Below are 71,190 nucleotides of genomic sequence, written 5' to 3'. Positions count from 1 at the left end.
CCAGAGGAAACCTCTCTGTGGCCTGTTTCTTTAGGAGTAAAATGAAAATTAGACTTTCTCGTCCAATTTCACATGGTTGTTAGAAGGGTCAACTGAGATAATCTTTAAATGGATTGGAAACTATACAACTCAACGTACCATATCTACACAGACCAGGCAATGAACGCTTTGCTCTTTTATACGTAAGGTGGCTGAGTCGGAAGTGACTCCAGGGCACCTAACAAAATACAACTCAATATATGAACGTATCACAAGAAGGTCACCACCGAGTCACTACAGGACTCTGCTACCTCCACTGGGACCAGAGTCAGGGGACCAAGACTGACGCTGCCCCACGTGTTTCTGCTCCATCCTCACTCCCATGTAACCTTTTCCCATTCCTAATCTGGCTTGAAAGGTATTACCAGTTTTTGTTTCATGTGTGCACTGATAAGGCTTAACAACAAATGTCTGGTTTGTTGGCTGTTTTCAAATTAGCACTCCTACTTAAAAGACTGTCTTAATTACCTAATGTTGCTGTAACAGCAATACCACAAGTGGGTGGCTTTAACAAACAAATTTATTTTCTCATAGCTGGGAGGCTAGGAGTCAGAATTCAGGGCGCCAGCTCTAAGGGAAGGTTTTCTCTCTCTGGGCTCCGGAGGAAGGTCCTTGTCTGTTCTGAACTTCTGCTCCTGGGTGATTTTTACATGGCTTGGCATCTCTTCCCCCATCTCTGCTTCTTTCACTTGTTTAATTTCTTATATCTCAAAGAGACTGACTTAAAACACACCCTATGCCAATCAGTCTCATTAACATAACAAAGACAACCCATTCCCACTACATGTTTCAGGGGCCTACAAGCAGACCTACAGGCTCTTCCTATCAATAGCTGGACATTCACAGCAGCTCCAGCCCTCCTACTCCTGCCCTATGGCTCCTCCCAATTTCTGCTCCCTTAATTGAGTGTTAAGTGCATGCTGCTGGTTTACAACTAAATAATAGCTTGCTAATGCGTCTTTACCTTTAGAAAAGAAGAAATTTAAATGTATTCTCCAAAATCTGTTATCAACAATACCACTCAAAGTTGCCTTTCAATGAGACCTCCACTTGGTAGCTCCCCCTCAAAAAACAGGGCAGCAATCAGAGCCAAAGTCAACTAACTGAAATTAAAGTTTCCCTATTTCCTTACCCAGACCATCTGTGTGTCTCAGAAAAGGTCCTGCAGCAAAGGCTTTTCCTCATAACTCCCCTTGTCCGTCCTTATCCCACCTACCCAGCCCACCAAAGACTTAAACAGGTGTTTAATTCAGCATGCCTACCTCAAGTACTCTGGTATCAAAATCCTCGTATGTTTCTGTAGGGCAAAAAGGAACAGACATAGAAATGAAAGTGTCTATACAATTAACTTAAGAAAGCGTTCTTCAACACAGCCATCATCAGAGCTCCTTTGGTGCCACTTCTAAAGCTGTGCCCTGGTCCCCCACCATCACCAGCCAAGTCCTCCCTGTGCCTGCTGGCCTTCTATGTTCATTTAGTTACATCTCTCGACTCACAACTATTTCAAGCCCTCCTCGTGTTCTTTTTTTTTTTTTTTTTTAACATTTTATTATAGGAAATGTCAACCATATACAAAAACAGAGAACGGCAGAATGAAAACTTACGTGTCCATTACTCAGCTTCGTCGATCATCAACTCTGGCCAACCTTATTTCCTCTAAACCCTGCCCAACTCCCACCCACTGGGAAATTCTGAAGCCAGTCTCACACACTCCACATTTTCATCAAGAAAAACTCTGGTGAGTCACAAAAAAAAAAAAAGACCAGACTTACTGGTCTGACACAGACTGGAGAAACCCCAAGAGTATAGCACCTGGACACCCTTGTAGCTCAGTACTTAAGTCACTCCTGAGGTTCACCCTTCAGCCAAAGATTAGACAGGCCCATAAAACAAAACGAGACTAAAGGGGCACACCAGGCCAGGGGCAAGGACTGGAAGGAAGGAGGGGACAGGAAAGCTGGTAATAGGGAACCCAAGGTTGAGAAGTGGAGAGTGCTGACATGTCATGGGGTTGGCAACCAATGTCACAAAACGATATTTGCATTAATTGTCTAATGAGAAATTAGTATGCTCTATAAACCTTCATCCCCCATGTGTTTGTCAGTTTGTCGTTCTGTGGGGGCTTGTGTGTTGCTGTGATGCTGGAAGCTATGCCACCGTTACTCAGATACCAGCAGGGTCTCCCATGGAGGACAGGTTTCAGCTGAGCTTCCAGACTAAGACAGACTAGGAAGAAGGACCTGGCGGTCTCCTCCTGAAAAGCACTATCCAGTGAAAACCTTATGAATAGCAGCGGAACATGGTCTGATATAGTGCTGGAAGATGAGCACCCCAGGTTGGAAGGCACTCAGAATATGACTGGGGAAGAGCTGCCTCCTCAAAGTAGAGTTGACTTAATGACGTGGATGGAGTAAAGCTTTCGGGACCTTCATATGCTGATGTGGCACGAGTGAAAATGAGAAGAAACAGCTGCAAACATCCACTAATAATCAGAACCTGGAACGTACGAAGTATGAATCTAGGAGAATTAGAAATGGTGAAAAATGAAATGGAATGCATAAACATCGATATCCTAGGCAATAGTGAGCTGAAATGGACTGGTATTGGCCATTCTGAATCGGACAATCACATAGTCTACTATGCTGGGAATGACAACTCGAAGGGGAATGGTGTTGCATTCGTTGTCGAAAAGAACATTTCAAGATCTATCCTGAAGTACAATGCTGTCAGTGATAGGATAATATCCATATGCCTACAAGGAAGACCAGTTAATATGACTATTATTCAAATTTACCTACTAACCACTAGAGCCAAAGATGAAGAAATAGAAGATTTTTATCAGCTGCTGCAGTCTGAAATTGATCGAACATGCAATCAAGATGCATTGATAATTACTGGTGATTGGAATGCGAAAAGTTGGAAACAGAAGAAGGATCAGTAGTTGGAAAATATGGCCTTGGTGACAGAAACAATGCCGGAGATCGAATGATAGAATTTTGCAAGACCAACGACTTCTTCACTGCAAATACCTTCTTTCACCAACATGAACTGCGACTAGACACATGGACCTCGCTAGATGGAGCACACAGAAATCAAATTGACTACATCTGTGGAAAGAGATGATGGAAAGACTCAATATCATCAGTCAGAACAAGGCCAGGGGCCAACTGTGGAACACACCATCAACTGCTCCTATGCAAGTTCAAGCTGAAACTGAAGAAAATCAGAGCAAGTCCACAAGAGCCAAAATATGACCTTGAGTACATCCCACCTGAATTTAGAGACCATCTGAAGGACAGATTGATGCACTGAACACGAGTGACCGAAGACCAGACGAGTTGTGGAATGACATCAAGGACATCATACATGAAGAAAGCAAGAGGTCGCTGAAAAGAAAGGAAAGAAAAGACCAAGATGGATGTCAGAGGAGACTCTGAAACTTGCTCTAGAACGTCAGGCAGCTAAAGCCAAAGGAAGAATTGATGAAGTAAAAGAATTGAACAGAAGATTTCAAAGGGCGGCTCGAGAAGACAAAGTAAAGTATTATAATGACACGTGCAAAGAGCTGGAAATGGAAAACCAAAAGGGAAGAACACGCTCGGCATTTCTCAAGCTGAAACAATTGAAGAAAAAATTCAAGCCCCGAGTTGCAATAGGGAAGGTTCCATGGGGAAAATATTAAACGACGCAGGAAGCATCAAAAGAAGATGGAAGGAATACACAGAGTCATTATACCAAAAAGAATTAGTCGATATTCAACCATTTCAAAAGGTGGCATATGATCAGGAACCGATGGTACTGAAGGAAGAAGTCCAAGCTGCTCTGAAGGCACTGGCGAAAAACCAGGCTCCAGGAATTGATGGAATATCAATTGAGATGTTTCAACAAACACATGCAGCGCTGGAGGTGCTGACTCGTCTATGCCAAGAAATATGGAAGACAGCTTCCTGGCCAACTGTCTGGAAGAGATCCATATTTATGCTTATTCCCAAGAAAGGTGATCCAACCGAATGTGGAAATTATAGAACAATGTCATTAATATTGCACGCAAGCAAAACTTTGCTGAAGATCATTCAAAAACGGCTGCAGCAGTATATTCACAGGGAACTGCCAGAAATACAGGCTGGTTTCAGAAGAGGACGTGGAAACAGGGATATCATTGCTGATGTCAGATGGATCCTGGCTGAAAGCAGAGAATACCAGAAACCTTCTGGATGTTTACCTGTGTTTTATTGACTATGCAAAGGCATTCGACTGTGTGGATCATAACAAACTATGGATAACATTGCGAAGAATGGGAATTCCAGAACACTTAATTGTGCTCATAAGGAACCTTTACATAGACCAAGAGGCAGTTGTTTGAACAGAACAAGGGGATACCGATTGGTTTAAAGTCAGGAAAGGTGTGAGTCAGGGTTGTATTCTTTCACCATACCTACTCAATCTGTATGCTGAGCAAATAATCCAAGAAGTTGGACTATATGAAGAAGAACGGGACATTCAGGGTTGGAGGAAGACTCATTAACAACCTGGGTTATGCAGATGATGACACAACCTTGACTGCTAAAAGTGAAGAGGACTTGAAGCACTTACTAATGAAGATCAAAGACCACAGCTTTCAGTATGGATTACACCTCAACATAAAGAAAACAAAAATCCTCACCACTCGACCAATGAGCAATATCATGATAAACGGAGAATAAGACTGAAGTTGTCAAGGATTTCATTTTACTTGGATCCACAATCAACAGCCATGGAAGCAGCAGTCAAGAAATCAAAAGGCGTACTGTGTTGGGTAAACCTGCTGCAAAGGACGTCTTTAAAGTGTTGAAGAGCAAAGATGTCACCTTGAAGACTAAGGTGCGCCTGACCCAAGCCATGGTATTTTCAATCACATCATATGCATGTGAAAGCTGAACAATGAATAAGTAAGACCGAAGAAGAGTTGACGCCTTTGAATTGTGGTGTTAATAAAGAATATTGAATATACCGTGGACTGCCAAAAGAACAAACAAATCTGTCTTAGAAGAAGTACAACCAGAATGCTCCTTAGAAGCAAGGACGGTGAGACCGCATCTTACATACTTTGGACATGTTGTCAGGAGAGATCAGTCCCTGGAGAAGGACATCATGCTTGGCAGAGTACAGGGTCAGCGGAAAAGAGGAAGACCCTCAACAAGGTGGACTGACACAGTGGCTGCAACAATGACCTCAAGCATAACGACGACTGTAAGGGTGGAACAGGACCAGGCAGTGTTTTGTTATGTTGTGCACAGGGTCGCTATGAGTCGGAACCGACTCGACAGCACCTAACAACCACCACAACATAAACCTTCGTCTAAAATACAATAAAAAATTTTTTTAAAAAAAGAAAATTAACTAAGTAAAAGACTCTGATGGCTGTGTTCATTAACACCCGCAGCACACCCTCTGCAGATGACCCCACCTCCTCCTGATACTAACTAAAGCTGCCAGAGAGATGCCAGCCTTTCAGTACCTGCCCGTCCCCCCACCTTCCCAACACAGGCTAGCCTGGATCTGGGCCCTGCCCTTCTGCTGTCACAAGTTCATCGACTTACTGAGACTGCATCTGGGCCCTGCCCTTCTGCTGTCACAAGTTCATAGATTTTTCAAGACTGGATCTGGGCCCTGCTCTTCTGCTGTCACAAGTTCACAGATTTTCCGAGACTGCATCTCGGCACTGCCCTTCTGCTGTCGCAAGTTCATAGATTTTCCGAGACTGGATCTGGGCCCTGTCAGGGATCTTAGCGTGTGATTTGTTCTCCCCCTCTCATACTGCCATTCTCCTAAGGGAAGCACTATGTTCAGCTCTACTAAGCACGCTCACCCGAGTCTCTCCATCACGACCGCTCCCTCCTCTGCAAGCTCGAGTCTGTTTCCTCACCTCCCACTGACAGGAATGCCTTTTTCAGATGATTTTTCTTTATATACTGGACCTGTTTTCTAATTTGGTGTGAAAAATATTTTCAATTTTTATTTAGTGTGTGCATCTATCAGGCTTAACAACAAATATCTGGTTTGTTGACTGCTGTTTTCCAATTAGTACTCCCAAGCCATGCTGCTTCATAAGCACCTACATGGTCAGCTGTGTTTGAGAAACACCACATCCTACAGGCGGCTCGCAGAGATCCATAACACACATAACCACCCTAAAGGCTACGAGAAGCCACACAACAAAGACACCAGGCACCCAATCTATATGTAGGATACTTCTTGGTTATGGGTCACTGGTGTTCCATAAAATACAGATGAATAATAACGTGATATATTATTTCAAAGATACTCCAATCCCTGTTAGGAATAAAGCAATCTAAACAGTAAGTACATAAAATCATTTCTAGCAAGTTAAAACTGCATGTACTCTCTCTCATGAAGGGAAGGAAAACCAAGATTCTGCTACCTCCATTGGGACCAGGGTCAGGAGGGCCAAGACTGACACCTCCCCACGTGTTTCCGCTCCATCCTCGCTCCTGTTTAACCTTAATTTTCTTCTTCTGTTCCTGCTCTTCTCTCCGCCGGACCATGTTGGCCTCTACCTTCTTCTGCTCTTCCTTGCTTCTTTGGGCAATGGTCTGCACAACTCCATTTCTCATAAGGGGAACGTTCAGACCAGGCCAGAGGAAACCAGAACGCCCTGAAGGGTGAAAAACATAAACGAGTATTTTAAAGCATTTATTTCTCCTTGAGAGTTACAATGTCAGGCAACCTGTGCGTGACAGCACTCTGCTGCTGGGATCATAAGCTAACATGATCACCGGGCAGGCTGCTTGGTACCATCCATTATGATTTTAAGTGTACATACCCTAAGAGCTAGTAATTTCGCTTCATGTTATTATCTAAAGAAACACATACAGGCACAAGGCACGTGAGTACCTGCACAAGGATGTCTACGGAAGCATCATCTGCAACGGCAAAAAACAGGAAGAATTTAAACGTCCAGCAACAGTGGAACGGCTAAGTGAACTATGGCATCCCAACCTGCAATACAGTCCACATTAACTAAAAAAAAAGAGACGGTTCCGTAGGCACTGACCTGGAACAAGTTCCAAGACCTACTGTATTTTTACACAGATAACGTGCAGCTTCTACACTGGTTTGCCAACCATGCACTCCCCTGCCAGGTATTTCCATAGCGCCACCATGCCAGTTGATGTAAAAAAAAAATTAGCGTATCGTGCTTACAAAAATACCTCTTGGGGAGAGGGCACGGGCGTCGGGCGTCAACAAACACAGAAGGTGCATGCTATCTGCATAAAATACAGTATTACTGAATAAAAAAAAAGTAAACTGTAAAACAGTATGCACCATATGACATAATTTAATTATTTTTAAAAAGAAAAAAGCGTATTTCTTCTAGGGTACTTACATGTATGAAAGCACTGAAAAATGTCTGAATGGAAACACACCAAAATAAAATCAGCATTTCTTCTGTGGGGGCAGCTGGGGTTGGGGGAGACAGGAACGGGCATCAAGGGGGACTTTATATTTCTCTATAATCTTAGAATTTTTTTACTGAGAAGGTACACATATAATATTCTTATAACTTTAAAAAAAATGGGTTGATTCAAGTACAGTCATGTATTGCTTTACACCCCTGATATGGTCTATGAAACAGGAGATTATGCGATCTGGACGATGCACTAACATGCTAAATCACAAGCAATAAATAGCAGTCGCAATTTTCCACCTTCACGCTAATAGCCTTCTGTCCCACTTCCAAATCTGTACGTCCCATGGCTTCCTGCTATTGCCATCACAGCCTTGGTTCTGCTGCACCTGGAGCCATGATGCACTTCAGGGTGATATTTTTGAAAGAAAACTGAACAGAGAGATAATGCTACAATACTCAAGAGACTTGTTATACATGAGATTGGATGCTGGCGCCCCTGAGTCAGAACACATGCTGTTACACGGTAAACTTATTTCTAAGTGGGGAAAGTCTGCATTAAAATAATGACAGAAAGCGTAGCACAGTACATACATGAGCCAACAACACAGGCGTTTATTATGACTATCAAGACATGTTACAGGTTACATGGGTACTGTACCAATATACGCCTGGCAGTGCGATCACTTTGTATACGAGAGATGTGAGATATGCGTGTTGTGTGCTGGAAGCCCGCTGCATTTGCTATGCCCATTACAACCCATTCTCTGATCGGGATTTCTGGACTCTATCTATAACCTTATGGGATCACAGACATATATGCGGTTTGACACTGCCTGAACAGACATTATGTGGCACATGACTATACATTATTCTATTGTTGTTCTTTAAAAAACACCAACATGAACAATCATGTGTTCTGGGGTGGGGAACTACGGCCTGCGTGCCAAATCTAGCCCACCGCTGGTTTTTGTAAGTGCAGTTTCATTCGAGCACACACATGCTCACTTGATCATGTGTTATCTATTGACCATTTTGTAGTACAACAGCAGAGTTCAGTAGTTACAAGAGACCATGTGGCTGACAAGACTGAAAATGTTTATTATCTGCCCTTTGCAGAAAAAGTTTATTGAACCCCATTTATTCCACGGTCTGTCACTGTACTCCCTGAGGGAAGGGACTCACGCAGACGGCACACCGTGGACACTAAGCGCTTGCTGAGTGAGTAACCGGATGAATTCGTCCCTTTCTAGGGGATTTTTCTCCTCCAGTATCCAGGGTGTCAAGGAAACCATCTGGTGGGACTCAGAACTGCAGATCCTGGTGCCCCTCATGAGAAATGTTTTGATATTTGTAAAATAGCTCTAAAATCGGGGGAGGGGGCTTAAAAAGCACTTTCCCTGTTTTTATAAAATGGTTTACCTTCACCAATGATCTGACCCCTGTTCAAATCCTTTCTTCTCTTTTTCTTGGTTCTTTTGCCTCTTCCCTTTTTTGCTCCAGCACCAGTCTCTGCTAAAACTCCTTTCCAGAGCTCCTCTGCTGTCACTGTAATGCAAAGGGTTTTTTTTTATACTTTTCAAACAATGATCTGTGGCTTCCTGTTAAAACAGAGAGGTCACCTTCACCCACATCACAGAGTCAATGAAGCAACATTAAATCCTTCCTTTCACATTATCACCTGGTCACCTCTGGAAAGCCCCAAAGGAGACAATTCTGTGACTTTCACAGAATATGGCCTTCCCCGACAAAAGACGGTCAACACTTAAATCTCAGTTTCTTACTTACCAGTAGGTTTGCTTTTCTGACATTTTATCATCTAAGATACTGATCTCTTCCTGGTCCTCTTGCCTCCATCATAACCACTGAAGCAGTCAACAGCTATCCCTCCTAAACAGAAGTGTCTTAGGCCAAACAAGAATCCACATTTCAGTCTGCACCCATAAATCCTAAGAATCTGGATTGTTTGTTCTATTCATCTACAGATGCCCTAATGATTATCTCTGCAGAGTCTTCAAAATGAGATGCTCAAATTTACCTTCAACTCCAGTTAAGGTCCAGCCAATACGTAGAAAAGAATAAAAATGTAAGGGTCTGACAGTTAATACTCGGAGGTGTGTGTATTTCTTTTATTATGACTGTCTTTTGCTTTATGTACACACTGATACTATTGATTTATTTCCATTTGTAAATTTCCAGAATCCCAAAATCTTTTTCTATCATGTATTGCAATCAATATTTTCCCCCCTGTACTGGTGGAATATTTAGGCCTTACTTGATCATCACTGAGTTTTATTGGTGCAGCTACATTATTTATTAAATTTAAATTCTGTCTTCCCAAAGACTTCCAGCCTTTTGCAGAGTCATCAGTCGATTTTATGACCACAGGTCATTTCATCGTCAACGTCAGTCAGTCATCACTCACGTAAATGTCACACTGGTCAAAGGCCTGAGATACATAAACAGACATGACGTGAACACTAAACACATTCTACAAGACAAATGAGTATCTTCATTCTCCTTCTCTACAAACTCCTGGGGTTTAAAAGTTCTCCCTGATTGCTTCCTGAAAGGCCTTACCTTGATTCTCTAGGTAGAGAACATGGGAAAAGAAAAATGTTTTAGGTTTACAGCACTGTATTTTAAAATGCTTTTTATCTATGTAGTATTTCATTTTTCAAAACACATACATATTATCATAGCAGATCTTCATAAGTGAAGCTCAGAAAAGTGAGGTTTCCCATCACCATGCTGCTTTGTGCATCCATGAAAGGAAGAAGGGGTTAAGCTCAAACCTGAGGCCAACATCAATTCACTTAAAAAAACCAACCACAGGTTCCAAAATAAAGTCTCCAACCTCAAACCAAACTCACTAAAGGTTTGATTTTTTTTTCCCTGTTAAAAAATGATGGTATCTATAAATCAAAAATGCAGAAGTCCACAGTGAAAGTACTTTTAATGCTGCGTACTAAAGGACCAATCAATGACAGTTTTCCTTAACTTAGAATAAGTAAATCACTCAGACCAAAATGGTACTCAGTTTTAACAGGAACTTGATATTGAGGCAAAAATGTTAAAATTAAAGTAAGAGTCTACTTCATCTTTATTAGAGGGAAATTAAGAGTTTAGCTCAGAATTGTGAGAAAATAAAATCAAATTTCTAACTACATTTGAAAAAGATAGCAAGTCATATGTCAACTTTTGATTGCCACTTTAGTATTAAAAATATTTTTAATTTTTTCAGATTATAAGTTATTTTTTTAAATCTAGAAAATACAGACAGCATGAAGAATATAAAAACAAATCATAACTCCGACACCACTGTTAGATCAGAATATACATCCTGCCTGTCTTGTTTTATTTTATTGATACATGCATACATTTATGTGTACATTTGCCTTGTTTTAAATAAAATTGAAATTATACCATATGTACAACTTTGTTTCTTGTTTTTTCATTTAATACCACACTATGAGCCTTTTCCCATATTCTTCAATATTCTTCAGGAACATGATTTTTTTTAATGGCTACAAGTTGAACAAGTTGAATTAAGTTGTTTTTACAGAGATTCTACCAATATAACATCAGCTAATGCTGGTCTTAGATTCTAATTGGCTTAAAACAATATCTAAAATAGATTTACTATTATTTCATTCTTTCTGTCATTTTCTAGAAGGTTGTAGGTAGGTTAATAAATATGTCTTTCAATTAGCATGTTGTTGTTGACTGCCATTGAGTCAATTTCGACTCACAGCAACCCCGTGTGACAAGGCAGAACTGCACTGTTGGTTTTCTCGGCTATAATCTTCACGGGAGCAGATTGCCAGGTTTCTTCCCCAAGGAGCTGCCCGGTGGGTTTGAAGCCAACCTTTTGGTGCCGCCAGGGCTCCTTTTTAATTACCACAGTTACGCAAAATGAAGTTCGTGTTATTTAGACGAGTAGAATGCACTGTAGCACCCCATCTCATAGCCTCTCAGTCGTGCTCAGTAAAGAGCACAGTGCTGAAGAGTCTTAGGACGCCTTAATGAGGTTTTGAAAAGTTATGTCTTTCTTACTATTTCTCAGAGGAGATTTACAAGTTCAAAGATTGTTTTCTACTGAAACAACAAAAACTAGCTCTGTGCTCGTTTCAACCCAGCTTACCACCTTGGATCTAATCTCAATGTGACCTGGGAACAATAAACTCCTAAGAGCACGGAGGCTGTAACTGAGGAAGGACAGAGGCTAGCAGAGGCCAGAGGCAGGCGTGGGGCAACAGGGCAGGGACGGGGTCTCACCTGTAGAAAAAGAAGAGTTAGGGGAAATGCTTTTTAGGACACAGAAAAAACTACTATATACATGTGTGCACATACACATGCACACACCCACAGAGCCCTGGTGGTGCAGTAGTTAAGGGCTTAGCTGCTAATGAAAAGGCTGGCAGTTCTAATCCACCAGCCGCTCCTCGGAAACCCTATGGGGCAGTTCTACTCTGTCCCATAGGGTCACTTTGAGTTGGAATTGACTCGATGGCAACAGGTTTTTAAGTACACACATATATACATATATATATTCCCGAGACTGCTAAATTAGATATAGCCCCTGTCATGGATTGAATTGCATCCTCCCCAAAAAACGTGTGTATCAATTTGGCTGGGCCATGATTCCCAGAAGCCTACAGTTGTCCTCCATTTTGTGACTGTAATTTTATGTTAAAGAGGATTGGGGGGGATTGTAACACCACCCTTACCCAGGTCTCATCCCTGATCCGATGTAATGGGCATTTCCCTAGAGTGTGGCCTGCACCACCTTTTATCTCTCAAGAGATAAAAAGGAAAGGGAAGCAAACAGAGAGGGTGGACCTCATAGCGCCAAAAATGAGGAGCAGGAGCGGGTCCTCTGGACCTGGGGTCCCTGCGCTGAGAAGCTCCTCGACCAGGGGAAGACTGATGACAAAGGACCTTCCTCCAGAGCTGAGAAGAGAAAGCCTTCCCCTGGAGCGGATGCCCTGAATTTGGACTTGTAGCCAACTAGACTGTGAGAAAATAAACTTCTCTTTGTTAAAGCCATCCACTTGCCGTACTTCTGTTATAGCAGCACTAGATGACTAAGACAGCCCCCCCTAAAATACAAAGTCAGGTCTTAGGAAAAATTGGGGCTGAGAGCACCATGGGAAGAGGCTAATGGCCCCAATTTTACCTCCACCTCTCTTCTCTTTGCACCTAAATATGCAGATACAACTAAACCTATGTCACCTGCAGACCCCTCCCAGCTGCTCCTAACTCTTCTCTGCATTACTACACACATGACACTTACCACAAGACTTCCAAATAAGAGTGGTTTGTACCCATAGAACAGAACAGAACACTCCACAGTCACCGCGGCACCCTGGGGAAGTCTACGTGCTGACACGGAAAGATGTACAACACACTGCTGCACAAGAGATGTCGCATACCAGGATTTTAGGGGGCTAGGGTTACAGGTGACTTTTTCCTTTTTTTATTTCTGTATTTACCAAATATTCTAAAATGAACATGAACTGCCATTATAGTCCTTTTAATCTAATACTGAGCTGTGAATTCAATCTCCATTTATAACTTGACGAACTAATTTCAGTTCAGATTGGGCTCTTTCAAATACCACCACCAACAGGAGTAGTTTTAGTAAAGCAATGTCTCCTAAAATTCTATTTTCCTGATTAGCTGTCCTATCTCCTCAACTACAGCACAAGAGCTCTGAGCGTGAGAATATTCTAGACGTGAATTTAGGCCAGCAGGGGAGCTGGCCACCATTCTCAAGTGCCTCAAAAGAGGGGATTAAAGTAAACTGTTGTTGTTGGGTGTCGCTGAGTAGATGCCAACTCACAGTGACCCCATTTGACAGAGCGGAGCTGTCACATAAGGTTTTCTAGGCTATTGTCTTTATGGGAACAGACCATCAGGCCTTTTTGCCCACAGAACAGCTGAGTGGGGACAAATATTTCAGTTAGCAGCCGAGTGCTTAACCATTGTGCTACCAGGGCTCCTTTAAAGTGCACTAGTGCTTCCCTAGTGTAGTACAACGCACTGGTAACATATGAGATGATTCTAGGAGGTACAGGAAGGAATCTTTTTATTTTAGTAGTATATACGTACATTTAATGAAGAAACTATAGGGTCTATACTGTTGGCTCATCCAGTTACTGGGAGAATAAATACAGCATTGTGTCTGCAGCACAGGGGTCAAGCTGGCGTAATGACGGTTGCCCCTGATTCCTGTCGATGACAAAGGGCCTGTAAATAAATGGAAATAAAATTTCAAGTTAGATGCTCCATGGCTATAAGGAACACTGTCGGCACAAACAATGGTTAACAATAAAAACTAGTCGTTAAACAAATATTATATGAGACCACTACTATAAGAACTCAAAAAAAGTTTAAACACAGAAGAAAATATTCTTTGATGGTTACAAGGGAGGGGAGGGAGGGAAAGGGGTATTCACTAATTAGATAGTAGACTAGAGCTATTTCAGGTGAAGGGAAAGACAACACACAATACAAGAGAGGTCAGCACAATGGACTAAGCCAGAAGCAAAGAAGTTTCCCGAACAAAACCAAACAATTTGAAGGCCAGAATAGCAAGGATAGAGGTTTGGGGACCATGGTTCCAGGGGACATCTAGGTCAACTGGCATAACAAAATGTATTAAGAAAACACTCTCCATCCCACTTTGGTGAGTGGGTCTTAAACGCTAGGAAGCAGCCATCTAAGATGCATCATTTTGTTATGCAGATCTCAAATTCTCATAATAAGACCAGACTCAACGATCTGACTGAGACTAGAGGGACCCTGGAGGTCATGGTCCCCAGACCCTTTGTTAGCCCAAGACTGGAACCATTCCCGAAGCCAACTCTTCAGACAGGGATCGGACTGGACTATAAAACAGAAAATGACACTGGTGAGGAGTGAGCTTCTTGGTGCAAGTAGACACACGAGACTATGTGGGCAGCTCCTGTCTGGAGGCGAGATGAGAAGGCAGAGGGGGACAGGAGCTGGTTGAACGGTCACGGGAAATACAGGGTGGAGAGGAGGAGTGTGCTCTCTCATTAGGGGGAGCAGCTAGGAGTACATAGCAAAGTGTATAAGTTTTTGTATGAGAAACTGACTTGAATTGTAAACTTTCACTTAAAGCACCATAAAAAAAATAAGTCACTAAAATCGAGAACACTGAAGAATCATATTGTGAGGGTCATCTTTAAAAGATAAAACTTTTGACTGAAAACAACCGCCATGCCCATCCTAGTTAGGTAAGTTACAGTTCACCCTCATAACGGACGAAGCCATCTAAGGAAAAAACAGATGGGTAGCTCCCACTACGGCAGCTGCCCTGCCCAGCATTACCCCATACGTCTGCTCTGGGTGAACGGCACCCTCTGCAGTAGGCAGCCCTGCTCAGTCACAGATTACCACCCATCAATAATCAATGATCAATTTTGATCTGATCCTTTGAATTCTTACTAATTTTAGACCATGAACAATCACATGGAGTCCTGAGTGGCCAAAAGCCCAGGAAGCCCCCGGCTGTGCACTTCCACCAAGACACACACCACACAGTCTGCCCTCAAAGGTTCCACAACCTCCCTTGGAATATCGCCTCAGTGTTTAACAACTTTCACCATGAAGAATTTCTTCCTTCTAAATTTAACCTCTTCTAGTAAATCAAGATGGGGGACTGGTGGTATGTTTGAGACATTAAAATAAAAGTATTACTATATTTCTGACCGATATGTTGCAGCATTTAAAAAATTATAGTGATATGCACTAAGAAAGCTAGTGGATGGGGGACTGGTGGCATGTTTGAGACATTAAAATAAAAGTATTACTATATTTCTGACCGATATGTTGCAGCATTTAAAAAATTATAGTGATATGCACTAAGAAAGCTAAGCAATTTTTTAAAAATAAGGCAATTACTAATTCTAAGTAAAAGAAAATGTAGAAGAAAGGAAACGTAATCTTAGACTATTACTTAAAACTCAGCTATGAACAATACGCATATAATCTTAATAATGCAAACGCTGTTCACAGATTCGATCAAAACTATGTTGAGAGGAAGCAGGGATGGTGGAAGGAGCTAAACCCTGAATTAGCACAGCAACGTTAATAGATAAAATAGCAACACATACCATATATTTAGGACTAAAACCAGAAGAAAAGAGCTGGAAGTGTCACTGGAAGAAGGGAAGGAGTAGGACAGGGAATTAACCTTAAGATAGAAACTTCTTAGGACTCTTTGGAAACACACTATTTTTAGAAAATAATACAGCAATCTTCAAAGCAGCTACTACTATCGTTTTACAGATGAGAAAGATGAGGCTCAGAGGGGTGGCATCTGCCCACGGCTGCAGAGGTCGGCAGCAGTAGAGCAGAGATTTTCCCATCATTCCAACAGCCAGTGCCCCTCGCAGCCCCAGGACCACCGCAGGGTGTCACTCCCTCGGCAAAGAGGGCTCCTCTTCGGCCTTCCTCCAGAGGAGCTCAGGTCTGGGACACTGCCGAGCTCACAGTAAAAGGGCAGGGTGAGCAGTTTACGAACGAATTCATCAGATTAAAAGTGAACAGACAAATAAAGCAAAGAGCCCAGGTCTGCAGCACTCCTTTGCTGGACCTCTGGACCAAGATGTAAAGGCATCTCAACGAGCAGGGTTAACAAGATGAAAGGAAGTAAGACTGAAAAAGGCCCAGCACTTAGGGTTCCAGAAACACAAGGACACAATGAGATTTCAATTCTGACCTAACAATAGTCCATGTTGAAAAAGCAGGATTTAACTGACCACAAACACAAGTTCAGTAAGAGCTGGCTTCCCTTCTTTCTGGGGCTGACTCAGAGGAGGTCCTGTGCTGTGTCAGTGGTGGGAACAAAGGCCTTCTACCCAGACCACCCCGGTCCCAGCCCTGCCACTGACTGGCTGTGTGATCTTCAGCAAGTCGTTCTGCCTCTCAGAGACTCAGTTCATCATCTGTAAAATGGGAATAATAACTCCCTCATAAAAACTGGGGTGAAGATTAACCAAGATAACATCACAAGCATGATACACAATCATTACTCAGTAAATGTTGTTGTTGGGCGCCGTCAAGTCAATTCTGACTCCAACTGATAGCAACCCTATGTGACAGGGTAGAACTGCCACACAGAATTTTCTTGGCTATAGTAATCTTTACAGAAGCAGATTGCCTGGGCTTTCTCCCATGGAGCTGATGGGTGGGTTCAAACTGCCAAGCTTTTGGTTAGCAGCCGAACACTTAACCGTTGCTTTACCGGGGCTCCTTATTCAATAAATGGTAGCTATTATTTTTTAAAGTCTTGAGCTAGAACAACTGCTATCAAAAATTCTTGAAAAATATTTTTCAGATCTTAGGCACTTCCATTATAAACAATACACTTCTTTTATTTACATTTTAAAACCTAAATAAACTCCAATAACATTAGATCTTAAGAGAAAAGGTAGTAAATGAATCTCACCATTGCTTAGGGCAGTCTTGAGCGCCAAAATGGAGGTTGTTGGAAAAGCATTTAGGAAAAGCTGCCTGGCCCATAAATGACCTGTAAGTTAAAAAAAAAAAAAAAAATTTGAAAAGATACATTTCTACATGAAAAGGGACATTTTACACAGGAATATCCAAAGACTACTGATGCCTAAAGAACCAAGACAAGTGAATAATTTCTGGGCTTCATGGCCAGTTGCTCAAGTAGCTGACATCGCATCTCATCTTCTCCCTTCACCCCCACATCCAACCAGTCACCAAGCCTGTCAATTCTCCTCAAAACTTAACCCACCCGTCTGCTACATCCACCACTCTCCTCTGCTCTCACTGCTTCTCCTTTGTTCAGGTCTCATTGCCACTTTGCCACATGGCAACACAGGCCTCCTCACGGGTCTCCTGCTGCCAGTCTCTCCCCCTGTATTCACCACCTGCCTTCAGGCAGACCTTTCTAAAACAACAGGTCTGGTCACCTCACGGCCCTGGTAAATCATTATTTGGCTCCCTACTGCCTGCGGAACAAAGTCACAACGCCTCAGCAGTCTACAAGGCTGCCATGTGGCCCCAACCTTCCATAGCAGCCTTATTCCCCACCACTCTCCTCCACCCTCCCTCTGCCCACCCCACTTGTAGTCGGTGCCGACCACTCTGCTCCTTCACACTTCTGTGTCTCTGGCACGTTCTCCTGGTTTGTGTGAAGCACCACGTCCTTGGTAAAGCCTCCCTGCTCCCTTCTTCCCTCTGGAGCTCCTGCAGTGCTGGGCTGTAACTACAATACAGTGCTTAAAACAGGCTCTGCCCTCCACAGGTATGGTCAATTGATTTTGGACAACGGTGCCTAGAAATTCAACGGGGAAAAAACAGTCTTTTCAACAAATGGTGCTGAGACAACGCAAAGAGCTGGACCCCTACCTCACACCACACACAAAAATTAACTCACTATGGATTAAATACGTAAATGTAAGCACTAAGACTATAAACCCTTAGGAGCCAACGTGGGGGCAAAGCTTTGTGACTTTGGATTTGGAATGAAGTACTGATACATCATGCTCCAACGTGAGCGAACCCTGAAAACATTATGCTAAATGAAAGTCGTCACAAGAGGCCACATATTACGATTCTGTTTATACGAAATGCCCACAATATGTGATCCTATAGAAAGTCGGTTACTGGTTGCCCAGGACTTGGGGGACAGTTAAATAGCATGAGGCTTCTTTTGGGGGGTGATAAAACTGCTGTAAAATAGATTGTGGCGCTGATAGTACAACTCCGTGAACGTACTAAAAACCAGTGATTGTACACTTCAAACAGGTGTATGGTACGGTATGTGAATCATACCTCGATAAAGCTGTTACCAGAACACTGTTCACAAGAAAAAAGGAATAGGCTCTGACCCTGACATCCTCCCCTTCTAACTTGGAGCAGCTTTCTCACCCTATGGAGACCCTGGTGGCGCAGTGGTTAAGTGCTATGGCTGCTAACCAAAGGGTCGGCAATTTGAATCCGCCAGGTGCTCCTTGGAAACTGTGGGGCAGTTCTACTCTGTCCTATAGGGTCGCTACAGTCGGAACTGACTGGACGGCACTGGGTTTGTTTTTTGGTTTGTTTGTTTTTTAGTGTACCTTAACTCCCTCATCCGTAAAATGGAGGGGGGTCTACCTCATAAACGTGTTGTTACGGTGAAGTGAGGAAAGCAGTTTAAAGCCCTTCAGAGAACCCCCTGCTCAGGAAGGAAAGCTGTGGAGGCTGGGCGCTAAACGGGTAAGGCCTTCAAGGAGGAGGTCACGACAGAGACGGAAGACAAGGGTGTTCACGTCAAGGGATTTCTGGTCAAATTTTGAAGAAAAATGAGTTACAAAAAAAAAAAAAAACTTTTCCGTTTCTGCAGCTTTGGATTTCGGGATTTCGAATGCCAGCTTGTGTACTAAGTGAGAGAGGAACACAGCAGGTAAAGCCGAGCGCGACGCGGTTCCCGGAGGCAAGGCCTGGGCCGCGGGGAGACCGAGCTGCCCGGCCGCGAAGGCGGGAGCGGGGGCGGGAGGGGAAGGGCGGCCACAGCGAGCAGCGACGCCGGCACCCCTGCCCTCACGGCGGCTCCTGACGGCGGCTCGCCCCCCGGACCCCCGGACCCCCCACGGCCCCACATGGCGGCGGGGGCCCGCGGGGCGCGCTGCCCGGGAAGCCGACGAGGGCCGCCCGCCCGGCCGCCCGCTCCTCCCCGGAGCACACGAGCGGCCGCGGGCGCCGTCCAGGAGGCCTCGCCTGCAGCCAGGCTTCCGCGGCCAGAGAGGGCGAGGAGGCGCGCAAGGTCACACAGCGGGCGGCGCTGCGGCTCGGGCCCGGCGTGACGGGGTCAGGGCCGCGGCGCCTGGCTTCCCTCCGCCCGCCCGTCCGCCCGCCCGCCCGCCCGCCGACGCCCAGGGGCCCGGGCTCTCACCGGCCGGCACGCCGCACAGGCCGGGGAGGCAGCCCGCGGCGCGGACCGCGGCAGCCATGGTGGAGCCGGGCAGCCTTCCGCGACGGGGCCTCGTCAGATGGCGGCCTCAGCCCGCGACCGAGTTTTCGAGGACGGACGGGCTCGCCGCAGCGGAGGCCAAGATGGGAAACGTCCGGACAGGCACAGGGGAGGACGAGGCCGGCGCAGCCGCGGACAGCCCCGCAGGGGTCCTCGCGTTAGGACCTGGGGGCGGGGCTTCGGGCTCGTGGCCGGGTGTGGGCGGGGCCTGGGCTGGGGGCCGGGATGAGGACGGGGCTTCGGGGTCGGGCGTGGGCGGGGCCTGGGCTGGGGGGCGGGTGTGGGCGGGGCCTGGGCTGGGGGCCGGGATGAGGACGGGGCTTCGGGGCTCAGGGCCGGGCGTGGGCGGGTCCTGGGCTGGGAGCCGGGCCAGGCAGGCGCTTCTCACCGAAGTGCAAGGTACAGACGAGCACGGAAGGGGACGAAGTGCAGTGAAAATCCTAGCGGTGACAAACACAGAAAGGAACATAAAGGACCCCACTGCCGTGGACTCGATTCCGACCCCTAGCGACGCTATAGGACAGAGCAGAACTGCCCCATAGGGTTTACTAGGCTGAAATCTTTATGGGAGCAGGTCACCAGATCTTTTCTCCCGCTGAGCCACTAGTCGGTTGGAACCGCCAACTTTCCGAGCGCTTTAATCACTGCGCCATCAGGGCCCCTAGAAATGAATACAGAGCTGTTGGCATCCAGCGCCAGTAAAGCTCTGAAGTTTATGATCAAGCAAGCGCTTATGTGTGCTTAGGGTCCCTGGGTGGTGCTCATGGTTTGTGCTTGGCTACTAATCAAAAGGTTGGTGGTTTGAACCCACTGAGCAGCGCTTCGTAAAGATTACAGCCGTGAAAACCCTCTGGAGCAGCTCTACGCCGTAAGACCTGGGGTGGCCCTCAACTCAGCGGGCGGGGTTGGGTTGGGTTTTGTTTGTTTTTGGTACATGTCCGTGTATTTCACATGCGTTTTTGTATTCATTCTGATGTCTGACATTTGGTCCCACGTGCTTACCCAGGTCATAAAATAAAATAAAATAATTTTTTTTTCTGTGGTTTTATACTTTCTCTGGGCTTGGCCTCATACCCACTGGGCCTGCACAGATGACGTCTGCACCGTAAGCGGAAAGACAGGGATGTCTTGGAACAGTCTAGGAACCCTGCTCAGACAGACCTCCGATTTTTAAGTTTATTATAGGAATTTTCAGGCATACAGAAAAGTAGATTAGTGGCAAGCTGGATTCAGAGATTATCAACATTGACACAGTTCCTTCACTCATTCCTTTTTATTTGCGGAGGTACCCAACCTATTTCACCCCTCCACGCTTTATGATGCATCACATTTTGAGTGGGCTTCTTATATATCAGATTGACTAAATTAAAACAAAAAGGGTTGATTACACCCAGCGCTGATAACCGGTTGCCATCAAGTTGATTCATACCTATAGCGACCCTATTAAAAAAAAAAAACAAACCAAACCCATTGCCATCCAGTCGATTCCGACCTATAGCGACCCTATAAAGGGGTGGGTAATAAGCACTCACACAGTCGTTGGCTGGGGAAGGAGAATTGCTGCCTAATTAAATAATTCATTTGCAGTAGGTTGTCTGCAAAGATGGTTCCAACAATTCTGTTCCTATATTTGCATGCTATTTTTCCCATCAAGAGGTAGAATTTATTTCCCCTCCCTTGAATCAGGGCTGGCCATGATGCTCAATAAGGTCACTATGAGCTGAAAGTCACAGGGACAGGAAGCAAAAACTTTGCTACTGGATTACTAGGGTAATAGGGAGAGGGCCCACTCCCATTTCCACCCCTTGATTCCTGTACCTGTGAATCCTGGCTGTGGGAGAAACAACACTGTATGTTGGATGCTAATTTAGAAAATTTACTGCACCCTGGAGAGCGTTGCCTCAGCCCACAAGATACCACCACCTAACTGGTACTATAACCGAGTATTCATAAAGCTATTCCAACAGCCTGACAAGCCACCTCTTTCAGGATGATGGGGAATGTGGTAAGACCAGTGAATTCCACAAGCATGAGCTCACTGCCACACTTCGTCTGCTGCAAAGTGAGTTCCGTAGTCAAGCGATGCTGCATGGAGTACCACGGTGGTGAATAAGGCATTCAGTAAGTACGTGGATAGCGGTTTTGGCAGAAGCATAATGGACAAGGAAGGCAGACTCATATCCAGAGTAAATGTCCATTCCACTAAGAACAAAGTGCTTCCCCTTCCATGATACAACTGGTCCAGTGTAATCAACCTGCAACCATATACCTGGCTGACCCCCAGGAAGTGGTGCCAAGTGGGGGGCTCAGTATTGGTCTCTAATTCTGGAAGACCAGGCACTCAGCAGTGGTGCAGCCAGATTGGCCTCGGTAAGTATAAATCCCTGTCATTGAGCTCATATGTGACCTCTACCCCTGCCACTTGGTTATTGAGTTCATTTGGCTGGGGAAGGAGGCTGACCTGCAGAATGGGTTGTTCTATCTACCTCATTAAAATCTTCAACTGAGGTGACCCTTTAGTAAGCACTAATGTTGTTGTTGTTAGGTGCCATCCAAACAGTTCCTACTCATAGCTACCCTATGTACAGCAGAACAAAACACTGCCTAGTCCTGCACCACCCTCACAATCGTTGTTATGCTTGAGCTCATTGTTGCAACCACTGTGTCAATCCATCTTGTTGAGGGTCTTCCTGTTTTTCGCTGACCCTGTACTTTACCAAGCATTATGTCTTCCTCCAGAGGCTGAGCCCTCCTGATAACATGTCCAAAGTATGTGAGATGCAATCTCACCATGGGATACATTTATCTTACATTCTGTGCCCAACCAAAAGAATCTGGACACAAGACCTCCTTGTCACCAATTTTCTAAAATCATGTTTGCTTCAAGTCACTGACCATCCAGGCAAGCCACTAGCTTAGCCCATGAAGAAGGTATAGATCTATTCTTCTGACTAGGCAAAATGAACGACATTCCACCAACTGGGAGGATTTCCCTTCACTACCATCCTTTGGAGCCCTGGTGGCGCAGTGGTTAAGAGCTCGGCTGCCAACCAAAAGGTCAGCAGCTCAAATCCACCAGCCACTCCTTGGAAACCCTATGGGGCAGTTCTTCTCTGTCCTATAGGGTTGCTTTGAGTTGGAATTGACTTGACAGGAACCGGTTTTGTTTTGTTTTACTATCCTTTAGAGCCTTTCCAGAGTGGGGCTATAGTACTGCAGCTGTCCACTTTTGGACATACCATAAAGAACCCTCTATAAGCCAAGTCCAAGGTTTTTCTTCAGGCATTTGGTGGTAGGGAACTTTCCATGATGCTGTGGGTGGAGGCTGAGAGAGAAGGTAATGTTGCAGGAGGAGGGACAATGGACAGAAGGAAATCAGGTGATTTACTTGTGCCTTCAGGACCTGCTCAAGCCCAATTCCATGTACACCACTTCCATTTGATGATGGAGTGCTGTTGTGCACACCCAACTTTATAGCTTCATGGAGCAGACCACATCTGGTTCATGGTGGGCAGCTCAACCTGCAAGATAATTTTCTGGCCCGTAGTCAAGCATTCAGATTCTACTAAAGCCCAGTAGCAACAACAACAGTAACATCACCAATATCTTAAGGTCACGTTCACATAACATCTTTGTAAACAAACTCTTCGTGATCTTCCTTGAGGATATTTTGTCTGTTTGAAGAGCCATCAGAGGAAAAATTGCTATTGGATCTCATTGGAAGGAACCTTATCAAATAGAGCTAACAACCAATTGTTGTTGTTAGGTGCTGTCCAGTCCATCCTGACTCATGGCGACCCTATATACAACAGAAAGAAACGCTGCCCAATCCTGTGCCGTCCTCACGATTGTTGCTATGTTTGAGACCGTCGTTGCAGTCACTGCATCATTCCATCTCGTTGAGAGGCTTTTTGTTTTTCCCTGACCCTCTACCAAGCATGATGTCCTTCGCCAGGTACTGGTCCCTCCTGATAACATGTCCAAAGTATGTGAGACAAAATCTCATTATCCTCGCTTCTAAAGAGCATTCTCGCTGCACTTCTTCCAAGACAGACAGGTTCGTTCTTCTGGCAGCCCATGTTGTTGTTGTTGTTAGGTGCCGTCAAGTCAGTTCTGACTCATAGCCACCCTGTGCACAACAGAACCAAACACTGCCCGGTCTTGAGCCATCCTCACAATCATTGTTATGCATGAGCTCATTGTTGCAGCCACTGTGTCAATCCACCTCGTTGAGGGTCTTCCTTTTTAACGCTGACCCTGTACTCTGCCACGCATGATGTCCTTCTCCAGGGACTGATCCCTCCTGACAACATGTCCAAAGTGTGTAAGAGGCAGTCTCGCCATCCTTGCGTCTAAGGAGCATTCTGGTGGTACTTCTAAAACAGATTTGTTCATTCTTGTGGCATTCCATGGTATATTCGATATTCTTTGCCAACACAATTCAAAGGCGTCAGTTCTTCTTCGATCTTCCTTAGTCATTGTCCAGCTTTCACATGCATATGATGTGATTGAAAATACCATGGCTTGGGTCAGGCACACCTTAGTCTTCAAGGTGACATATTTGCTCTTCAACACTTTGAAGAGGTCCTTTGCAGCAGATTTACCCAATGCAATGCATCTTTTGATTTCTTGACTGTTGTTTCCATGGCTGTTGATTGTGGATCCAAGTAAAATGAAATCCTTGACAACTTCAATATTTTCTCCATTTATCATGATGTTGCTTATTGGTCCAATTGTGAGGATATTTGTTTTATGTTGAGGTCCAATCCATACTGAAGGTTGTAGTCTTTGATCTTCATCAGTAAGTGCCTCAAGTCCTCTTCACTTTCAGCAAGCAAGGTTGTGCCATCTGCATATTGCAGGGTGTTAATGAATCTTCCTCCAGTCCTGATGCCACGTTCTTCTTCATATAGTCCAGCTTCTCAAATTATTCACTCAGCATACAGATTGAATAAGTATGGTGAGCGGATACAACCCTGACGTATATCTTTTCTGATTTTAAACTATGCGGTATGCCCTTGCACTGTTCAAACGACTGCCTCTTTGTCTATGTACTGATTCCACGTGATCACAATGAAGTGTTCTGGGATTCCCATTCTTCACAGTGTTACCCACAATTTGTTATGATCCACACAGTCAAATTCTTTGTGTAATCATTAAAACACAGGTAAACATCTTTCTGGTATTTTCTGCTTTCAGCCAGGATCCATCTGACATCAGCAATGTTATCCCTGGTTCCATGTCCTCTTCTAAATCTGGCATGAATTTCTGGCAGTTCCCCATCAATATACTGCTGCAGCCACTTTTGAATATCTTCAGCAAAATTTTACTTGCGTGTGATATTAATGATATTGTTCAATAATTTCTGCATTCTCTTGGATTACCTTTCTTTGGAGTGGGCACAAATATAGATCTCTTTTCAGTCAGTCGGCTAAGTAGCTATCCTCCAAATTTCTTGGCATAGACGAATGAGCACTTATAGCACTGCATCTGTTTGTTCAAACATCTCAATCGATATTCGGTCAATTCCTGGAGCCTTGTTTTTCGCCAGTGCCTTCAGAGCAGCTTGGACATCTTCCCTCAGTACCATCAGTTCCTGATCATATGCTCCCTCCTGAAATGGTTGAATGTCAACCAGTTCTTTTTGGTACAGTGACTCTGTGTATTCCTTCCATCTTTTTTTGATGCTTCCTGTGTCTTTCAATTTTTTGCCCATAGAATTCTTCACTATTGCAACTCGAGGCTTGAATTTTTTCTTCAGTTCTTTCAGCTTGAGAAATGTTAAGTGTGTTCTTCCCTTTTGGTTTTCTAATTCCAGGTCTCTGCACATTTCATTATAATACTTTGTCTTCTTGAGCAGCCTTTTGAAATCTGTCTACTCTTTTACTTCATCATTTCTTTCGTTCACTTTAGCTACTGTACATTCAAGAGAAAGTTTCAGAGTCTCTTCTGACATCCATTTTGGTCTTTTTTTTCTTCCCTGTCTTTTTAATGACCTTTTGCTTTCTTCATATGTGATGTCCTTGGTGTCATCCCACATCTTGTCCGGTCTTGGGTCATTAGTTTTCAGTGTGTCAAATCTACTCTTGAAATGGTCTCAATTCAGGTAGGACATACTCAAGGCCATACTTTGGCTCTTGTGGACTTGTTTTAATTTTCCTCAACTTCACCTTGAACTTGCATATGAGCAATTGATGGTAGGTTCCTCAGTCAGACCCTGGCCTTACTCTGACTGATGATGTTGAACTTTTCCATTGTCTGATTTCACAGACGTCTGTTTAATTCCTGTGTATTCCATCTTGTGAGGCCCAAATGTATAGTCATTGTTTATGCTGTTGAAAAAAAGGTATTTCTGATGAATAAGTCATTGGTCTTGCAAAATTCTATCATTCAGTCTTCGTCACTTTATGATCAGGTTGTAGTTTCCAACTACGGTTCCTTTGTCTTTGTTTCCAGCTTTCGCATTCCAATGACCAGTAATTATCAATGCATCTTGATTGCATGTTTGATCAATTTCAGACTGCAGAAGTTGGTAAATATCTTCAGTTTCTTCATCTTTGGTATTAGTGGTTGGTATGTAAATTTGAATAATATTTGTATTAACTGGTCTTCCTTGCAGGCATATTGATATCATCCTATCTCTGACAGTATTGCACTTCAGGATAGATCTTGAAATGTTTGTTTTGATCATTCATGCGACACCGTTCCTCTTCAGTTAGTCATTCCCAGCATACTAGACCATGTAATTATCCGATTCGAAATGGCAAATACCAGTCCATTTCAGGATATCGATCTTTATGCATTCCATTACATTTTTGATGACTTCCAATTTTCCTAGATGCATGCTTTGTACATTCCACGTTCCAATTACTAATGGATGTTTGCAGCTATTTCTTCACATTTTGAGTGCTGCCATATCAGCAAATGAAGGTCCTGAAAGCTTTACTCCATCCATGTCATTATGATCAACTCTACTTTGTGGAGGCAGCTCTTCCCCAGTCATATTTTGAGTGCTTTTCAACCTGAGGGGCTCATCTTCTAGCACTATATCAGACGATGTTCTACTGCTACCCTTAATGTTTTCACTGGCCAATCTTTTTTGGAAGTAGATCACCAGGTCCTTCTTCCTACTCTTTCTCAGTCTGAAAGCTCCACTATGGGTGACCCTGCTGGTATCTGAAATACCACTGGCATAGCTTCCAGTATCACAGCAACATGCAGGCCACCACAGTACGACCAACTGACAGACAATAAATACGGCAGTGAAACCCCAGGAAGTCAATCCTTTGGTTCACATTTCACAACTAAAAAAGCAATTTGGAATTTACATAGTTGGAAGGCTACTCCAATAGAGGACATCAAACTGAGGATTCTTGGAGATACTCTAGAAGCCGTTGATCTTCAGATGTGCACAGCTAACTCAAGACCTTCAGAACAAATAGATGCCTCGTATAGTGTAGAGCTTCTGCCCAAGATGTCAGAACAAGACCTCTAATTCTTGTTATGTTTTTGTCCACTTGCTTATTATCATTCTTCTTCTCATTTTCTGTAGACCACTGGTTTTCATCCACAAATAATGGCCCCTTTTTTCTTTTTTCTGTCTTCTTTATTACAATTGTTAGGGCAAAACATGCTCATTCTAATGTTCTTCTTAGATTATGCAGGCAGTAACAGCTTCCCTCAGCCTTACTGAATGCTGGATGTGCCTTCCACCACCAGAGCCCTGTGATTAAAAACCTCCAGGCAATTCCAGTCTTACCAAGTGAGACCAGCCCTGTGGCTTTTCCACTTGTACCTACATGGGTAAATGACCTTAAATAAACCAACCTTTGACTTTGCCAGTGTCTCTCTCTCCCATAGTCATGGATTGAATTGTGTCCCCCAAAAATGTGTGTCAGCTTGGCTGGCCGTGATTCCCAGTATTGTGTGGTTGTCCACCATTTTGTCATATGATGTGATTTTCCTATGCGCGGTAAATCCTTCCTCTATGATGTTAATAAGGCAGGATTAGAGCAGTCACGTTAATGAGGCAGGACTCAATCTACAAGATTAGGTTGTATCTTGAGTCAATCTCTTTTGAGATATAAAAGAGAGAAGCAAGCAGAGAGACATGGGGAATGAAGAACAAGGAGGGGAGTTTGTCCTTTGGATCCTAGGCCAGGGGAAGATTGATGACAAGGACCTTCCCCCAGAGCCAACAGAGAGAGAAAGGCTTCTCCTGTAGCTCGCATCCTGAATTCAGACTTCTAGACTCCTAAACTGTGAGAAAATATATTTCTTTTTGCTAATGCCATCTTCTTGTGGTATTTCTGTTATAGCAGCACTAGATAACTAAGACACCCAGAAGAAGAAGAAGTTATTCCAATGTATTGATCAGACACTAGGTAATACTAAATTTGAATTCGACAACATTTGTAGGGTGATGGACCAGTTACTTGCCACCTGGAAGAGATGGATAGCGATCCAGATATATAACATAGCTAGTGTAAGGGCTTGCCTCCAGTCTTGTGTCATTAACAACTTTTTCCTGCATCTCTATGTCCCTCTACTTTCTTTGTAGCCAGAACACCTTGTCTTGTTTGCCTCAGACTAAAACCTTAGGAAGTTTAAGAACAGTATCCTGAGACTTGACTATATACAGAAATCTTAACTGCAAATCACCAAAGCTCCAACTCAGATGCAAACTCCAAAATGAAGCACCTTTGATTATTCAATCTCCCTACCTTGGGGAATTGCTGGTTTAGTGTTTATTCAAACAGGGCAGCATTTCCAATTATGGGAATCATACAAATAAGCAGACTGTATGAAAATTATCACTAAATCCATCAGAAGTTACTAACAGTACCATCTCTGTCCTGTACGGAATACAGATCAGTCTCACTGGCACAAGTAGTGATGGACAATGACATTGCTGATTTCTTGTTGGCTCATCATGGTGGCATCTGTGCCATCGCTAATGTTTCTTGCTGTACTGGGATCAGTGAAACCAGCAAGGTAGGACAAACTATGCATTGCCTTAAGGAAAAAACTACTTGGTTCTCTAAGATTGATCTTCATTGCATATGGGATTTGGTCTCTTGACCTGAGTTGGGCAGTTGGAGTTCCTGGTTCCAAAGCATTTTACAAAGACTATTAATTGTTCTTGTTTTTGTCATAGTAGACATGAAGCGGGTCTGTTGCAGCATGAGTAACTTAAATCTTCCGAGCAGCTGCTCTCTCATAAGATGACTACCATGGTGATACAGCAAAAAGATTAAGATTTTGCAATACAGTTTATTATGGAGACTTAAGATCTTCCCTGTGTGGCAAAGATCTGCATCTCCAGCTTTGCCTGAATTGGTCAGCCTCTCACAAGCAAGGGAGTAACCTAAAGGGGAGACTGGGAGACTGAATGTATCAGTGGACAACGGCTACGCTATATATGACCATGGAAATTTGACCCACAACATTTGCAGCAACCTGTCTAGAAACCCAAAACACAGCCTCTGCAGCAGCCAGCGGCAAACGGCCAGGATTCGGTCAGGGACTGCTAGATCCTCTATTTTTTGCCTCTACTTCCAGTTAGGACCAGAGAAAGCCCAGTGTGTTCTCTCCCCAATCCCAAGATGCCCAGCTTCTAGCTGGCCTACCTCCAGCTTTCCCACGCCACCAGCCTCCAGAGGATGCCTGAAGCTTCCTTTCATCTCACTGTCCAGTTTGCTCACTCCCTGCCAGCCTTGGAGTCTCTGCCAAACGCAAGTGATAGCACCTGACTCCTTTATTACAGCAAGCTCTGAGAAAACAGCCTCTTTATTCTCATTTGGGTCTTCTTCACTTGTTTCTACAAGTACAAAGCCCTTCATCTTGCAAAGCAGACAGACCCAGAGAGCATTATGGATGTAACCTCATACCTAAATGGCTTTGGAGAGTTTGAATCTTGGGTCATAGGTTCTTCATTGTATGTCAACATCCATCCTCCCCTTCTCCATCAGTAGTAGAACCCCCAAATTTTATCTGAGTCCAAGATGAAGACTACGTTTCTCAGTCTCCCTTGCCATTAGTCATGGCTCTGTGACAAAAGTTCTGGTAACTGGTCTGTAAGCAAGGTGCTATATTGTAATTATGAGTTGAAAAATGTCCAAAGTCCATTCTTAATGTTTGTGATTTATTTGAAGAACAATTGAGGCATTATCGAGTGTGTGCTACAAAATAAAATAGCACTGAGTTTCTGTGTGCACACACATACACGCCAACCTACCCCAAAGGATAGGGCAATTAATATTTGAATGTGAAAAATAAATACAGGAAACAAATCTATATTTTCTAAGAAAATATTTAATTGGTAGTTTTCTAGAAGGGAAGCTTTCCCTCTAGTACACAATTGTGAAGTCCTTAAGAATCACTGAGAAAACCTGGGCAACACAATTGTTTTTCAATTCAACAGATAGTAAGTGAACACCTACTGTGTGCCAGGTACTCATCTCTGAGAGACAGTATGAGACATGAACTGAAGCAGCTCACGATCTGGCCGAGGAGACAAGAAAGTGGTAAGACATAGCAGGGATAACCGAGGACGGGACAGACTGGCTACGTTCACAGGATTTTTCTCAAGTATGAATTCTCTGACACTCAATCAGGCATGAGTCTGACGGCAGGCCTTCCCACGGCCACGGCACCTGTAAGGATTTTCTCCACTGTGACAGCTCTCGGGCAGAGCGAGGATGAGCTCTGACTGAAGGTCTCCCCACATTAACTGCACTCTCAGGGCTTCCCTTTGTGTTCTCTGATGCTTAGAAAGTGAAGCAGCTACAAAGCTACTACAGCGTCCAGGTATACAGTGACCCTGGTCGGTGCTGGAGAAAGACACTGGGAAAAAGGAGAGAGAAGAGTAAACTAAGCCACTACTAATGTACGATAGTCGCTACTCCTACTCCTGGTTTTTAAGCTTCTAGACTGGGATCCTGCTCTCGGCCATCTAGTTGCCTCAACTGCAGACTCAGACGACTCCTACACGTCTTACCTGCTTTCCTCTGCCTCAGGTGACCTTGGATCCTTAGATCTAGCCTGTCTTCGTGGACTCACTGAACTGATTCCTGAATTCTGGACTCAGCTTCCTCATCTGGACTTAAAACATGTGAAGGCCTGTCCTCATGTGAGCTAATCCTTATTAGTCAAGGCTCCTCAGGTCCATGCCAGCCGTTGGTCTTAGCTTCTCCATGTAAGTTGCATGGCTAACGTGCTATGAACTTAAAAAATAGCCTGACATGGTTCTGAGACCCAGTGAGCTTTGGGTAACAATTAGGCAAACTAAAAAGTAATACCAAAGACACACAGATGACTTGAAGTAACAGACAAAATAAGAAAAGTCATTTATCAGTAGTGGTTTTATCTGATACTTGATTTTTAAAAAACAATTTTGCTGAGGTATAATTAAAAAAAAAAACACATACCATAAAATTCAACTATTTTAAGTGTACAATTCAAGGACTTTTAAATAATTTTCCAAATTGTTCAACCATCACCATAATCCGGTTTCTGAACACTACCATCACCCCAGTACGATCCTCTGTGCCATTTGCACTCACTCCCAGTTGCTGTTCTCAGCCTCAGGCAAGCACTAACCTACTCTGAAGATTTGCCTTTTCTGGATATTACACATAAATGGAATCCTACGATATAGGCATCTGGCATTTGGCTTTTTTCACTTAGAATAATGTTTTTGAGATATTGATTTTGATTGTCTTAATAATACCCGAATTTTGGTGATTTTAATGTTTAAAAGAGCTTTTGTTTCATTTCAAAAATTTCAAGTCTAGTATCATGAACATCTAATTTCTTTTGTTCAAATGTATGTTACCCTATTACCTCAGAGAGAAAGGAAACATGTATTAGAGAAACAAGTGCTTAGGACAGGGAGTTTTATACAAGGAAGACCTCCAGTCTCTCAGTCCCCAAACCACAGCTGTGAACCAGGGGAGAGACCCCACCCAGTGAGGTATGCAGGCAGACCAATGCACTTTCTCAAGGTCAGTTTCCACAGCCCTAAACTATGGCTGGAAGAGGTCACTGGTGGCTCTCCACCTTTCTAGCCTCTGTTCTCTTCACCTCACAGCAACACCTCCACCCCCGTTAGTAACAGGATAGTCAAGTAGCTAAAATGCATTTTCTTTAGCGTTTTAATACTAGGGAGAATGTATTTTCTCATTTGTTTTAGTGTAGCTGTATATGCTGTGATTAATCTCTAGTCCTTGGGAAATGGTGCAGGCTCTGTTCAAAACATAGCTGAGCAGCCTGTTCCACTCTTAAGACATAACAAACACCCGAATACTTTACATGTTTTCCCCTATTTAAAATAGGTGATTGAGAGCTTGACATGACTAACGCCGTAATGATGCTCTAAGTAATCTCTAAACATTTTTTAATTGCACCAGCTGCACCGGTCTCTTCCAAAGGGGTGTGGAGCTATCTCAGCTCCTGCAGCCTTGGTCTCTCCTTTCTTTGTTCTCTTGAGAAGTGGCCTTCAGCCTGCAAACTGACAGGAAGGCTTTCTTTCTTGCTCCCTATCTCAGCCACAGTGGGCTTGACAAAACAGCTCCACTAGCCGAGATTCTTATGTGAGTTTTTCAGCCTGTTACAAATAATACGGGTTAGAGTCCGGATGCCCGATATGCGTATCTTTAGTTTAATAGTTTTTTTTGTAGTTGTTTTGTGACGTACAAGACCACCTGTGGACTACGTGCTCAAAACATTAGGTAACCGTGACCTTCCCCATATAAAACCCTCCCATTAACCCTCTAAGGCAGACAGAATTTGGGAGAAATTTAACCCCCTCTGTCTCTTGAATACCGGTATTCAATAAAGCCCTCTTACTGCTTACCTCTCCGTCTCAGTATCGGCCTTGCGGCAGGTGGCTCAAACCCGCAACTTGCGGTAACAATAGGGAGGCAGAGCCTCAGTGAGCTGTAAAAATGACCCCCACCCAGTAGAAAATCACCGACTAGATGACTTCTCGGGTCCCTTTTAGCTCTAGTTTTATGAACCTCAAGTCTGAAAAGTGCCTTCCTCACATTTGTTAAGCTCCCAGGATTTCTCTTTGGGGTGGAGCCTTAACGTATGCTGAGGCCCAAATTATACTAGTGCCTTTTCGCAGTTTCACTAAATTTGAAGTCATTCTAGTATGAATTCTCTGATGTGAAAAAGCAGAATATCTACCAAAGATTTTCCCACATGGATTACATTCCCAGAGCTTCTAACAAGGAGGGTGAGTTCTCTGATGTTCAGAAATTGCTGAGGCTGAGACGAAGGCTCTCCCACATTCATGGCGTTTTTCTCAAGTATGAATTCTCTGGTGCTTAATAAGGGATGAGATCCGACTGAAGGTCATTCCACATCCACTGCATCCGTAAGGGTTTTCTTGTGAGACGGCCGTAAAGCAGAGCAGGGGATGAGCTCTGACTGAAGGTCATTCCACACTTACAGCATTCACAGGGCTTCTCTTCATTATGCGTTCTCTGATTAGTAAGTAAATATATATTCTTGAGGGATTTACCACACTTGCAGGGCTTCTCCCCAGTATGAGTCATCTGATTTTTTTGGTGGCGTAGGGAACATTAATGTGATTGAAGGCTCTAAGGCTTCCCCCCAGTATAAATTGAGGTTGAATATGGTGTGTCTGCTGACTGAAGCCTTTCAGCATTCATTATATTTGTTATGGACTGAATTGTGTCCCCCCAAAATGTGTGTCAACTTGGCTTGGCCATGATTCCCAGCATTACGTGACTGCCCAACATTCTGTCATCTGATGTGAATTTTCTGTATTGTAAATCCTACCTCTATGATGTTAAGGAGGCGGGATTAGAGGCAGTTATGCTAATAAGACAGAACTCAATCTACAAGATTAGGTTGCATCTTAAGTCAGTCTCTTTTGAGATATAAAAGAAGCAAGCAGAGAGACAGGGGATCTTATACCACCAAGAAACAAGAGCCAGGAGAACAGCATGTCCTTTGGACCTGGGGTCCCTGCACTGAGAAGCTCCTCCAGGGAAGACTGATGACAAGGACCCTCCCCCAGAGCTGAGAGATAAAGAAAGCCTTCCCTTGGAGCTGGCGCCCTGAATTTGGACTTCTAGCCTCCTAGACTGACAGAGAATAAATTTCTCTTTTTTAAAGCCATCCACTTGTGGTATTTCTGTTATGGCAGCACAAGATAACTAAGACAATATTCATATGGTTTCTCATTAGTATGAATTCTCTGGTGTTTGGTAAGGGAAGAGGCGTGAATGAACGTCCACCCTCCCTCATGACACTGATAGCATTTTTCTCTAGGATGTACTGTCTGATGGTGGACAAAATGGGTCCTCCAAGCCAAGATTTCCTCTCGTACATTACACTTACAGTTTCTCTCCAATATGAATTCTCTGACGTTTGGTGATACGTGTACTCCGCTAAAGGTCCTTCTACATTCGCTGCATTCCTAGGGGCTTTTCTCCAGTGTGAGTCCTCTGATGTTTGATAAGGGATGCATTATGAGCAAAGGCTTTTCCACATTCATTACATTTGTAGGGTTTCTCTCCAGTATGAAATCTATAATGCTGAGTGAGAGACGAACTCTGGCTGAAGGCTCTTCCACATTTATTGCATTTGTAGGGTTTCTCTCCAGTATGAAATCTGTAATGTACGATGAGAGATGAACTCTGGCTGAAGGCTCTCCCACATTTCCTGCATTCATAGGGCTTTTCTCCAGTATGAGTTCTTTGATGTTTAATAAGGGATGAAGTATGACCAAAGGCTCTTCCACATTCATTACATCTGTAGGGTTTCTCTCCAGTGTGAAATCTATAATGCAGAACAAGAGATGAACTCTGGCTGAAGGCTCTCCCACATTCACTGCATTCATAGGGCTTTTCTCCAGTATGAGTTCTCTGATGTTTAATAAGGGATGAAGTATGACCAAAGGCTCTCCCACATTCACTGCATTCATAGGGCTTTTCTCCAGTGTGACATCTCTGATGGCGCCTAAGTTCTGACTGGAAATAGAAGGACTTCCCACATTCATTACATTTACAAGATTTCTTCCCTGGATTGGTTTTCTGAAAGTTATTGCTCCCTGAAGTCTGTCTGAATTCTGCATCACATTTATAGGGTCCTTCTCCCATGGGAACACTGTGTTTGGTAGCAAGTACTGATCCTAAACCTAAACTTCCCCCAAATTCACTCCACTCTGGATCTCCTGTAAGGGTACTGGTAGATTTCTGAGTGGCTGGCATGTATTTCAGATATAGCTCCTGTTTTTTCTGATGCATCTCTAACTCCTCATCCCAACCACAGGCCGTTTGCAGTTTGGAGGACCAGAGCTCATCTTTAACGTGTTTTTCCACTGATGCTGCCCGCAATGATTCTTCTTTGGAAATTCCCTGAGTTGGAATTGATTTCTTGGTCTCAGGCCTTCTCTCCCAGTCTGGCGGGGGGGGGGGGGGGGGGGCAAAAAAAAAAAAGACCTTTTAATATTACCTGTTCTCTGTGCCAGAAGAAAGAAGTAAACTACTGTAATGGATGTAAGATAATTAAGTTTAATATAATATCTAAAAGAAGTGTACAGTTTGTTTCAAGAATGGCTTTAGGACATAGCTACAATGGAATAGTACTCTGCCATAAAGAAAAATGAAGTCCTGTTATGTACTGTAACATGAATGAGTCTTGAAAATATTATCCTCAGTGAAGTAAATCAGCCACAAAAGGGCAAATATTGTATGATCCCACTTATGTGAAATATCTGGAATAGGAAAATGTATCGAGATCAAAGTTTATTAATGGTTACCAGGGGTGAGAGGGAGGGGGAAAGAGGGAGTCATTGCTTAACACTGAATTTCTGATAAGGGTGACAGAAAAAACTGGCAATGGATCATGGTGATAGCTGCACGATACAATCAGTGTAATTAACGTGACTGAACTGGACCAGTAAAAAACATTGAAATGGCAAATATTTTGTTTTACACACACACACACACATACACACACTTATCACAATTAAAAAAAAGGCTTTATGTCCAGAGAAGGTTTTGGAGACTAAGTAAGAAACAGGTGACTGAAGATTTTGTATACTAGAATACAAACTGGAAAACTTTGTATTCTAGTATACAACGTAAATCTACAGGCTGTAAAAATGAAAGGAGGGTAGGAAGGGTGATATGGTAAATAGACTAAATATAAAGGACGGTGATAAAGAGGAATAGAAAAATTACAGGGCTATGAATCAACTGGGAATAGACCCTAGATTCTTATCAATATCTTCTGGCCAAATAATCACAACAGACTTCAAGCCAGTCCTGTTACCACAGGTATCTCGGAGATAGAGGTCATCGCTTTCATTTTCCTAAAAGGCTCATTTCTTTGTGTTTCTCCTCAGCTCTTGTCGTGGACTGAACTGTGTCCCCAAAAATATGTGTCAACTTGGCTAGGCCATGATTCCCAGCATTGTATGGTTGTCCTTCATTTTGTGATCTGATATGATTATCCTGTGTGTTGTAAATCCTAAATTCTATGTTAATGAGGCACGATTAGAGGCAGTTATGTTAATGAGGCAGGACTTGATCTATAGGATTAGGTTGTATTTTGAGTCGATCTCTTTTGGAAATTAGAGCAGAGAGGAGGGAGACCTCATACCACCAAGAAAGAAGCACGGCGAGTAGAGCACATCCTTTGGACCCACGGTCCCTCTGCTGAGAGCCTCCTAGACCAGGGAGAGATTGCTGACAAGGACAGTCTCCCAGAGCCGATAGAGAAAGCCTTCCCCTAGAAATGGCAGCCTGAATTTGGACTTCTACCCTCCTAAACTCTGAGAGAATAAATTTGTTACAGCAGCACTAGATAGCTGAGACAGGTCTTAATCCTCCAAAAGCTCTCCAGTGCCTACAGGATAAAGCCTGAATGTCTCACCCTTGTCCTACTGTACTTAACTCTTCTTAGCAAGTGTCTTCCCCACAGTTAAGCTTGCTGCCTCCCTGTTTCCCACATGTCCACGCCCTTCCTCACCTCCTCTCTTTTCTCTGTGGTTTCTTCAGGGACAAACTCAGATGCTCCACAAAGTCCTCCCTCAACACCTCAGCCCACGCCACATATAACTGTATCATATTACTACATATGATTGTGCTGGCAGAATAATGCCCCCAAAGATGCCCACACTCTAATCTCAAGAACTTGGGAAGGTGTGACCTTACGGGGCAAAAGGGGCTCTGCAGATGTGATTAACAGCACAGATCCTGAGACGAGAAGATTGGCCTGGATTATCCAGGTGGAACCAATCTAATGATACGAGTTCTTACAACCAGAGCACTTCTCTTGGCTGTGTGCGAGAAATGCAGTGTGAGAAACACCTGACCCCACCACTGCCAGCTTTCAAGGTGGAGGAAGGGGCCATGAGCTAAGGAATGTGGCAGCCTCTAGAAGCTGGGAACAGCTCTCAGTTTGCAGCCAGCAAGAAAATGGGACCTCGGTTTGACAACTGCAAAGAAATAAGTTCTGCCAACAACTACATACGCAGGAAAGAGAATCTCCCGTAGATACTCCAGAAAGGAATGCAGCCCTGTGGACACCTTGATTTTAACCATATGAGATCTGTCAGACTTCTCACCTACAGAACTGTGAGGTAATGAATCTGTCTTGTTTTTAAGCCACTAAGTTTGTGGTCATTTGTTTCAGAAGCAATAGAAAACTAACACAATAATAACCAAAAACGGACGCTTCTGTAAAGGGAAATGACTGGCAATGCCTGATCAGTGGTCCCAAGCGTCACGCCTCAGAGATTCTAAATCAGTAGGTTTTGTGTGACTCCTGGGAATTTGAATGTTTAACAAGATCCCTGGGAGGTTCTGAAGCTCAGCCATGTTTGTGCACGACTATACACAGAGAGATACTGGGCGTGAGGCTATATCCGGACACCAGACCCTTGTTCTTATCCTGGAAAGAAAAAAGATCAAGAAAGTACAATACAGACGAGATGAGCATCTTCTCTCTGTCTTATATTCTAGGATCTATGGCGAGTCCCAGTCCATGCTCTCTGGATCTGTGTGCTGCCTTCCTGAGCCCAAGGCTATGGCTCTGCAGCAGAGATGGACACTGCCTGGCACCTGCCTCTGGTATTCTCGGGCTATCCGTGGCAGTCAGGAGGGCTTTGGGTCCAGAATTCTGTTCCTGGGGAGGTAGAGCCTACTAGGTACTCTCAAGTCACCCACGAATAGGTCTCAGAAAGATGCCGTCAGCAGCTGGCCATGAGTACTTGCTCCTGGAACCGCCTCTGCTGAGATGTGTCCTCACTGTGCTCTTCCTGACAGCTGCTGTCTGTCCTGGACTGTAGCACTGAACTTCTGGGCTGCTCATCTGTTCTGTTTGATCCTTCACTAACTCCCTCAACCCCACTGATAGAGAGAGGATTTTCTGGCCATTTACCATTATTGATCCTAGAGTCCATGTAAAACATCTGTGATGCTGTGTGGCACCAAGAACCCAGAAAGGATGAGCAGAGATGAGTACCAAAAAAAGGGGTAAGTACTAAAGAAGAAAATGAACATCTCGTCTCTTGACATCAGAGATAATTACAAAAGCTTAGAAGTATATGAAATACTAGGGTTGAGGGTTCCTGCCACGTGACCTCATCTCCTCAAAGGAGAGCCCCCAACCAACAGTTCAGGGCAGCCTCCCACCCCCAGCTGGGCCTTATTACGTGTCATGCTGCTTAGCTCTCACTCACCTGAGTGGGCTCCCGCTGAGATTTCTCTCTCCAACACACAGGGCTCTTCCCCTTCCTCCAGCTGGCATATCACATATGGTTTGGACAACAGAAGCCCTGGCGGTAGAGAAAGAAAAGGTTCGTGGCTGTATGTGCTGGAGGCCAAGGCTTCAGTTCGCGGTCTTCAGGTGGAGAAATACTGTTGGGCAGCGCAGAAGGTGACGGGAAAGAGCCTCCAAAGAACAGACACAGTGAAACGTCAGGAGCGGAGTCACGGAACTTCCCATCCAACTCCTTAAAGAATAGGACTTTTCCTAGGAACGAGGAGCAAAAATTCTGTGTATTTGGGTCCCAGAGAGAAAGTAAGCATCTGATTCCAGAACACCAGGCCAGAACTCAGCCAGGAGTCCCAGAAGAGCCCTGGTTTTGAAACATCAAGGAAATAATGACGGCCTGACAGACAGGCTTTGAGCTCTGGCAGAGCCGAGCTTACCCAGGGAGGCCAGGTTCCTGAAGTTCTCCAGCATCACCTCTCTGTACAGGGCCTTCTGAGCAGGGTCCAGCTGCTCCCACTCCCACCAGGTGAAGTCCACAGCCACATCTTTGAATGTTATCAATTCCTAAAACATAAAATACTCCTGCATCCTCAGAAAACACACTGATGACCCTGGGGAGAAAAATGGATGGCATCTGAGGGGATTCCCAGAGTTTCTAGTCATCCCAAAGCCCAGAGAGTTTTGGTTTGTGTCACCTCAGAAATATCTTACGCTGTCCAGGGATCGTGTCACCCGTACTACTTGGTGTTCCATCCAATGCCCACTTATGTGCCTATTAGCATCAAGGTGCTTAGAAATACAGTTGGGGTCCTGGGATAAGCAAGCCTACAGAGACATTATGCTTAGGTGAGGGAGGTTAATAAAATGAGGAAGCTATTTTCTCAGTTTTAAAATTTTACTCTCAATTTAGCTGTATTAGAATCAATTAAATTATCAAATATGCTTTGTATTCTCAAATGCACGTGTATTGATAGGTATCTAATTAAATACTTTTCGGACTTGTGACCTATGATTTTCATGACAATTTTTACCAAGGCCAAATCAAATAATTTGAGGTTTCTAACAATATATCCCCATATCTGCAATGGGATGGGATGAATGGGATCTGCATGCTAGCACACGGTTCAGTGAAAATGAATCTTATGGCCTTATGATCAATCAGTAAGTCTTCTGTGAGTTTGATTAGCATGAATCTTTTCCCCAAAGCTTAATCATTTTATCAGTTCCTGTAACTTAAAGAAAGAAACCTTTGTTGCTGTGAACCATTGAGATCTGGGGGCTGTCATTAGTTACACTATATTACTAGGCTATGCTCTCTGATATAGCGTACATCAAGGTCAAAGACGTTTGAACTCTTCAATGACTGTTAATTATTGCAGAAGGTTTCCCCTTTTGGCTAGAAAATTAAATGTAGATATCTCCCATCAAGCTAGAATCCCACTAAGCCACTATCTTGGACGCTAAAAAACTCCTCAGGCCGTCCACCTGGTCCTCCCTCCACATCCCACCCACTACACCCAAACCCGAATCCACCTCTGGAGTCAAGTCCCATTACAACCAAGGCAACAAGAAGTAAGCAATTACCAATTCCCAGAACTCCAACAACCACACAAGCTAGTTCTGTTACTGAGGGGCTAAGACGTCAGAGACACACAGCTTGGGTTTGAAACTGGGCTTCCTCACTTACTAGTTAGACAGCCATGAACAAGTTACTTTATCTCTCTGTACTTTGGTTTTGTTTTGTTTTCAGTTTACCTCTCTGTGCCTCAATTACCACCCTTCAAAATGAGGATAATGAAAGTAACCACCTTCTGGGAACGTTTTAATGATTAAATGGGCTAATATATGTAAATTGTGTAGAATAGCTTCTAGCACATATTTGGTTTTCAGTGAATAATAACTAATATTATTTTCACCATTATCATTATTACCATGCTTGTTTTACAGATGGTAAAGCCAGTGCTTAGAGAGATTAGGTGACCTGTCCGAGGTTACACAGCCAGCAAGCAGTGAAGTTAAATCTGTCTCCACTCTAATCCAGGGAGACAACATCTGAGCAGGGGCCCAGCCTCAAATGGCTCCCCAACCCGTGCCTACACTCAGAGCTCCCGAAGCCCCCTTCTCCATGTGTATTCCTCAACCTCTCCAGCACGAATTCATTCCTCCTTTTCCTGAAGATGGAAAGGCCTGTCTCTGCTATTCTTTTGCTCATGGATCATGCAGATTTTTACTCTGACTGGAGGCTGCATCCTGGGTGTGAATCCTCTCCTCACTGTGGTGTGATGTTCCTTAAAGGCTCTGTCACACTGATTGGTACACACCACAGTGCCCATTAGAGGAATAAGCCCGAAGAATCAGGGTGAGTGAGTATGTACCGAGCCGAGAAAAGAGGGCCCCAGCAAGGGCCAGGGTGGCCATCACCCACCGGATGGGCACAGCCTCCTGAGGGGCAGCAAGTGGAGTCAATGCCCTTTGGTGAACAAAGGAAAAAAGGAGGCAAAGATATGCATAGTTCAGGCAGGTGAGGAAAAATTTAAGACCACTCTAACTCACCTTGGGCCTGGCTTTCAGGAACAAACTGGGTGTTCCCATTTCTCCTAGGTGTCTCTCTGGAGGAGGAGCAGGGTCCTGAGAACGGAGAGCTGGAAAAGTAAAAGGAGCCATAAGGGAGACATTTACAGCTCCAGGACCCCCCAAGCTGGAGAATCCTACACAGCTCTTGGGTGTCACCTTCATGTTTCCGGGGACAGAGCTGGGTCAAAGGGCACTGAGAGGCAGCCTGTAGCCTGCTCATATCAGAGAGAAGCGTCCTGTACACAGCTGCATGAGGCACCTACCTGTTCACAGGCCCAGAGCAGGTTGTAGGTAAATGAAGTAGGTCTATGTTCTGGCTACCCCATTGAAGGGGCATTCACTGGACCTACCATATGCAGCCCCCACGTGCCTGTCAGTTTGCTGTACTGTGGGGGCTCACATGTTGCTGTGATGCTGGAAGCTATGCCACCAGTATTCAAATACCAGCAGGGTCACCCACAGTGGACAGGTTTCAGCTGAGCTTCCAGACTAAGACAGGATGGGAACAAGGACCTGGCAGTCTACTTCTGAAAAGCATTAGCCAGTGAAAACCTTATGAATAGCAGTAGAACACTGCCTGATATAGTACTGGAAGATGAGCCCCTCAGATTGGAAGGCACTCAAAATATGACTGGGGAAGAGCTGCCTCCACAAAGTAGAGTAGACCTTAAGATGTGGATGGAGTAAAGCCTTCAGGACCTTCATTTGCTGATGCGGCACAACTCAAAATGAGAAGAAACAGCTGCAAGCATCCATTAATAACTGGAACTTGGAATCTATGAAGTATGAATCTAGGAAAATTGGAAATTGTCAAAAATGAAATGCATAAAGATTGATATCCTAGGCATTAGTGAACTGAAATGGACTGGTATTGGCCATTTTGAATTAATTATATAGTTTACTATGCTGGGATTGACAGCTTGAAGAGGAATGGCATTGCATTCATTGTCAAAACAAACATTTCGAGATGTATCCTGAAGTACAATGCTGTCAGTGATAGGAAAATATCCATACACCTACAAGAAAGACCAGTTAATATGACTATTATTCAAATTTACACACCAAGCACTAAGGTAAGATGAAGAAATTGAAGATTTCTACCAACTTCAGCAGTCTGAAATTGATCAAACATGCAGTTAGCATGCACTGAGAATTACTGGCAATTGGGATGTGCAAGCTGGAAACAAAGAAGGATCTGTAGTTGGAAAATATGGCCTTTGGGATAGAAATGATGCCGAAGATTGCATGACTGAATTTTGCAAGACTAACAACTTCTTCATTGCAAATGCCTTTTTTCACCAACATAAACAGTGACTATACACATGGACCTCGCCAGATGGAATACACAGGAATCAAATCAACTACATCTGTGGAAAGAGATGATGGAAAAAGTTGGTATCATCAGTCAGAACAAGGCCAGGGGCCGAATGCAGATCAGACCACCAATTACTCATATGCCAAGTTCAAGCTGAAACTGAAAAAATTTAGAACAAATCCATGAGAGCCAAAGTACAACCTTGAGTATATCCTACCTGAATTTAGAGACCATCTCAAGAGTAGATTTGACACATTTAACACCAACGACCGAAGACCTGGCAAGTTGTGGAATGACATCAAGGTCGTCATACATGAAGCAAGAGGTCATTAAAAAGACAAGAGAGAAAGAAAAGACCTAAACGGATGTTAGAAGAGACTCTGAAACTTGCTCTTGAATGTCAAGCAGCTAAAGCAAAAGGAAAAAATGATGAAGTAAAAGAGATGAACAGAAGATTTCAAAAGGTGGCTCAAGAAAACAAAGTATTATGATGACGTGTGCAAAGACCTGGAAATAAAAAACCAAAAGGGAAGAACACGCTCAGCATTTCTCAAATTGCTGAAGAAAAAATTCAAGCCTTGAGTTGCAACACTACAGGGAAAATATTAAAAGACGCAGGGAGCATCAAAAGAAGGTGGAAGTAATACACAGAGTCACCATACCAAAAAGTATTAGTCAACCATTTCAGGAGATAACATACGTCAGGAACCGATGGTACTGAAGGAAGAACTCCAAGCTGCACTGAAGGCATTAGTGAAAAACAAGGCTCCAGGAATTGACGGAATACCAACTGAGATGTTTCAATAAACAGATGCAGCGCTCTAAGTGCTCACTCAGCTTTGTAAGAAATTTGGAAGACAGCTACCTGGCCAACCAACTGGAAGACATCCATATTTACGCCTATTCTCAAGAAAGGTGATCCAACCGAACATGGAAATTATCGAACAGTATCTTTAATATCACACGCAAGCAAAATTTTGCTGAAGATCATTAAAAGCAGCTGCAGCAGTAAAGCAACAGGGAACTGCCAGAAATTCAAGCTGGATTTAGAAGAGGACATGGAACCAGGGGTATCATTGCTGATGTCAGATGGATCCTGGATGAAAGCAGAGAATACCAGAAGGATGTTTACCTATGTTTTATTGACTATGCAAAGGCATTCGACTGTGTGGATCATAATAAATTATGGATAATTCTGCGTAGAATGGGAATTCCAGAACACTTAATTGTGCTCATGAGGAATCTATACATGGATCAAGAGGTTAGTCATTCAAACAGAACAAGGGGACACTGTGTGCTTTAAAGTCTGGAAAGGTGTGCGTCAAGGTTGTGTTCTTTCACCATACCTATTCAATCTGTAAGCTGAGCAAATAATCTGAAAAGCTGGACTATGTGAAGAAGAATGGGGCCTCAGAATTGGAGAAAGACTCATTAACAACCTGTGTTATGCAGATGACACAACCTTGCTTGCTGAAAGTGAAGAGGACTTGAAATGCTTACTGATGAAGATCAAAGATCACAGCCTTCAGGATGGATTACGTCTCAACATAAAGATAACAAAAATTCTCACAACTGGGCCAAAGCACCATCATGATAAATGGAGGAAATACTGAAGTTGTCAAGGATTTCCTTTTACTTGGATTCACAATCAACACCTATGGAAGCAGCAGTCAAGAAATCAAAAGACACACTGCATTGGGCAAATCAGATGCAAAAGACCTCTTTAAAGTGTTGAAAAACAAAGATGTCACCTTGAAGACTAAGGTGCGCCTGACCCAAGCCATGGTATTTTCAATTACATCATATGCATGTGAAAGCTGGACAATGAATAAGGAAGACCGAAGAAGAACTGACGCCTTTGAATTGTGGTGTTGGTGAAGAATATTGAATATACCATGGACTGCCAAAAGAACAAATCTGTCTTGGAAGAAGTACAACCAGAATGCTCCTCAGAAGCAAGGATGGCGAGACTGCATCTTACATACTTTGGACATGTTATCCGGAGGGATCAGTCCCTGGAGGAGGACATCATGCTTGGTAGAGGGTCAGTGAGAAAGAGGAAGTCCCTCAATGAGATGGACTGCCACAGTGGCTGCAACAATGGGCTCAAACATAGCAGCAATTGTGAGAATGGTGCAGGACCGGGCAGTGTTTCATTCTGTTGTGCATGGGGTCACTATGAGTCGGAACCGAATTGACAGCACCTAACAACACAACTACATGCAGGTCCTGTACAAGGCCTTTTGAAATGTAAACATGGAGAAGACCTTAACATAACTTTAAGTGTGGTCAGCGGGGATAAGACAAAGGTCCGAGAGACACGTATCAAGACCATGAGCAGATACAAGGGCTTAGGGGTAAGAAGTTACATCTCTCCTCTCATCCTTGGGAACTGAGCTCTTCCTGAGAAGCTGACCTTGGTGTTCCTAAAAACAGTTAGGTCTTTGCAGCACATTTTTAGAGCTTTGTATTAGAGTGTTTTAAAAGGCTTAAACTAACTCCAACCATACAGAGAACTAAAGCTATCAAGCACGCCAACAAAGCATGGAAGCAGGCAGGCAGCACTTCTCAAACGTTAAATGTGCACATGAATCCCGAGTTATCTCCTTAACACGCAGCCCTGGTTCAAAGGTATGGAGGAGGGCCTGAGATCCTGCATTTCTAAGAGCTCCCAGGTGATGCCCATGCTGCTGGTCCATGAACCAGGCTCTGAGAAACAAGGGCAGAGAGGAAAAAAGAAGGAATGGGAGGCCCAGGGATTAGTTCTACAAGTTTTCTGATCTTGAACATGTGCACTGAGAAATGAAAATCTGAATTAAAATCGCCAGTGCAGAACAGGACATTATACACCTAGAATGGCTTAAAACCTCCTGGGTCACCTGGATTGCCCCGTGCCCCCCAACATGGGAGTTACTGATCTTGTATCCTGCTGACCTTATACAAAACTGAGCTAGGAGAGGTGCAAGAGTCTTCGCATCTAGTGATCAAGGAAGCAGGTGGGAAGGCTCCATAGGGCCCACTGCCCTGGAAACCGTTGTCAAAGGCCACTCCCCTGGGGTTTGCCCTCTCCCTGAGCAGGAAGAAATTCTCTCCTGCCCTGCCCACTCTCTGTGCTCTTCAGCTGTCCCTCTCTCCTCTGGCCTTTGGGACAAGTCTTCTGTGGCTGTTCCCTCTACCTCCGCCATGGCCTCTGGATGCTGAGGCTTCTTCCTCCTTGGCCTGGAAGGTTAGAAATCACTACAGGGAGGGCAGCTGCAGGTTCTGTCTCCTCAGTGGGGTTCCCTGCCTCTTCTTAGGATCCTCCTCCTCCTAGGTCAGGTGCTAACTCCCCAAGAGGGCTTCTGGCCCTCTGCACCCTTGGGAGCAAAACCTGCTGCTGTGGAGTCCATAGCTGGAGCTAAGGGGCGGCGTTCTTTCACTGGGGCCCTGTGGTCCTCCTGAGGGTCCGGGGAGCTGTAAGCAACTGTGGCAGCCTGGGTGACACGGGGCATTCCCACTGCGTACAGACGCTCAGCTGATAGAAAAAGCGCAGAGCAGGGCTGTCATACCTGGCAGACCTGCAGGGCACAGAGCAGGGCTGGCTGACCCGGCCGACCCGCAGGGCTTAGAGCAGGGCTGTCAGACCCGGCCGACCCACAGGGCACAGAGCAGGGCTCGCTGACCCGCAGGGCGCAGAGCAGGACTGGCTGACCCGCAGGGCGCAGGGCAGGATGACCCGCAGGGCACAGAGCAGGGCTGTCAGACCCGGCCGACCGCAGGGCGCAGAGCAGGGCAGGCTGACCCACAGGGCGCAGAACAGGGCTGGTTGACCTGGCCGACCGCAGGGCGCAGAGCAGGGGAGGCTGACCCACAGGGCGCAGAGCAGGGCTGGTTGACCTGGCCGACCGCAGGGCGCAGAGCAGGGCTGGCTGACCCGGGGTCCGGTTCTCCCCGCCTGCTCGGGGCGCGCTTAGCGCCCACGAGCCTGGCCTCGTCCCCCAGCCCCGCTCCGCGGCCCTCCTTCTTGGGACCAGGCTCCCCGCGGATGCGCACCCAGGGGCGCCCCGCACGCAGCACACGCAACTGCGGTCACGCCTGCGGCGCCCAGCGCTCCTCCGTCCCGAGACGACAGGGGTTCCGGTCGCAGCCTCACAGGGAGCCACAGCCGCCACAGCCCATCGCCGGCGCCCAGGCGGAGGGACAATCGCACTCCATACGCACTACGGCCGCCGCGCGCCGCTGCACCCCCAAACCGGAAAGCGACGCCCCCACCCGGCCCCGCTTCCCGAGACCCGCCCCGCACCTGCGCAGACGCGAGTGCGCCGGGCCGTGCGAGTGCGCAGCCGCAGTGCGTCCACGGGGCGTGGCTAGCAGCTCCCCGGCCTGGCGCCCTGACGGCCTGAGTGCGCCTGCGCCCTGATCGCGCGGCCGGAGCTGCGCCCCACGTGTGCTGGGAGCCGGGGTGGCCCCACGACTGGCGGGTGGGAGCTGGGAGCGCTTCCCTTCCCCGGAGGATAGCCGGGCTCGGGGCTGTCCAACAGGCCCAAACCAAACCCGTCGCTGTGGAGTCCAGTTCTGACCCATAGTGATCCTACAGGGCAGAGTAGAACCGCCCCATAGTTTCCCAGGAGCCGTTGGTGGCCGACCTTTTGTCACCGAGGGCCCCTTCCTCGGTGGGACCAACCGGCTTCGTGCTGCCCAATAAGACTATTGGGGCAGCCTGGAGTCACACAAGCAAATTTATTTTGCCAGCAGCTAGCAAAAGGTGACAGTAAGGGCTAGAACCTTCAGAGAGACTGTCACTGAATTGCCTAGGAGCCACGTATTTAAGGGTTTCAACAAGGAGGCAAGAAGGGGTTTTGATACTTATGAGGCTGGGGGGAAAGGAGGAAATTCCTGAGAAGGGGGTGGGTTATGCAAATGAAGGTGCGCACGCAGGATTTCTTCAAGATGGAAGTCCTTCGGTTCCTTTTGATATAATTCATTATGGGATGTGACGCAGGCGCGTTGGGTCCCCTCGTCACATCGCCCCCTTCGGCCAGCAGGAGAAAGACAAATAGTGGTCGCTTTTACTTTTGCACAAGCTGTGCTCCTGTGGCGTCCTGCGAGAACCACGTGGACAGTTGATGTGCAACGTTTCAGTCCTTACCACCCTCGGGTAGTACATAATGCCCACGGGTCTTGTGTGTTCTATTCGGATCTCCAGGGGGTGGGCCAGATTGTTTATTCCACTCTTTGTCCTGCTTGTCTTTTTCCGTGGCCTACAGGGCGGCGGCGGCGAAGGACCCAACCGGCCCTGCTCCAGCTTGCTCCTGTCTCACTGTCTCACTTTTGGTTAGCAGCCAAGCTCTTAACCACTGTGCCGCCAGGGCTCCTGTCCAACAGAAGCCACTGGGAATTTGTTAAAAAGACAGACACTTAGGAAGGGACAGGAAAACTGGACAAATGAAGAAGGGGAACCCTGGGGTGGAAAGGGGGAGAGTGCTGACATATCGTGGGGATTGCAGTGAATGTCAGGAAACAATTTGTGTATGAATTTTTGAATGAGAAATTAATTTACTCTAAACTTTCACCTGTTGTTGTTAGGTGTCATCCAGTCAATTCCGACTTAGAGCAACCCTGTAGGACACCTTGTAGGGATTGGTCAATAGACTATGCAAATAAAGTGACTATGGACTGCGCAGATAAGGTGACTATAGCCTACCACGGAAATGAAGTGTCTGTGGTCTCCTGAGAGGGGATTAGTCAGTTTGTGGCCACCTGCTAGGAGGGCCATGCCTTGAAATTGACAAGGAGTTGTGTATATGCTCAGTTATTATGTCGTTATCTGGCATTTTGCATTTATGACGAGTAAAAAAACTACTATCCCACTGTTTTGTGTGTTAACGACATATGTCTAGCGGTAATGAATGCTGAGATGTGAAGTGAGATCAACGCTGGCTGTGATGGTTATGTGCCAACTTGGCTGGGCCATGATTCTCAGTGGCTTGGCAGTTATGTAATGATAAAGTCATCCTCCATTTTGTAATCTGATGTGGTCATTCTCCACTTTTGCATAATGCTGACTTTTGCCTAATGACATGGTCTTTGGAACCTAACCACATCAATAAGTGAGGAGTGGGTGTATATGCAGCCAAGCTGACAGAGGTTTTTCAGACAGAAAGAAACATGAAGAAAAGCAGCAGGAAGCAAAAGGAAGAAAGAAGAGAGGAGAGAGTGATGTCAAGGGAACTCCTAGAAGAGCCGTAACATGGGTCAAGAGCTGTTAACACTGAAGACAGTGAGAGGCGCAGAAGGGGCCCAGTAGCAGAGCCAGGGGTGACAGATGGCAGGGCCAAGAGGAGCCTGTACTGAGGGAGCCAAGAGAAGTCTGTCTTGAGGGGGCCGAGAGGAGGCCTGACTGGCCTAGAAGAGCTGAGAGAGCTGTCCTGCACTGAAGAAAGGAGACTTTGCCTATAATCTTCCTGATCCCGAGTTGTACCCTGTTACTTCTTTAATAAACTACTTAACTGTAAGTGTGTTCTGTGAGTCCTGTGTAGCCATCACAATGGATTATCAAACACAGAAGAGAAGTAGAGAGTGCTGTGGGAGGGACAGCTGGTGTCAGAACTGGTAAAAAAGTTAGAGAGAGGAGGTATATCTGACCTCTTCCTCATAGGGATCAGCCTTGGGCTGATTTGGATTTGTATTATCCCCCCTCAAGTTAGACAGGTTCTGACACTACTATCCTTTTAAAGGCCCACTGCAAGTCTGCTAGGGTGTCACCTCTAAAAAGGCCACCCAATATAAAGGGAAGAGGTTTTTTTTTCCTAGAGAGAGTAAAAAAGAGAACAACTAAGTTTGGGGAGGTTGTTGGACAGCAACAGAAAGCCATAACACCCTGCAATTTGGCAGAGCTCACCAGCTGGCCAACCTAGGAGATGACTGTTTCATTCTGTACAAGATGGACGTCTGTTGATCACTTCATTCTAAACAAGATGGACGTCTGTTGTTTCTCAGCTGTCAGCACCTATATGCCCTTCCAAACTCTTTTGGGAAAGTCAGCTAAAATTCTCTTAATAGTTCCATCAATATGGTGGGTTAGGTACCCTGAACAACCCTAACTAAAAATGCTGAAAAGATACGAAGCTAAATCTAATACATTGGTGATCAGGCATGAAAGTGAGGAATCTATAGTTTTTTTTTTTAAAGTGAAGTGGGAGCCAGAACCCTGGGAAGTGAGCAGCAAACTTAACTTTTACGCTGCTAAACCCTGAAGAACTTAAGCTTCCACTTTGAAAGTTACCGGAGGAACTAATGATACAGATGTAGCTGAGGGTCTGCTCAGGGGTGGGGAATTCTAGAAGAAAACCCCTCTAGGACCCCAAAGTTACCACTCTCAACATAAGGCTAAATGACAAAAACCACTACACAGAAGGAAACAGCGAGAAAACACATCTGTCTGGAACGTCATGACTTTGTTGTAAGTTGCCCTCGACAGCTCCAACTCATAGGACCCCAGGTAGAACAGAATGAAACGCTGGCGGGTCCCACACCATCTTCATGATTGTCGGTATGTTTGAGTCCATTCTGGTGGCTATTGTAGCACTTCCACCCTAGAGGCTCATCTTCCTGCACTACATCGGACAACATTCTATTGTTTTCATTGGCTAATTTTAGTATGTAGGTTGCCAGGCCTTTCTTCCCAGATTGTCTTAGTCTGGAAACTCTGCTGAAACCTGTCCACCATGGGTGAACTTGCTAGGATTCAAAATACCAGCAGCATAGCTTCCAGCACCGTGGGAACAAACCACTACAGTATGGCAAACTGACAGGTGGTGCGTCATGCCTTTAATCGAGTCTAATCTTCCAAAAAGATCCAAAACCCTTAGTACAGCACAACCCTTAGTACACCATACTCCCAGTGTTTTGGACATGACATAATTATGAATCACACTGCGTTGTGTTAATAATTTTACGTTCTGACTTTTTCCTTTGAACCATGAGTTGGTTTGGGGCAGTGACTGTGTCTTATTCATATTTGTAACTGTGCCTTGTCTATAGTAGGCAACTTAAGTTTTTTGAATGAGTGCAAACTTGTTCCTGAAGCAGAATTTTGCCATGTTTTTTGTGTAGCCTCCAGTTTTCTCTGAAGTCCTAGTTCGGTGGCTCTAACTTCATGTGCGCATGAGTATCACCTGCAGATCTTTTCAAACTCTTGCTCAGAGTCGGTTCCGGGCATCAGTTATTTCTAAAGCTCCTCAGATGATTCCAGCATGCAGCCAAGGATGAGAGCCTTTAAAGTCTCCAGCCAGGGCTCTTCCAGCAGCACCAAGGAAGAGCGGCTGTTAGGTGCTCAAACTGTCGAGATACACCCTTGTATCCTGGGTTCTTCTTCAGGCTCAAGGATGTGCAATGAGCCTGCCTCAGGCCGCAGCCCCGTCCTCAGAACCAAATTCTGAGCCTCTCTGGCCCCAATTTCATTGCCAAATTCCTGAAAACGGAGAAGTTGAAGCGGAATCGAGTCCCTTCTAAGCGCGGGAAGAACAGGGCCAGGGACTCAATGAGGTGCAAACCAGCGCTACTGACGGGCTACAAAGATGAGAAACACATTTCCTTCCTTCGCAGAAGGTTCTTAACATCGGAGAGCTGGTGGAAAGTGGCCTCACACGTGGACAATGCTTCCAAGTTAGCCAAAACCCCAGGAACCCACAAAGTTTCTCCTCCCCGCCAAGCAGCCCCACGGCCTTAACGAGATCTTCTTCAGCAACAGCAGCCTTTGAGGAGCGAACGTTTGCGCAGGTTCTTCAACGTCAGAGTAAAGCGCGCCGACCGCTGAGTCTTCTGGGAAGTGGAGTCTGTGCGAAAGCCGCACTGTGATTGGGTGTGCGCGCCAGAACCTCTGCGCAGGCGCACTGCTTCCCGACCTGACGGCGCCGTCTTCCCGGGTCCCGAGCCCTCCGAGCTCTAGGTGAGGGCTGCGGGCGTGTCTCAGCCGAGGGAGCGGAGCGGCCGAGCGTGCGGGACGCTGAGGTCTTGGGGGTGCTGTGGGAGAAGAGCAGGGTGACGCGGGTGGGTCGGTCTGCAGAGCGTGTGTGTAGCGACGTCCCGACTCAGAGGTGGAAACGGGAAATTCTGTCCCAGGTGTGCGTGTCTCGTGGGGTGTGGGCCCCGTTAACAGTGATCTTAGAGCGCGCACCGCACCGTGTGCCAGATCCCGTCCTTTCAGGCCATCTCCTGTTCTTCCCATAGGAATACCAAACCAATCCATTGCCGTCGAGTGCATTCCGGCTCATAGGGGCCCTACAGGACAGACTGGAACTGCCCCGTAGGATTTCCAAGGAGTGGACAGTGGATTCGAACTGCTGACATTTTGGTTAGCAGCCGAGCTCTTACCCCTGGGGAAGCGGGCACTCTGAATCCAGGGTGCCGCCCGCTCCAGCCTCTTTCTCTTTCCCAGAAAGCTCTCAGATCGCCTGTTTCTCTCCCTGCCTTGGGTCACTGCACGAGTGATCAGGGAGGTTTCATGGAGGAGACAGTATTTGATGGGCGGGGCGGGGAGGGAGAAAACTAACAAGAAGTGGCAAAGCGTTAGGCAGATTTGAGGGAGACGATTCCCCTGGAGTGAGATGTCTAGGGATAGTGGGAGAAAAGCGTGGAAAAAATTAACAGGCCAGGACACAGTATCAGGACAAGCAAGAGCCAGTTGATAGAGTGGATCGTATGGGTCTGGTCCAGGGGACTGACCGAATAAAATCATTCTAGGATACTTACTTTCTAGAGTCACATCCAGGACTGGAGGGGAGAAGGGCCTAGAAACTGAGAGCCAGTTGGGAGTCTGTGGTAGTATCTTAAAGCAAGGAGCCCTGGTGACAGGATAGTTAAGCACTGGCTGCTTACCGAACGGTCAGAGTATCTGGTCTGTCAGCAGCTAAGGCTCGTGGGAGAAAAGGGCTGGCCATCTGCTTCCGTAAAGATTACAGCCTAGGAAACTCTATGGGGCAGTTCTGCTCTGTCATATAGGGTCGCTATGAGTCAGAACCTGGAATCTACTCACAGCATGCAACAACAACAATCTTGAAGCAAGCTGCTGGGGACTTAAATTATAACGGTGTTGGTGGTAGGGAAGGATACAAAAATGACACTGTAAAAGAGTCAAAAGGACCTGGCCACTGACTAAATTTGAGAGGAGAGAGAGTGATGTAAGAAGTTCACGTTCTGGGCACCTGGGAAAGTACTACAACACAGAAGTGTAAGCTCAGGGAGAGGAGTCGACGGAAGTTGTGTGGCGGAAAATTATTTTGAGGTGATGGCAGAGTTCATAATTCAAAATCTGTAGTCATTTTTAAATGCAGTATGAGTTTGGAGGAAGGTTTGGGACTCGAGAGGGAACCGTCTCTGTCAAGGGGGAAGATGAGACCCAGTGGATGAACTTTGAGAGTAAAGCGAGAAGAACACTCGCAAACAGAGCCTCAGGTAGCACCCACGTTTCCAGGGAAAGAGTGGGAAGCAGTCAAAGTCAAAGAGCATTTCCAGGGTCAGGGAGAAAGGCTAGGGTGGCCCCATGGCAGCCGCAGGAACTGCGCGAAGAGGCAGAGACTTCAAAACGATCAGAGGCTTCAGAGAAGGAAAAGGAAGGAGAAAAGGCCGTTGGGGTCAGAGCAGTTGCAGGTGTGTGAGAGGTGGCACAAGTGGAATATCGGGGATTTGAGGAGAGGTGGCGATCATATGGTGTCAGTAGGTATAAAATGAGCCCCGGTGGCATAGCCGTTAAGCACTCAGCTGCTAACCGAAAGGTTGGCGGTTCGAACCCACCCAGAAGCTCTGTGGGAGAAAAAACCTGGCAGTCTGTTCCTAAAAAGATTATAGCCTACAAAACCCTATGGGGCAGTCTGCTCTGTCACATGGGGTTTCTCTGAGTTGGAATCCACTTGATGGCACCTAGCAACAACAGGTGTATATCACTCATCCAAGGCGTTTGGTAATGAAAGGAATACACAAAATAGAACTTTTTTTTTTTTTGCTAGAGGGAGGCTGTGGGATTCAGTAAAGACAGTTTCAGATAGAGGAGACGTGTATGTGTTTGAAGATGTAGGAAGGAGCTCTTGAGAGATTAAAGGTGCTCGAGAAAGAGACTGGGTAGCACAGGGAGAAAGTTCTGAGAGGAAACAATAGTGAAAGAGGATGTGGGACACAAAGGTCAAGGCCTAAGATAGAGACCTTTCTGTTGTGTTGACTTCACGCTCCACACGGCCTAGCGCAGAGCAGGTACTTGGTAAATATTCTTCTGCAGTCAGGGGAATGTGTTCATTGCTCCTTGTTAGTCATTCGCCATCTGGTCAACCAACGTTTGTTTTGCACCGACTATACCAAGGAGCCCTGGTGGCATAGCAGTTAGCTATGGAGAGCGATTGGCTCTGAAACAAAAGGTCAGCAGTTCGAATCCACCAGCTGCTCTTTGGAAACCCTGTGGGAGCAGTTCTACTCTGTCCCGTAGGGTCGGTATGAGTCAGAATGGACTCGACAACAGTGGGTTTTTTTGGTTTATTTATACAAGCTCTGTATGGAAGGTCAGGGACATACTATGCCTGTCCTCAAGAAGCTTGTAGTCTAGCACACAGGACAAACAAGTAAATCAAATAGTATCTCAACACAGGTTAGATAAGACTGCGAAAGAGAGATGCACAGCCAGCTATGGGAGCACACCACCAGTGCACATGACCTGCTGCAGGAGGGAGGGAGGGATTGTAGGTTTCTTAGTGGAAGTGGGATCTAAAATAAGTTTGGGGGAGGAGGTGGAACATTCCTCAGCAAACAAACCAAAATCACCTCAAGCGCAAAGACAAGGAGGCAGATCTTTGTGTGGAAAGGTTTAACAGTTGAGTGAGTTCACAGCAGCAGAAGCCTAGGCCATGAGGAGTGCTGTGGGCACAGCCAAGGTCGGAGAAGGAGGCGGGGTCAGCGCGTCAAGGGGAGTTTGTAGGGCCTCTTCTGTAGGCCTGCCATCACGGAAGGGTTTAAGCCTAGGAGCGTCGTCATCGGATTTGCATTTTGGAAAGATCATTGCCGCCTGTACCGAGGGCCTTAAAATAGACGTGCTCTTTGACCCAGCAGTTCTCTCCTGGGACTCCATCCTAAGGAAGAATTAAGAGTATATGCAAAGCTTTTTATTAATCATTATTAACACTAACCTTTTTTTTTTTTACCGACTGCTGACCTTGGTGGTGTAGTGGCTAAGTGCTACGGCTGCTAACCAAAGGGTCCGCAGTTTGAGTATACCAGGTACTCCCTGGAAAGTCTATGGGGCAGTTCTTCTCTGTCCTTTAGGGTCGCTATGAGTGGGAATCGACTCGACGACAATGGCTTTGGTTTGTTTTTTTTTTTTTAACTATGTGTCAGGCAGCTTCCTAGTACTTTACATGTATTGTTTAATTCTTAAAGTAATACAGTAAAAAATTGGAAATATACAGAACTTCCAAAATAGATCTGGTTATTTATCATCCATCTGTACAATGGAATATCACGCAGCCATTAAATATCATATTAATAACAACTAGCATTCATTTAGCATTTTCTGTTTACCAAGCACTGTGCTAAGTGCTTTTTATAAGGATAATTTAATACCACCCTGAGAACACGATAAGGTAGGTAACTGTCTTACACATTAGGAAATACAGGCTTAGAAAGTTCAAATAACTTGTGTTGTAAGAGTATGGGGTAGAATTCGAACCCAGATCTGTCTGGCAGCTTTTAACCTCTGCCAAAATGATTTATTATCATTCAAAGATGGCGACATTGAAAACAGACCAACAGACTAGAACATAAAACCCGAAGCATGTCCAAACACTGCGGGAAGCTTGCTCCCCACAGGGGAGAAGCTCAGTGGTGCACAGTGCAAGCAGCTTAAACATTCATGAGGAGGATAACGAATAAATCGAAGGATGATATATATATATGTATCCTAAAGGTTGTGCTAATAACAGATAATTTGCAAAAACGTAATTATTGAGCAGGAAGTAAAGGTATAGACTAACAGTGTATATTTACATGAAAGTTTAAAACAGGTAACACTTGCAAAAAAAATTGCAACCATCTCTGTAGGACAGTAAAGCACTGAATTGTGGGTATCTCTGGGAAGAAAGGGAGCCCTGGTGGCACTGGGCTTAGAGTGCTCAGTTGTGAGCCAAAAGGTCGGTGGTTCCCACGCACCAGCCGTTCTTTGGGAGGAAGGTTTGGCAGCCTGTTCCCATAAAGATTACAGCTTGGGAGCCCTATAGGATCACTCTGAGTGGAAACAACTTGATGGCAGCAGGTTTTTTGTCTGTTTTTCCCTGGGAAGGAAGAGGAATGGGATTGGAGGGGGATACCCAGAAGACTTCAACTTTGTAGTGTTTTATTTCTTACCCGAAACAAAAAAAAAAAACCTGAAGAGAAAAAAAAGAAATTCACACAACATGAAGAACGTACACTTTGTAAATTACGTATTTGTACATGCACACGTATACAGAAAAAGAGCTGGAAGAACAGAGCGTGAAATGTAAATGAAATCTGAGTGGTGGCGTTACACGTGATTTTTTTCTACAAGAGAATGTTCTTCCTTTGGTGTCCAGGAAGAAGGACAGTGATACACAGACAAATGGAAACAAATACACCATCAGCTGGTAAATGGAGTCTGCAGCCTGTGCTGTTCTGAGACAAGATCCTTTCCTTTCTGGTCTGCTAAGACTCTTGCACCCCGGGAGGGTATCCAAACACTCCCCTCTGGCCCCAGAAAGATGTCAAAGTTAGTACTGAGAGATAGAATAGAGCGTACTCGGGTTTTGGGTAGTCATCAGGAGCACACGTCCTGGAGCTAGACTGCCTGAGATCAAATTCTACCTCTGCCTCTTCCTACCCGTGCGGACTTAAGAAGTTTCTTAGCCACTGCCTCAGTTTGCCCTTCTGTAAGAGTGTATTTCATATAGTTATTATGATGCTTAAATAGGATAAGAGATGAAGTATGCTAAATAAATTTATTAGCTGAAGGTAATGTTATAGTCCTATTGTTGTGTGCCATCGAGTCAGTTCCAACTCAGAGACCTTACAGGACAGAGGAGAGCGGCTCCATAGGGTTTTCTAGGCTGGAGCCTTTATGGGAGCGGACCACCAGGTCTTTTCTCCTGTGGAACGGCTGGTGGGTTCAAACCACCAACCTTTCAGTTAGCAGCCGAGCACTTAACAGTCGTGCCACCAGGGCTCCTTTGTTATAATCCTAGGAAGGTACAAAAAATGAAAATGCTAATCACACTGCATCGTTGCTGTTTTAGGATAGGTTTAAATGTTGTAATAACTTTGGAATCAGCGTATTTGTATATGTTGTTTAAAGTGTTTGAGCTTTTCAAACAAATCAAACTACATCGGAAATTGTAGTTGAAACTGCTCAATATTTGAATGCTTAAATTCAGTTTTTAAAGATTTGTTTATTATGACCTTGATAAACTGAACATTGAACAGATTACAGATAGTGGTGAGCATAAAAGCTCCTCAGCCGTGAAACAACCAGTCAATATTCCCAGGATATTCCCAAGGTGCTGCTCACCAGTGGGCTCCCTGCCAGGTACTTGTCACTCCTCATTAGGGCTAGGCTCCACCAGTAGTCACTTCAGTAAGCTCTCATTGACACTCAAGGCTCCCCAAGCCCACTAGGAGTTCGGATAGGGGTTCAGGCAAAGCCTAAGAAGGCGAGATTCTTACGGAAATCCTAAATAAACCAGGCTGGCCTGCATGCGGGTCAACGCCCAGTGGTACTACTAGGTGACTTGAGGGACTTCAGTGCTTCACCAGCGATGTGGCTGAGCTGTTCTTTCCCCTGCCTGTTTCTTGTTCTGTCCATCACACCCTTTTCTCTACCCTGTGGCCGCCCCACACTCCCAGCCTCTGCCTCCTGGTAACTTCAGCTCCGCTGAGCCTCCCGCCGCTTCTGTACGTTATGGTATCCTTTCGGCTCATCACCCACTTCTTGCCCTGACGTTTCTTAGTTCATGTTCCCAAGGAAGGGTATCATTTTTCAAGTTGGATTACACCTGGGTTTCCCGGGGGGCCCCTGGACTGCCCACCTGCGGCCTGCTCAGCAGGGCTGCAGGAGGGAGAAGCAGGACCACGTGGTGCCGGCCGCGCTGCGGGGGCTGCCCCGCAGCAGAGGCTGCAGTCTGGCGTTTTTTCCGAAGAGGCTCTGGGCTCTTACTTGACGTGTCTAGTCCGCAGAGCCGTTTGCGAACTTTAACGCTCTTTGTGCCGCACAGGTTGCCCCGCTATCCGAAAGTAGGGTGTTCCTGTGAAACCTTTTGTAAGCAGCGATGGCGTAAAGCGAGGACACGATTACTGTTAGTTTATGTGGGAAAAATTTTGAGCGTTCCCAGACCCAGAAAATAACCAAATCAGACCAAGTAACTCATAAACCTAAAATAACGCTAACGTGGTAGAAGCAGGAGTGCTGAGGGCGCTTTCCCGGCAGGGAGCTTGGCACCGCCGCTCCCACTGCTGGCTGCGTGCAGCCTCCTCCACAGCTCACAAGGCAGCGCGCCCTTTCTCCTTTTTGCTGCCTTCTGTAAAAGCAGAGATCCTCTTTGGATTTCTTTCCTTTAGTGAAAATAGGTTTTAGTGTGGGTCTTAGGTAAAAGCAAAGTGACATAAAGCAAACTTAGGAAATACCTGTCATCACTCAGGGCATACTTAGTGCGCATTTATAATTAGAGTATGAACTTTAATATGTTCTTGACTCCTAAGGATAGAGTCCTGCCTCTGGGGTCAGGGTAAAACAAGTACCGTGTGTGTCCTAAATGGCAACATCCATGGCCTTTTGCTCTTCTTCTGGGATGGGGTGGCGTTGCCTCTGGGTTGGCTTTACTTTCCCTCCCTTTCTGTAGGGTACCGACTGTGAGGATGCGTACGTAACTCACTGTACATGGAGGTTTCTTGTTTCGATGGTCAGGAAACGACAAAACATGACTAGTCTTATACCCTGTTTCTCACCCCACACCTCTGCCTCATCAGGACTCTGCCCTTTTCGGAAAGGAGAGCCCACAGGAGGGAATGGCTGCTGTGTCCCCAACTGCCAGACGTCAGGTGAGGTGGACTTTTGAGCACTTTTCGTTCCCCATCCTGGAGCTTCTTTAGCCCAACCAGGTAGACGAGGGGCTCCACGGGAAGTACTTCCTTCCCCTTTCGTGGCCTTTTCTTGCCTTGAACATGTGCCCATTAGCCTGTCACCAGACACACAGCTCCTGAGGCCTTGGCTTTGAATGGTTTTGCCTTAAAAACCATGACATGGGTCTGAATGGAACCTTTGGGGATCAGTGGGCTGGTTGTGGTCCTGACTCCCTTCAGTACGTCCATGTAGGGACTGCGAGCAGGCCCCAGCGTTCCAGGAATGTTGGGTTAGGCTGGGGATGTAATACGTACTGCACAACACTTTACCGAGGCTACAGGGTCCTCAAGGTCTTACATGGATAGAGACGTATGGCTTGACCCATTCCTGCCAAGGGCAGAAAGTCGTGAATTCCACACTCTGGCCTAGACTCATAGGGAGTTTTAGGACTGGAGGTAAATATGCAGTCTTATAGAATCGCAGAACATTACAGCTGAAATGGACTCTAAAGATGGTCTAATATCTCATTGTTTTAAAATTTGTAAAAAAAAAAAAAAAAACAAGGAGAACTGGTGAAATTTGAATATGATTGTAGATTATATAATAGTGTAATGTTGTTTTGTGCCATCAAGTTGATTCCGACTTATAGCGACCCTATAGCAACTTTATTTTCTTGATTTTTGTAATTATGCTGTGGTTACGTAAGAGAATGCCCTTGTTTTTACAAAATGTACACTGAAATATTTAGGAATAAAGGGGCATCATGTTTGCAACTTACTCTCAAATATTCAGGAGACAAAATAGGAAATGTATGTATAGAAAGAGACAGAAAGTAAAGCAAATGTGGAAAAAGTTAACATTTGAGGAAGCAGATGATGCGTACAGAATTATTTGTTCTGTTCTTGCAAGTTTTCTGTAAGTCTGAAAAAAGGGCCCCTGGCATCTGAGGCCCGGCTGAGTCTCGTGTGTGGAACTATGAGCAAGAACATCATGCTTCAGGTGACGATACCACTTTCCCCAAATGTTTCAAAACCCTGTGGTGCCAGAACCATTTCCTTTCTATCCCTTCACATCCTCCTGGCCTGTCATTACTGTTCATCCCTCCCATCCACGTGAAGGGAAGGGTTATGGCTAAGGAAGAATGTGTCTATGCTTTCAGGAACCTGTGACCTTCGAAGATGTGGCTGTGACCTTCACAGAGGAGGAGTGGAGGCACCTGGTACCCATTCAGAGGGACCTCTACAAGGAGGTGATGCTGGAGAACTATAGGAGCATTGTCTCTTTGGGTAAGGAGTTAGAATTGTGTGATGTTAATCTGGGCTTAAGGCCTAATAAACTAGTGCCTGTTCTCCCTTCCCCTGAGCGCTGAACCAACTGAGAACCAAGAGAAAAGAGTAGAAGGGTATAGCTTAGGTGTACAGCAACAGTGGGCATCGGGCAGACTTGCTTACCCAGCCATCAGCAGGCTGGACACGCACAGGCTCCCGCACGTAGCAGGAAAACACAGGTCCAGAGGAGCAGAGCAGAATGTGTGCTGGATGTGGGGAGCTGACGCTCAAGAGCAGCTGCAGAGAAGGCCGAGGTGCACAGGCCCGGTGGGGTCAGGGCCCATCTTGTTGAGGGAAAACTTCTCCTCACAGAAGCTGGAGGAGGGGGGAAAAGCGTGTTTCCCCTTAAAAGAAGGGGTGGAGAATGGGAGTACATGGTTGTGAGTCTGTGTTGTTTTATGTTTGTTATTTGAGTGTGTGTGTGGAAATACTGGGTATCACATTTTTCTCCAATTTAAATCTTCTGCTTCAGTGTTTTTTTTATTTTATATCACTCACCAGCTTTCATTTTTTCCTGTGCATACTAAGGTGTTATCCGTCTATGTTTACCAGAGATGAGACCGATTCTGAGTATTTGAATTAAGTACAGTCTGAGGGAGACGTCCACAGAAGGCCCTTTGCGGTTATAGAGCCTGCACGATAAAGGGAAAATTAAGTGCCACTGCTGATATAAGGTGTTAGTGAGAAGTGGAGTTGGGCTCCTGTAGGTAACGAGAATGTTCAGGAGCTTCAAGAAGAAGAGGCTGAGAGGATGCACAGATTTGGAAGCAGCCTAAAATAAGCAGCAGATGGCAGTGAAAAGAGTCACACTGAGATTTCATGCAAGGCAGGTCAAAAAAGCAAGTGTTAACATCCCTGAATTAGCTTAAACAGGTCAAATATGAAAAACAGACCAGAATATTCAAGAGACATTTAAAGGAGACCACTCAGCCTTTGCCACAAGCTTTGGGATGAAGAAATACTGGGGAAAATAGAATTCCTAAGGTCAGAGACAAAGCCACAGGAGGTCATAGATGTGCCTGTTCTCATCAGCAGGGGATCAGCATATGACCAGGTAAATGATCCTTGGGCCCAATAAGAAACTGCTTTTTTGATTAGATAGGAACCTTGGGGACAGTGAGTTTATGTTAATGAGGAAGGAACAACTCAGAAAAAGAGGGTGAGAATGGTTGTACAACTCAAAGAATGTAATCAGTGTCACTAAACTGTATGTGTAGAACCTACTGGTGTGTTTTGCTGTGTATATTCTCAACAACAACAACAAAATAAATAAAATTTAGAGGAAAGAAAAAAAGTGCCTTTCTTTCCCAAGTAGGGACTCCATATGAGGTTAGTTTAGACCCCAAGTCTGTTTCCAGGAGGGGTTCTCTTTATCATGTAAGCACAAATGGATAGATTCAAGTCTAGGAATTTATCCTAAGGGAATAATAAGGTGAGTAGCCAGTGCATACAGATTTTCATCATACCATTGTTTGGTGATAGCAAAACATTAAAAACAACCTAAATACCTAATAACAGGGGATTGGTTAAATAAATTGTTCTTCCATACAGTGTAATATTGTATAGCCATTAAAATGATGAAGTAGATCTGTGCTAAGTGAAATAATATTTTTCATTTTTTATTATGTGAAAAAAATCAAGTTTACACATACCAAGATGAGTAGAATGGGAAAAACGATTACAGAGTTTGAAAGGTGATTTTTCTTTTTACTTGTCGGTACTTCTAATTTTCCTCCAATGAACGTGGCTTATGTGTTTAAATAAAAACATAATACTAAAGGATAAACAAACAGAAACAGGCATTTTCATTACACATCTTTTTTTGCTCAAGATGATCTTTTTTTCATTCTCCCCTTCCGTGAGCCAAGAACTCTTTCTGCATCCCACCAGTGCTAAGATGGGAGCTTCCCATTCACTTCAAGGGGAAGAATAAACACATTCATTCAAATGGATGTTATTAACTTTCTGACCATGTGCTTCTTGTTCCTGGGGCCGAAGTTCTTATATTCAGGAACCTCGGTCTTGACCTCCATTCAGAGGTTCCTGCAGTTTATACTCTGCATCCCTGACATGCACATTCTGCCTTTTGCGTTTTCTCTGAAAGACTGAAAGGCTGGGATTAAGCTTTGGAACAATGATGTACCTTTATCACATACTGCTGCAATGGCCTGTTTCTTTCTTCATGAGCAGGACTTCCAGTTCCTCAACCTGATGTGATTTTTCAGTTGAAGAGAGGGGAAGAGGCGTGGATAGTTGATCCTCATGGATCGGAGAAGAGAGAATGTCCAGAGAACATCTCTCTAGGTAATTGAGTGTGAACAGGGCAGGACAGAATTCTGTGTTGTTTTGTGGTTATGTGTGTGGAAATATTGGGTATCACCTTTTTCTCAAATTAAAACTTCTGCTTTAGTGGTTGTTTAGCTTTCATTTTTTTCCCATACGTATTAAAGTATTATCCATCTGTATTCACCAAATGTTTATTTTCTCAGGTCTGTCCTGTTGCCCGTTCACACTTTGATATTTCCACTTATTGCCATCCTCTCCATTTAGCAAACTCTCCTAATTATCCTGGCTATGCTCCCAATAGATGTTCTATTTTCTGAGATGTCCGCTGTCAGTTCTATTCCCTGACTTCTTCATTCCCCAGTCTCAGTCTCTCCGTAGAGTAAGACCATTTTGAGAGCAAACAATGCCGTGCCCATATATTACTTTAAGGTTTATCATAGTTCTCTTTTCACTGTAATATTTCTCTTTTTCAGCCTGGGAAAGAAACTAAGTCTGTGTTTTCTGTTTGTTCCAGACTGGGAGACCAAGCCTGAGATTCAAGATGCTTCAGAAGAAGAAATCTCCAAAGGAACATTGAGGGAAATGCTTGGCAGTAAAGGTGCTCTGTGTCCTAAATTTGAAGTTCATGTACCAGAGACTAGGTTGGAAACAGAGAAGGACAACCCTACAGTGGAGTCTTGGAAGAAATTCCTTTCCCAGGAGAAAAGCTTGCAGCAAGGGTCAATCCTTCCCAAGAAAATTCTCACCAAAGAGAGAGACCAAGAATGCCGGGACTGTGGGAAGACCTTTTTTGACCACTCATCCCTTATCCGCCACCAGAGGACTCACACTGGAGAGAAACCCTATGAATGCCACGAGTGCGGGAAAGTCTTCAGTCACAGGAGCAGTCTCAGTAGACATCGGATGTCTCACACTGGGGAGAGCCCCTACGAATGCAATGCATGTGGGAAAGCCTTCTTTGACCGTTCGTCCCTAACTGTACATCAGCGAATCCATACTGGAGAGAAACCCTTTAAATGCAGCGAGTGCGGAAAAGCCTTCTTTGACCGTTCATCCCTTACTCGACATCAGAGAATTCATACTGGAGAAAGTCCTTATGCATGTAATCAGTGTGGGAAAGCCTTTAGCCAGAAAAGCATTCTTACTCGACATAAACTGATCCATACTGGTAGGAAGCCTTATGAATGTAATGAGTGTGGGAAAGCCTTCTATGGCGTCTCATCATTGAACAGACATCAGAAAGCTCACACTGGGGAACCTCGATATCAGTGTAATGAATGTGGGAAGGCTTTCTTTGACCGCTCACCCCTTACTCAGCATCAGAAAATTCATACTGGAGACAAGCCATATGAATGCAGTGAATGTGGGAAAGCCTTTAGCCAGCGATGTCGGCTTACTCGACATCAGAGAGTTCATACAGGAGAGAAGCCCTTTGAATGCAGCGTCTGTGGGAAAGTTTTCAGTTCTAAATCATCAGTCATTCAACATCAACGACGTTATGCGAAACAGGGAATAGACTGAATCGGGTTAAAGCTTTAGTCAGAAAGAAAGGCTATAAAAACTTAGGATAGGCGTTCTCTATCTTGAGTTCATCATGGGATCGTCCCATCCATTCTGGCTACTGTTCTTACCTCCTGCCTCTGCTACCACAGTGTTTGAATAAACTCAGTACCTACTATGTATAGAACTGATATGGGATGCCTGAAATTAGAATATAACTAAAGATCCAGAATTTAGGAGAAGCTTATGAGACAGTAGGATAAAAGTTAGGAGGAGATACTCAGACACACTTCTTGTGTGAACGTGAGAACTAAGGCCCCAGGTATGACTGCACTTTAAATAACTGGAGGCTACAACAGGAGGGAAAAGACGAAATGATACCAGAGCACCACTGTTGCTTCCAGTACAGTTCTTTTTATAGCTGTTAGTCCCTCTTGGAGCTTGGAGCTTTTTAGGGCAGTGACCTTGTTCTTTTGTGTCCCAGCTTTTAGATATCTTAATACTACTAGTAATAATAGTTAGCACTTATTTGGAACTTATTAGGGGTAAGCATTCAGCTCAAAGTTTTACAAGGAATAGCTTCTTTGGTCTTAACAGCCTTATTAAGTAGGTACTGTTACTATCCTCCAGAAGTCCCTGGGTGGTGCAAATGATTAAGTGCTCAACTACTAATCAAAAGGTTGGCAGTTCAAACCCACCTAGAAACACCTTGGAAGAAAGGTCGGGTGATCTGCTTCCAAAAAGTGACAGCCTTTAAAATCCTTTCGAGAGCAGTTCTACTTGGCAATGCATGGAGTCTCCAAGAGTTGGAATCGAGACTTGATGGCCACTGGTTTGGGATTTTTTTTTTTATTAGACTCATTTAACAGGTGAGAAGAGTGAAGTTTGGAGAGGTTAAATAACTTGCCCAAAGTGACCAAACCAAAAACCAAACCCAGTGCTGTCAAGTCGATTCCGACTCATAGCGACCCTACAGGACAGACTGGAACTGCCCCACAGAGTTTCCAAGGAGCGCCTGGTGGATTCGAACTGCCGACCCTTTGATTAGCAGCCGTAGCACTTAACCACTACGCCAAAGTGACAGAGCTAGTAAAATGTGAAACCAGGTCTTGAATGCAGGTCTGCCTTCAAAGTCCGTTCTTTTTACCATCATGCTATAAGATTCACTATTTGTTTTATAATTTGTGTATATGTATTATCTCCTCAGCTAGATTGTAAGAACTTGGAAGTGTGATGTATATGTCTTTATATCTCACACAGTGCCTTAGATATAATAGGTGCTCAATAAATATTTATCTGAACTGATGACTTTTCTATTTCCCAAGTACTGTCTACTCAGAACACGTCTTAGATTCACATTCTTTCTCTGAATTTTCACAGCCTTTATCCCTCCAGGCTCACATTACTCTAGTAGTCACTTCCTAATTCGAGTTCTTCTGTCTTCATTGCTGAAGAGGTATATGCTAAGCTATGGGCAGTAACAAATAAATCCCAAATAAAATTTACTTCTTACGTAAAGTCTGCATCGGTCAGTCTGACTTACTCCATCCTCATCACTTAGAACATATGGCCTCCAAGATCATCACTTAGAACATGTGGCCTCCAAGGTCATCACTTAGAACATGTGTGGTCTCCAAGATCATCGTTGTAGAAGAAAAAGCGGGAAGATTTTGTGGAATGTTGTTAATGGCCAGGCATTCATCATTTCTGGCCACTTCTCATAGGCCAGGACCCAAGTAAAGTAAACAAGCACCTAAACATTTGGTGAACCCAAATAGCCTCTGCCATAGTTAAATTTCGTTGCATATTACTGTTTGGAGTCTTTCCAAATGACCCCTTTCTGCCATCATTGCCTTCCTCAGGACCTAATATAGCTCCCTGTTAAATGAAAACTTCTCTGAATATCTCAGGTCTGTCTTAACATAGTCCTACATTGCTGAACTTTACCTCCTGATGCCCAAAACTCTTTTATTCTGTAGGCCCAGACCCCTATTTTTATTTTATTAAAGCTCAGGCACTGGATGACCTTGGCTCTAGGTGTCAGCATCCTCTCACTACTTTCAGAAGAAGCCTTGAGGAGGACTTGACTGAAGGGCTCTCTGGAACCCAGCTTGCCCTGAATCCCGGTGGACCAAGATACATTTCTCGTGGAAATTAAAGTCAGATTCAAGAAGCTGGAAGTCTTCCTCTGGAGGACCACAATGGATGTCAAGTTCCTAAGCGGTACATGTTGTTGAGGCAGAACCTCTGTGGTGGAAAGGTGGAAAGAAGCCAAAGTGGACCATGCTGAGCTGGGGATAACGGGACCCCAGTGAAGGTGCTTCCCTGAGTATGCATTTACAAGAGATTGAATGTACCGAGGAAATTTACATATTTGCTTATATTGGTGGTGGAAGCATGAAGATCATATGGCACCAATGTGGAAGTGTAAGGACACAGCTCTAAAAAAAAAAAAGCCCTGGAAAACTCTAACAACTTCCCCCCCAGAGTCATTAAATACCAGATCAGTGTGGAGAGATGCTAAGCCCTAGTGGCACAATGGTTAAAATCTCAGCTGCTAACTGAAAGGTTGGCGGTTCAAACCCACCAGCAGCTCCACAGAAGACCTGGTGATCTGCTTCTGTAAAGATTTTAGCCTAGGAAACCCTATGGGGCAGTTCTACTCTGTTCTATAGGGTCGCTATAAATCAGAATCAAATCTGCAACACACAACAGCAACAACATACTTGAGTCCAGGTATTTCAGATCAGCTGAGTCCCTGTGTGGTGCAAACGTACTTGATTGCTAACTGAAAGGTTGGAAGTTTGAATCCACTCAGAGGCACCTTGGAAGAAAGGCCTGGTGGTCTACTTCTAAAAAATCAGCCATTGAAAACCCTATGGAGCATAGTTCTGTGATACACGTGGAGTTGCCATGAGTTGGAGTCGGCTCAGTGGCAACTGGTTAATATCCAATAGAAATATAATGCAGGCCACAATTTTTTAAAAGGTAAAAATAAATAATTGTTTTAATAATAATTTATCTCATCCAATATACCTAAAGTATCTTAACGTATATGCAATATAAAAATTGAGATATTTTACATTTGTTTTTGTACTGTTGTTAGGTACTGTCAAGTCAGTTCCGACTCATAGCAACCCTGTGCACAACAGAACGAAACGCTGCCTGGTCCTGAGCCATCCTTACAATCGTTGTTATGCTTGAGCTCATTGTTGCAGCCACTGTGTCAATCCACCTCGTTGAGGGTCTTCCTCTTTTCCTCTGACCCTGTACTCTGCCAAGCATGATGTCCTTCTCCAGGGACTGATCCCTCCTGACAACATGTCCAAAGTATGTAAGATGCAGTCTCGCCATCCTTGCCTCTAAGGAGCTTTCTGGCAGCACTTCTTCCGAGACAGATTTGTTCATTCTTTTGGCAGTCCATGGTATATTCAATATTCTTCGCCAACACCACAATTCAAAGGCGTCAACTCTTCTTCAGTCTTCCTTATTCGTTGTCCAGCTTTCACAAGCATATGATGTGATTGAAAATACCATGGCTTGGGTCAGGTGCACCTTAGTCGTCAGGGTGACATCTTTGCTCTTCAACACTTTGAAGAGGTCCTTTGCAGCAGATTTGCCCAATGCAATGTGTCTTTTGATTTCTTGACTGCTGCTTCCGTGGCTGTTGATTGTGGATCCAAGTAAAACGAAATCCTTGACAACTTCAATCTTTTCTCCATTTATCATGACATTGCTTGTTGGTCCAGTTGTGAGGATTTTTGTTTTCTTTATGTTGAGGTGTAATCCATACTGAAGGCTGTGGTCTTTGATCTTCATCAGTAAGTGGTTCAAGTCCTCTTCACTTTCAGCAAGCAACCTTGTGTCATCTGCATAATGCAGGTTGTTAATGAGTCTTCCTCCAATCCTGATGCCCCATTCTTATTCATATAGTCCAGCTTCTCGTATTAGTTGTTCAGCATGCAGACCAAATAGGTATGGTGAAAGAATACAACACTGACGCACATCTTTCCTGACTTTAAACCACTCAGTATCCCCTTGTTCTGTGCGAACAACTGCTTCTTGATCTATGTAAAGGTTCCTCGTGAGCACAATTAAGTGTTCTGGAATTCCCATTCTTTGCAGTGTTATCCATAGTTTGTTATGATCCACACAGTCGAATGCCTTTGCATAGTCAATAAAACACAGGTAAACATCCTTCTGGTATTCTCTGCTTTCAGCCAGGATCCATCTGACATCAGCAATGATACCCCTGGTTCCACGTCCTCTTCTGAAACCAGCCTGAATTTCTGGCAGTTCCCTGTCGATACAGTGCTGCAGCCGTTTTTGAATGATCTTCAGCAAAATTTTGCTTGCGTGTGATATTAATGATGTTGTTCTATAATTTCCACATTCGGTTGGATCACCTTTCTTGGGAATAAGCGTAAATATGGATCTTTTCCAGTCAGTTGGCCAGGAAGCTGTCTTCCATATTTCTTGGCATAGACGAGTGAGCACCTCCAGCGATGCATCCGTTTGTTGAAACATCTCAATTGATGTTCCATCAATTCCTGGAGCCTTGTTTTTTACCAGTGCCTTCAGAGCAGCTTGGACTTCTTCCTTCAGTACCATCGGTTCCTGATCATATGCCACCTCTTGAAATGGTTGAATATCGACTAATTCTTTTTGGTATAATGACTCTGTGTATTCCTCCCATCTTCTTTTTTTTTTTTTTTAAGTAACTTTTATTGTGCTTTAAATGAAAGTTTACAAATCAAGTCAGTCTGTCACACATAAGCCTATATACGTCTTACTACATATTCCCATTTACTCTCCCCCTATTGAGTCAGCCCGCTCGCTCCCTCCAGACTCTCCTTTCGTGACCGTTTTGCCAGTTTCTAACCCTCTCTACCCTCCCATCTCCCCTCCAGAAAGGAGATGCCAACACAGTCTCAACTGTCCACCTGATAAAAGTAGCTTACTCTTCATCAGCATCTCTCTCCAATGCATTGTCCAGTCCCTTCCATGTCTGATGAGTTGTTTTTGGGAATAGTTCCTGTCCTGGACCAACAGAAGGTTTGGGGACTATGACTGCCGGGATTCTTCTAGTCTTAGTCAGACCATTAAGTCTGGTCTTTTTATGAGAATTTGGGGTCTGCATCCCACTGTTCTCCTGCTCCTTCAGGGGTTCTCTATTGTGCTTCCTGTCAGGGCAGTCATCAGTTGTGGCTCCCATCTTTTGATGCTTCCTGCGTCGTTTAATTTTTAACCCATGGACTCCTTCACTGTTGCAACTCGAGGCTTGAATTTTTTCTTCAGTTCTTTCAGCTTGAGAAATGCCAAGTGTGTTCTTCCGTTTTGGTTTTCCATCTTCAGCTCTTTGCACATGTCATTATAATACTTTGCCTTCTCGAGAGGCCCTTTGAAATCTTCTGTTCAGTTCTTTTACTTCATCAATTCTTCCTTTTGCTTTAGCTGCTCGACAATCAAGAGCAAGTTTCAGAGTATCCTCTGACATCCGTCTTGGTCTTTTCTTTCTTTCCTGTCTTTTCAGTGACCTGTTGCTTTCTTCATGGATGATGTCCTTGATGTCATTCCACAACTCGTCTGGTCTTTGGTCACTAGGGTTCAATGTGTCAAATCTATTCTTGAGATGGTCTCTAAATTCAGGTGGGATATACTCAAGGTCATATTTTGGCTCTTGTGGACTTGCTCTGATTTTCTTCAGTTTCAGCTTGAACTTGCATATGAGCAGTTGATGGTCTGTTCCACAATCGGCCCCTGGCCTTGTTCTGACTGATGATACTGAGCTTTTCCATCGTCTCTTTCCACAGATGTAGTCAATTTGATTTCTGTGTGTTCCATCTGGCAAGGTCCATGGGTATGTTGCCATTTATGTTGGTGAAAGAAGGTATTTGCAGTGAAGAAGTCGTTGGTCTTGCAAAATTCTATCATTCGATCTCCGGCATTGTTTCTGTCATCAAGGCCGTATTTTCCAACTACTGATCCTTCTTCTTTGTTTCCAACTTTCGCGTTCCAGTTGCTGGTAATTATCAATGCATCTTGATTGCATGTTCGATCAATTTCAGACTGCAGCAGCTGGTAAAAATCTTCTGTTTCTTCATCTTTGGTCCTAGTGGTTGGTGCATAAATTTGCATAACAGTCGTATTAACTGGTCTTCCTTGTAGGCGTATGGATATTATCCTATCACTGACAGCGTTGTACTTCAGGATAGGTCTTGAAACGTTCTTTTTGATGATGAATGCAACACCATTCCTCTTCCAGTTGTCATTCCCAGCATAGTAGACTGTATGATTGTCCGATTCAAAATGGCCAATACCCGTCTGTTTCAGCTCACTAATGCCTAGGATATCAATGTTTATATGTTCCATTTCATTTTTGACAATTTCCAATTTTCCTAGATTCATACTTCGTACATTCCAGGTTACAATTAATAATGGATATTTGCAGGTGTTTCTTCTCATTTTGATTCATGCCACATCAGCAAATGAAGGTCCTGAAAGCTTTACTCCATCCACGTCATTAAGGTCGCCTCTACTTTGAGGAGGCAGCTCTTCCCCAGTCATCTTTTGAGTGCCTTCCAAGCTGGGGGGCTCATCTTCCAGCACTATATCAGACAGTGTTCCGCTGCTGTTCATAAGGTTTTCACTGGCTAATGCTTTTCAGAAGTAGACTGCTGGGTCCTTCTTCCTAGTCTGTCTTAGTCTGGAAGCTCAGCTGAAACCTGTCCTCCATGGGTGACCCTGCTGGTATCTGAATAACGGTGGCATAGCTTCCAGCATCACAGCAACACACAAGTCCCTACAGTACGACAAACTGACAGACATGTGGGGGGTTTTTGTACTAAGTCTTTGAAATCTAGTATTTAACACAGCACATCTCAATTCAGACTAGCCACATTTCAAGTGCCCAATGGCCACATGTGGTTAGTGGCTACCATATTGAACAGTACAGTTTTTAATAAGCAGAAATCTTTAGAGGTAAAAGGTAAAGGGGGTTATTTTGGATTTGGAGGGTATTTGCTCTTTGCTGTATGGCAGGCACTCTGCTCCTGCAACAGTCAGTCTTCAGCTTCAAGTAGGACCTGTCACTGGGTGGTGTTCAGGCCTGGAAAGCCTGTGATCACTGTTGCTCGGACATGTTCTTCAACAGCTCTCAAAACAGCTGATGGTTTCAACGGATGAATGGATAAATAAATTATGGTATATTCACACAATGGAATACTACGCATGAACAAAGAACAGTGATGAACCCATGAAACATTTCGTAACATGGAGGAAGCTGGAAGGCATTACACTGAGTGAAATTAAGTGAGTTGCAAAAGGACAAATATTATATGAGACCACTATTATAAGAACTCGAGAAATAGTTTAAACAGAAGAAAATATTCTTTGATGGTTACAAGAGTGGGAGGCTATTCACTAATTAGATAGTAGACAACTATTTTAGGTGAAGGGAAAGACAGCACACAATACAGGAGAGGTCAGCACAACTGGACTAAGCCAAAAGCAAAGAAGTTTCCTAAATCAACTGAATGGTCCCGAGGCCAGCGTAGCAGGGGCAGGGGTTTGGGGACCATGGTTTCAGGGGACACCTAGGTCAATTGGCATAATAAAATCTATTAAGAAAACATTCTGCATCCCATTTTAGTGAGTGGCTTCTGGGGTCTTAAATGCTAGCAAGCAGCCATCTATGATGCATCAATTGGTCTCAACCCACCTGGAGCAAAGGAGAATGAAGAACACCAAAGACACTAGGTAATTATGAGTCCAAGACACAGAAATGGCCACATAAACCAAAGACTACCTCAGTCTGAGACCAGAGGAACTAGATGGTGCCCAGCTACAACCAATGACTGCCATGACAGGGAACACAACAGA

General features: G+C 44.8%; 3 protein-coding genes across 5 annotated transcripts in view; 1 reads left to right on the top strand and 2 right to left on the bottom strand.

The window, feature by feature from the left end:
• MRPS5 (mitochondrial ribosomal protein S5) overlaps positions 1-19,594 on the bottom strand; it is a 30,356-nt gene extending 10,762 nt beyond the window's left edge. The window contains exons 1-6 of the mRNA XM_049857638.1: positions 19,386-19,594; positions 16,929-17,009; positions 13,562-13,699; positions 8,870-8,995; positions 6,461-6,694; positions 1,302-1,336 (exon numbers count right to left, since the gene is read on the bottom strand). Of these exons, the coding sequence (XP_049713595.1) occupies positions 1,302-1,336; positions 6,461-6,694; positions 8,870-8,995; positions 13,562-13,699; positions 16,929-17,009; positions 19,386-19,443 (672 nt within the window). The 5' untranslated portion in view covers positions 19,444-19,594. The remainder of the gene's footprint in view (positions 1-1,301; positions 1,337-6,460; positions 6,695-8,869; positions 8,996-13,561; positions 13,700-16,928; positions 17,010-19,385) is intronic.
• Positions 19,595-29,759: 10,165 nt separating this feature from the next.
• Positions 29,760-46,353, bottom strand: ZNF514 (zinc finger protein 514). Of its 2 annotated transcripts, none has more exons than XM_049857191.1 (5): positions 45,660-46,353; positions 40,776-40,864; positions 38,660-38,833; positions 38,188-38,283; positions 29,760-34,899 (listed from the first exon to the last, which is right to left on the bottom strand). In XM_049857191.1, the coding sequence occupies exons 3-5, from the start codon at positions 38,691-38,693 to the stop codon at positions 33,899-33,901; spliced, it is 1,131 nt and encodes a 376-aa protein (XP_049713148.1). In that variant the 5' UTR covers positions 38,694-38,833; positions 40,776-40,864; positions 45,660-46,353; the 3' UTR covers positions 29,760-33,898. The 2 variants fall into 2 exon arrangements, with proteins under 2 accessions (XP_049713148.1, XP_049713147.1); XM_049857190.1 differs by having other exon boundaries at positions 38,660-38,786.
• A 4,627-nt stretch (positions 46,354-50,980) lies between these two features.
• ZNF2 (zinc finger protein 2) lies at positions 50,981-67,319 on the top strand. Of its 2 annotated transcripts, XM_049856589.1 has the most exons (5): positions 50,981-51,040; positions 58,102-58,173; positions 59,355-59,481; positions 61,714-61,827; positions 62,324-67,315. In XM_049856589.1, the coding sequence occupies exons 2-5, from the start codon at positions 58,141-58,143 to the stop codon at positions 63,328-63,330; spliced, it is 1,281 nt and encodes a 426-aa protein (XP_049712546.1). In that variant the 5' UTR covers positions 50,981-51,040; positions 58,102-58,140; the 3' UTR covers positions 63,331-67,315. The 2 variants fall into 2 exon arrangements, with proteins under 2 accessions (XP_049712546.1, XP_049712547.1); XM_049856590.1 differs by lacking the exon at positions 61,714-61,827 and having other exon boundaries at positions 62,324-67,319.
• The last annotated feature ends 3,871 nt before the right edge of the window (positions 67,320-71,190 follow it).

This window comes from Elephas maximus, chromosome 17, assembly GCF_024166365.1.
Source record: "Elephas maximus indicus isolate mEleMax1 chromosome 17, mEleMax1 primary haplotype, whole genome shotgun sequence".
Taxonomy (NCBI): Eukaryota; Metazoa; Chordata; class Mammalia; order Proboscidea; family Elephantidae; genus Elephas; species Elephas maximus.
Note: the sequence above shows the minus strand (reverse complement) of the source record. Positions and strands in the feature narration are given on the sequence as shown.

Coding starts and splice junctions, on each gene's coding strand:
- ZNF2 (XM_049856589.1), top strand. CDS start 58,141: ATGGCTGCTGTGTCCCCAACTGCCAGACGTCAG. Junction 58,174..59,354: donor CCCCAACTGCCAGACGTCAG/GTGAGGTGGACT, acceptor CTATGCTTTCAG/GAACCTGTGACCTTCGAAGA. Junction 59,482..61,713: donor TAGGAGCATTGTCTCTTTGG/GTAAGGAGTTAG, acceptor CTTCATGAGCAG/GACTTCCAGTTCCTCAACCT.
- ZNF514 (XM_049857190.1), bottom strand. CDS start 40,814: ATGGGAACACCCAGTTTGTTCCTGAAAGCCAGGCCCAAG. Junction 38,284..38,659: donor CAGGAACCTGGCCTCCCTGG/GTAAGCTCGGCT, acceptor CTCTACCGCCAG/GGCTTCTGTTGTCCAAACCA. Junction 34,900..38,187: donor CTCAGCGGGAGCCCACTCAG/GTGAGTGAGAGC, acceptor CCCCCCCGCCAG/ACTGGGAGAGAAGGCCTGAG.